The 70,163-nt window shown below is 45.8% G+C and overlaps 4 protein-coding genes across 5 annotated transcripts; all 4 read right to left on the bottom strand.

The window, feature by feature from the left end:
* Positions 1-31,179: 31,179 nt before the first annotated feature.
* Positions 31,180-37,761, bottom strand: LOC132077010 (IgGFc-binding protein-like). Its single transcript, XM_059478452.1, has 7 exons — positions 37,372-37,761; positions 36,103-36,682; positions 35,030-35,628; positions 33,985-34,549; positions 32,949-33,541; positions 31,929-32,421; positions 31,180-31,427 (listed from the first exon to the last, which is right to left on the bottom strand). Exons 1-7 carry the CDS (start codon positions 37,759-37,761, stop codon positions 31,180-31,182), a joined length of 3,468 nt encoding a protein of 1,155 aa, XP_059334435.1.
* A 381-nt stretch (positions 37,762-38,142) lies between these two features.
* LOC132077009 (IgGFc-binding protein-like) lies at positions 38,143-44,203 on the bottom strand. The gene is made up of 9 exons (XM_059478451.1): positions 44,167-44,203; positions 43,898-43,964; positions 43,394-43,803; positions 42,425-43,029; positions 41,566-42,136; positions 40,338-40,918; positions 39,404-39,971; positions 39,066-39,259; positions 38,143-38,352 (listed from the first exon to the last, which is right to left on the bottom strand). Exons 3-9 carry the CDS (start codon positions 43,788-43,790, stop codon positions 38,143-38,145), a joined length of 3,126 nt encoding a protein of 1,041 aa, XP_059334434.1. The 5' UTR covers positions 43,791-43,803; positions 43,898-43,964; positions 44,167-44,203.
* Positions 44,204-44,290: 87 nt separating this feature from the next.
* Positions 44,291-49,683, bottom strand: LOC132076914 (IgGFc-binding protein-like). Of its 2 annotated transcripts, XM_059478332.1 has the most exons (4): positions 49,595-49,683; positions 48,893-48,937; positions 44,588-45,796; positions 44,291-44,501 (listed from the first exon to the last, which is right to left on the bottom strand). In XM_059478332.1, the coding sequence occupies exons 1-4, from the start codon at positions 49,602-49,604 to the stop codon at positions 44,482-44,484; spliced, it is 1,284 nt and encodes a 427-aa protein (XP_059334315.1). In that variant the 5' UTR covers positions 49,605-49,683; the 3' UTR covers positions 44,291-44,481. The 2 variants fall into 2 exon arrangements, with proteins under 2 accessions (XP_059334315.1, XP_059334314.1); XM_059478331.1 differs by lacking the exon at positions 44,291-44,501 and having other exon boundaries at positions 44,503-45,796.
* Positions 49,684-61,287: 11,604 nt separating this feature from the next.
* LOC132077082 (histone H3-like centromeric protein A) lies at positions 61,288-64,415 on the bottom strand. The gene is made up of 4 exons (XM_059478540.1): positions 64,197-64,415; positions 63,620-63,711; positions 62,386-62,463; positions 61,288-61,789 (listed from the first exon to the last, which is right to left on the bottom strand). Exons 1-4 carry the CDS (start codon positions 64,270-64,272, stop codon positions 61,655-61,657), a joined length of 381 nt encoding a protein of 126 aa, XP_059334523.1. The 5' UTR covers positions 64,273-64,415; the 3' UTR covers positions 61,288-61,654.
* Positions 64,416-70,163: the final 5,748 nt, after the last annotated feature.

Raw genomic sequence — 70,163 nt, 5'->3', positions numbered from 1 at the left:
TTGGAGCCAGAGCAGATTGATTTGGTTCCGATGCACCGGAACGGGATCCAGACCTTAGAAAGTGTCTCAGTTTAAGACAAACTGGGAGGAAATGCTTTGAAATGAATGTGTTTCTCCTGTTAAAAAGGCAGGTTTCAGTCCTTTTTTTAATAGACTTTAAAGGAAAAATTTTTAAAGAAAAAGTGAAAAGACTTGTTTATTTAGTAACTAGAGTGTATGTAGGTAAGAGAAAAAAATTTACTTATGTTAGGTAATAAATTTTCTGTTGTGGAGAAAAAAATCAGTAGATGTTGAGGTAGTTCTACAGGTGTGGTTTTGGTTTTTTTGGAGTTGGGGTGTGGCGTGGGTTTTTTGGGTCATGGCATGAGACTTTCTGGTGGTAGCTTGGTTTTTTGGATTGGAGTAAAGTTGAATGGTTTACAAGAATAAGTTACCATTTTGGGAAAATTTTTTTGGTTTAGCTAATAAATGTGAGGTTAGTTTTTTAAAAAAAGTAAAACTTTTTTGGGTTTTTTTTCTTGGTGTTAGACAATATAGCTGAAACATAATTTGGGGGAGGATGTGATTATTGTATATAAATTGGCAAAATTACAAGCACGAAAATTTGAATGATTTTTAGTATCTACTACCACGTTTTCTACTAATACTGTATCACAAGCAATTCTAAAGCATGCACACCCATTGCCTATATATATAAGGACTGTTTCAGAAGTCTTGTTAGGATGAATTTCAAAATGACAGATATTTTGCTCTGTGTCCAAACAAATGTCTTGAGCTATGATTGCATTGCTTTCACAGATGAACCGTTATTGTTCTCAGACAATTCAAGATTCCAAATTAGTATTTTGCTATTTTTCACCAATTTGATGGGCCCATTCTCTATGTTCAGAAAGATAGGGAATAGCTCCACCATGATTTAGCCCTAATGCAATAACAGGAAATCTCAAATGCACTGAGGCATTGCTTATGGTTAACACAAAAGCTGTGGCTGTGTTTGAAATGGGGTCATAAGTAAAATTCACCAAGTTCCACCAGGATTGGAATTCTCTTTCAAAATCAGTGGCACTGTCCCAAATAATTTTCTGAATTTCAGTAGGAAAAGTGCCTTCTTCTCCTTCTCTTGTGATTGAGGCAGCAACCGAGTGCATCCACAGTTGTGCCTGGATACAGCTAAGAGCCAAAGAAGTGTTGTTTTGTGTAGCACCAAATGCATCAATTACCAATTTGTGATAATTTACATTTACCTTTTCCCAATTTGGTAGTATGTTTGATAACAACCACTGATGTGTTCCTAAAGCCAAGAAGGATGACTGCAGTGGTTGTTGTAATTTAGTCAAATGTAGGAAAGGCATTTTGTGCTGTTCTTGTGAACCAGCAAAGGCTTTCTGAAGATAAGGAAAGCCCCGTATCTCTCTTGAGGAAGACACCAATGTCACTATGGTGACATGATGAAGGAGAGAAAGTTCAAAGATACGGACTTTAGTTGGCTCACAGAATGACGTGGCTCCTTGTTCACCTACTGAGAACTTTGTTTCTTTCTTATGACCAATGGGCAGTGAATGTGTCTGTTCAGTAAATGTAAATATCCTGTAAAACCATAAAGGCAACACGTTGCTGTAATAAATCTCTCTTATGCACCCTTCTGATGGAGTCTCGGTGCTTGCGCCGTGTCGCGCTCTATAGCGGCATCTGGTGGCCGCCCGCGTGATTGCAACTGGACTGGAAAAAAGGAGAGAGAAAAAAGAGAGGAAAAAAAAGTTGAAGGGTACCCTAAAAATGAGCGAAGGCAGCAAGGACGCTGCGGAGGTCTGGATCTAATTCAGACAGCTGATTAGAGGTGAGCGATTGGGAAAAATAATGGGAAATGATTTATCAAACGAGGAAAAGACTGTTTTGTCCACATGGAAAACTTTACTGAAAAGAAAAAATGTTCAAGCTTCTGATTATGCTCTTTGTAGATTGCTGATATGGTGTAAATCACAGGACTTTGAAACTGATGCTGACACTGCCTTCAGTGTCCAGGCTTGTAAAAAGGTTGGGAAGTGATATCTAAGGGAGATAAGAGGGTTGTCGATTTGGCTACTACCTGGAGACTGTTTTATGAGGCATTGAAGGAATGGGAAAAGATGGAGGGGAGGAATTGGAGGAGCAGGAATTAGAGCAAGAAACTGAAGTAGAAGAACAGCAGGAAGATGAGGCTGAGCCTGTGGATGAATCTCCCCCTGAGGAGCCTGCTGCAGCTGCTGTGGAGGTTCTCCCAGGGTTTGCCATCATGAGAATCAAGCGGCAGGCTAAGACTGTTCCTCGGTATTTATCTCCAAAAGACTGTGTTAAAGCTGTGTAGACTTCGCCTTCTCAGCAGTTAGTTGAACTGAGTACAAAACCAAAGTATCTTACACCTGCACAGCAATTAGCCAAAATGAAATTACAGAAGAAGTGAAGTGTAAAACAGGCTGGGTCATCGGCCCTTCTGTCTCTCCCGTTTGCTCCCCTCTCCCCCGCCCCCTCCCCTCGGTCGGCTGCTCCTCCCCCACCCTCCCATGGATCGGCTGCTCCCCATCCCCCCCCCCCGCTTTCCCTTGAGCCATCCACCCCTGCTCTGCCCCCTTTCGAGTCATCCACCTCCGCTCACCCCCCTTGAGCCGTCTGCCCCCACCCCCCACCTGAACTGGTTCAACAAATGCAATCTTTAACATTGTGTCCTTCCTTGTCTAGTGATAGTTCTGACGATGAACTGCCGGTTATAAGTACACCTAAAAAGATGCAGCAATCTGTTTCTGATAGACCTCGTAGCAGATCCCCAGGCCTGCTGTGTCTTGGGCTCTGCCTCCCTGCCAGTTGGCTGTGACTCCTTGACACTCTTTACAATTTTGGGAGCATTTGAGAATGAAAGCAGCTGAAGTGGGAGACTGGAATTTGTTAGAGAAAATAGGTCCACCTAAAAGGATGGAGATGGCTGCTGCTGCTGCTGCTTCTGGTGGGCTTGTGGCTTTTCCTGTTTTCAAAGCTGCTCCTAATTCAGGACAACAAGATAGTCATCAGGTTTTTGCATGGAGGGTTGTACAGGACTTCTAGCCAAAAGTAGATTAGTATGGTGCTAACTCTTTGCAGGTGATGCAAGTGTTCTAAATGCTGATGTACTTGCACCTTAGGATATTGTTCACCTTGCTACGATTCTGTTTCAGCCAGTGCAGTATGGTGTGTTTCAAGCTACCTGGAAACAAATGGTTGAAAGAGTAGCATTAGACAATAAGCAGTTACCTGAGCAGGATCCGCATCACACTGTTGACGCCTTGCTGGGCAATGGACCATTTTCTAACCCGGATTTGCAGGCAAGAAGGGACCCCCTGGTTCTTGCACAGGACGAGCAGCTGGGTATGAGTGCCTTACTTGAAACAATGGAGATGGCAGCTCCTAAACCGAGGTATATTACCATCCAGCAAGGGGTAAAGGAACCTTTTCTGCAGTTTGTGGAAAGGGCTGCTGCAGACCTTGAGAAGCAAGTAGAAGATGATGAGTTGAGGCAAATTTTATGCAGATAGCTAGCACGAGAAAATGCAAATTATGATTGTAGGAGAATTATTGATTCTTTACCAGGAGAACCCTCACTGTCTGATCCTGTAGTTCCTTGCTCAAAGGTTGGTTCAGTTGAGCATAAAAGGGCTGCTTTGGCAACAGTCATGAAGTCCTCACCCAGATGTTCTGCCTGTGAAGAATCAGAGCATGTGAAGACCCAATGCCCTCAAACTGCTGGGCGATGTGCACACTCTAGGGTAATTTGGACCAGTAAAGTGCCTTGTTATTGTTGTGGTAACTTTGGCCATATTGCTAAATTTTGGAAGTTGAGATCTTTTTCAGATGGTCGAAAGTGCAGGGAAACTGGAAGAGGAACATGAAGGGGCGCGTGGAGATACAAATACCTCGACGGCAATCACAAGCCCTGCCAGCGCTGCAAAGCTCTCCATTTGTGACCTTTGTGACCGATATGCAGGGGCCACAAGGGGCTCGGCAGGGATTGATATACTGGTAGCTGATACAGTAACTATTTTGACAAGAGGTATATGTAAAGTGCCTCTGGATGCTTATGGTCCTACAGGCCAAGGTTTGAGTGCTTTTCTGATGGGAAGATCTAGTAGCACTATTCAAGGTATTAATGTCCATTTGGGTCTTATTGATTCTGATTATGTGGGACAAATTCAGGCTATGGTGTCTGTTAGTGAGCCTCCTGTTGTTATTCAGAAAGGTACTTGTATTGCTCAACTTGTTCCTTTTATGAGTTGTGTTCCAACTGTAGTGGACTGGAGTTGTGGCACTAGAGGTTTTGAATCTACAGGACCACCTCAGGTTCTCTGGACTCAAAAGGTGTGAAAAGGTGACAGATGAGTGTCCGGTAATACAATGTTTGGTCACTGCTAAGGGATATCACCCAGGAACTACAACAATATCAGGTTTACTTGACACAGGAGCAGATGTAACTACAATTTCACAGCTTGTTTGGCCTCCAACATGGCCCCTCACTCAATCAACCTTTGGAGTTGTTGGGTTAGGTGGGTCAACTGCTGGTGCTTTATCTGCTATTGAGATCACTGTAACACATCCGAAAGGCCAACAAGCTAACATTAGACTGTATGTTACTAATGCTCAGCCTAATTTATGGGGACGTGATTGCTTAACCCAATGGGGTGTTAAAATCACAATGGATTTTTAGTGGGGGCCACTGGGATGCAAGGTTTAAACGTCCAATTATGTCCTTGACATGGCTGACAGATAAGCCTGTCTGGATTGATCAATAGCCTCTGCCTATTGAAGAGCTTCTTGGCCTGCAAGGCTTAATGAAAGAACAGTTATTAGCTGGACACATTGAAAAATCATTTAGCCAATGGAATACACCAGTGTTTGTAATAAAAAAGAAATCTGGTAAATGGAGACTTTTGCACAATAAACGCTGTGATGGCCGCAATGGGTGCTTTACAATCAGGTCTCCCAACACCTCCAATGATTCCACAAGGATGGGAAATAATTGTCATTGATTTGAAAGATTGCTTTTTTACAATTCCATTGGCTGATCAGGATAAGGAAAAATTTGCCTTTACTGTACCTTCTTTAAGTCATGAGGAACCAGCCCAAAGATATCAGTGGACAGTTTTGCCTCAAGGAATGATAAATTCTCTAAGTATTTGTCAATGGTTTGTGGCACAGGCTTTATCTAAGGTCCAAGTGCAATTTAGCAATTGTTATTGCTATTATTATATGGATGATATCTTGTTGGCGTCTGAAAATAAACAACAATTGTCGGCTCTCAAACAATGTGCTCTGAAAAATTTAGAAGCCTTTGGTTTGGTTTTCGCCCTGGAGAAAGTTCAAAGACAGATACCTTGGAGATATTTGGGCTTGATAATCACCAATACACAAATTGTGCCTCAATCTGTGAAATTGGACATTGATATTAAAAGTGCTCTTGACGTATGCAATAGATTGGCCTAGGCCATACTTGGGGATAACCAATTATCAACTGCAACCTTTGTATGACTTACTATCAGGGATAGCTTTCTCTGCCGATGAAAGACATTTGACTGCTGCTCCAGAAAGGCTGTAGAAGAAATTGAATTGGCCTTGACATCTAAATTTGTTGCTAGGATAGATGTTTCTGCTGGTGTGCAATTATTTATTTTGAGAGATGATGAAATACCATGTGTATTGTTCTGTCAGTGGAATGATAAATGTGAAGATAAATGGCATATTTTGGAGTGGATATTTTTGTCTTTCAGGTCCCGAAAAACAGCTCCAGGCCTGTATGAGCTTTTTGCAGACATCATTATCAAAAGTTGTAGATGCTGCCATGAGATCTTGGGCCATGATCCTGTAACTATTGTCATACCAGTACAACAATGGTATTTTGAGTGGTGTTTTCAAAACAATCATGAGTTGCAATCTGCCTTATCTTCTCTTACAGGTCAAATAGCATATCATTTACCTTCTCATCCTATTTTGAATTTCACTAAGAGGATTCCTTTTCAGGGGAAACAACTTTGCTCTTCTGTGCCAATGGAAGGTGTGACAGTTTTTACAGATGGAACAGGAAGAACCTGGAAAAGCTGCTGTAGCCTGGAAGAAAGATGACCGCTGGGAATATGAAGTAATGGTTCAACAAGGGTCTTCTCAGTTAATTGAACTCTGTGCCATACTCTTGGCCTTTATCTTATTTCCTAAGTCCGTAAATATAGTTACTGTGTTTATGTTGCTAATTTAGTGAAGCATTTGGATCAAGCTGTGTTGTATAATGTAAAGGAGAAACCATTATTTGTTATGTTGTTGAAATTGTGGACGGTTATTAGTAATCTAAAACATTCTTATTTTATTATGCATATTCATAGCTATACATCACTAGCTGGGTTCTTGGGTGAAGGTAACCCCTATGTGGATTCCCTTGTGGCTGCCTCAGCAGTAAAAACGGTGCCTAATGTGTTACAACCTGTTCTATCTCACCAATTTTTTCATCAGGGTGCTCAGGCACTATGGCAGCAATTTAAATTATCACATTGTGAAGCAAAGTCAATTATTTCTTCTTGCCCTGATTTTCATATGTCTTATGTTTCACAATATTATGGTACTAATGCTAGAGGATTACTCCCTTTGCAAGAATGGCAAACAGATGTTACAAAAATACCTGAATTTGGCCGTTTAAAGTATGTTCACGTCACAATCGACACCTTTTCTCATGCCATGGTTGCTTCAGCATTGGCAGGTGAAACAGCTTGTGATGTTGTTCATTATTTTTGCCACACCTTTTCCATCTTAGGCGTTCCATCACATTTAAAGACCTGCCATATGTTTCAAAGAAATTGCAAGTGTATTTTTATGCCTGGGGTGTTGGTCATTCTACTGGTATCCCTCATGCTTGGACAGGCCAAGCAATTATTGAACATGCTCATGGTGTGTTGAAGCACCAGGTACAAAAACAAAAAGGGGGAATGCAGAGGGAGTCACCTCAAGTGAGATTAGACAAAGCCATTTATGTCTTAAACTTTTTGTGTCCTTTACCTGACTTACAAGTGTCTCCTATATTCTACCATTTTTCATCTTTGAATACAAAAAAGCCAAACTTTAAGAAAGGTATTAAGGTATGGGTAAAAGATTTAATCACAGCAAAGTGGACTGGCCCAGTGGAATTAGGAACATGGGGAAGAGGATATGCATGTGTTTTAACAGGAAGTGGCCCTCGATGGGTCTCTGCCTGTTGTGTTAAACCTTATTTGGAGCACAAAGGAAAGGACAGGATTGGGGGTTCTACAGTGAGAGCAAAATGAGTAGGTAATAGCATTGGTTATTAGGTGGATGGAAGCATGGACCCTTCAAGGAATGTGTGGTAAAGATGGTAATTCAAGACAGAGTAAAGGTAGTTAAAGGCTTACACTGAAAATCTTAAATTTAAGTTAGTGGATGTTACTTTTGCTTCTTTTCCTTGAATTCTCTTATAGAGAGGTTGGTACTATTGAGAAGTGTGTCTTGTACCATTTCCTTTTGCAGGGCACCGACAGTCCCAATATAGGGGAATTTGATGCACCTAAGGGAGAAGTGTTGCCTTTGCATAGGGGTTGAATTAGTAGCTGAAGTCCACACTTGTAGCAACTACGTTGGTTGCCCATTATGATAGCAGCAACCAGTTGTAAAGTTAAATGGATGTTATTTGGTTCTAAGTGGTGACTAGGTAGATAACTTGGTCTCTGATTCTGAGTGGAAGAAATTTATTTGATTTAGAGGTGAAGGTGCCATTCTGCTACAAATGTGTCATCTGGAAATTGCGAGGTCTGTAACGGTATTTGAAGATCTGTCTTTATGTGCTTTGTTTGTATATGAACCTGAAGACTGTGAGGGTGTGTGTGTTGTGGAGTTGGTGAAAGTTGGTTATCTGTAAGTGAATGAAGAATGGATCCTCCATCTGCTTGGATTTTTGCAAGGATCCTGCAGAAATCCTTAGCAGTTGTATTTGTGGGTCAAATACAAAAAGGGGGAATTGTAGGAAAGACATTCTGTGCTGTTCTTGTTAGCCAGCAAAGGCTTCCTGATGATAAGGAGAGCCCCATAGAGGAAGGTTGTCACCATGGAGACATGATGAAGGAGAGAAAGTTAAGAGATAAGGACTCTAGCTGGCTCACAGAGTGACGTGGCTCCTTGGTCACCCACTGAGAACTTTGTTTCTTTCCTATAACCAATGGGCAGTGAATGTGTCTGTTAAGTGAATGTAAATATCTTGAAAAAGTATAAAAGCAACATGTTGCTGTAATAAATCTCTCTTGCACCCTTCTGATGGAGTCGTGGTACTTTGTACTGTGTCGTGCTCTATAATTTCAATTACAATTTTCTTTCACACACTTTGAAGATTACAAACAACAGTTCGTATGCATGTTTGTTTCTATGTACATGTTATGAAGGAAACTTTAGGCAGCAATCTGTTAGGCAATGCAGAGATTTTTTCATCATCAGTATGGAGAAGACTGCTTTCAGGACTCATGTGAGCAGCAGAGAGAGAGATCCCTGCAGAACAGCTTTGCAGCTCCTTTGCAGCACCAAGCAAGGATTTACTTTTTTGGGTTTCTGCCTTTTGTGAATGTATTTGGAAGTTGTGGACTCTGGTTTAGATCCATCAAATTAAAAGGCTAATATGGTTTACCATCCCATGTATTGTGGATGGAAATTATCTGAATGTGCTGCATTTCCTTGTATTATGTCTGAAGTATTTCACAATGTCTGGAAATGTATGCTGCTGAAATAAACTGTAGAGCTCTGAACAGGTCCGTTTAATTTGTTCAAGAATCTCCCAAATCTTTGAAGCTGAGGTTGTTGAGGGTTAGCTTGTTCAAAATGTTTCTTCCTGATACTGCTTAGGAGTTGTGTTTCACAAAATGTCTTCCAAGCCAAATTGCCGATTTCTGTTGGTTTTTTTTTAAATTTTCCTCTCTATGAATGTTACAAATTCCATTCCAGTGTACTATTACAGCCTCTGAGGGGCTTCTTCATACAAATGTGGGTTCCTGCAAGCAGCAAACTATTCCTGCTTGACTGTAATTTGGACAGACACCTGCTGATATTTGAGCAATTATTCCAGGTAAAGCAGGATAAATAATTTGCATGGCTAGTGGATGCCAGACACTGTAGCATTGTATGTTTTATGTGGGTTTTATTGTAAAGTCGGTCATTTTTTATGAGTTAAGAATTTGGTTTGACCCTCGGTTCCCCCCATGGTCTCCCTCTTAATGGTTTGTTCCTCCAGCCAGTTAACTGTCAATCATTGTAACTGTCCCCCTTTCATTTCGAGAAATTTCTGTGTCAATCTTCCCTTACCTTAACATATGATTTGTCCCCTGAGCCTTTTCCCTCCCCTGAGCCCTTCCTATTGGTTCAGTGTGTCCCTCGCTCCACCCCTGGGTTTTGTTCATTGGTCCCTCATATCCCCGTCTGTTACACCTTTCCCCTTTATCAGTGCTTCCCTAACGGTTTTTACCTGACGCCGTCACTGGCCCCGCCTGGGTCAAATAAAGCACCTTGGCGTCTATAGGCATGTCCACTCCTTCCTTCCTTTGCCTCAGCACTTCGCAGTCCTGCTCTCGCCTGCAGCACCACACAGCAGACGGAGCCACTACTCAGGGGTTCTTGCCGAGAACCTGGGAGTGGCAGAATTTGTAGTCTCCACCGGTCACTCTGGGAGCAGCTAGCCGGACCCGTCAGCTCCAGTGGCTGCGGAAGCGAGACTGCAAGACACAGGCTTAAATGAGCTGTACCAATGCTTCTTCTTGAAAAAGCAGAATTGATCCACGCTGAAATTACAGCGAGTGCTTAGGAGAGTCATTGTTTTCGTTTAGGGCAAATTTGGGAGAAAATTTCCCAAGCGTTTTTTTTTTTTTTTACAAAACAGATTCAAGTGGCTTTTGTTCTAATTGGTTTGGGAAAATATTTTCTTGGAGAAAAGTGGAAAAAATTGTTTATTTAATAGGGAAAGTATTCACTAGTACAAGAAAAATTGAACAATATTAAAGAATAAAGCTTCTTGTTGCCTTGAAGAGATGACAAACTTAGATTTTTGTGGGTTGTACTTTCGCTTACTTAGTTTTTTATTTGTTTTTCTGGCATTGGGAAATGTTGTGGCCTAGGCTAGGCTTGGTAGGCTATAGGTGCAAGTTGTTGGTGCTCTTCTGGTTTTTCAGTTTAGAGTAGGTTCAAATAATTCTAAGGAAAAAGGAAAACTATAGTTGAGGGAACTTCCTGCTTCAGCTAGCTAAAAACAAACTAAAAGCAAAGGGCAGTGCTGTCTTGCTGTCTGTGCTGTAGTCTAGGAGCTGGAATGTGGAGCGAGTTCAGTTTCAGAAACAAACTGCACTTCTTTCCCCTTCTTTTGCTCTCAGAACCAGTCTTAAAGGTGTAAAATTATCTTTGGGCTAAACAGATTAATGGGGATACAATTCAGCATCAAAAAGTCATCTGGGACATTCCACCTCATATCCCTATATCTTCAGCTTACTACTACAATATATATTCTATCTCTACAAACACATATATTATGCATACATGTATATATACAGTATATAGTAATATATAGACAATGGTAGTAATATTTAGCAAAGAGTGATATTTACACATCATTCTTGCTTAACAATCAGATCTTTTCGAGGTATACATTGTGTTGTTTTATTTTTTTGTATTATTTATTATGTGCAATTTGGTTTCTGAGTCAAGACAATCCCACTAATGGGTTTGTGTGTACTTGAGGCAGAATTAATCTAAATAGTTTTTCTTCATAAACTTTTGATATGTATTATTGGGACTTTGTTTTTGTTTAGTGTATGTATGGGTTTAGATTAGGTAGGGCATATTTGCTTGGCGGAACTTTGAGTGTTAACTAACTAGGTGGCTTTTGCTAAATGTTGCTCTTAATTTTTCGTAGATGTCTCATTTTATATTTTTAAGGTGGTTTTTACTAGTTTATTGTACTTGTCTATTTTGCTTGTAGTTGGTGTATGGTAGAGGATATGGTATACTTACTTAATGCTATGTTTTCTAGCATAGGTGTTGATAACATTGTTCTTGAAATGAGTCCTGTAATTTGATTTAATTTTTTAGGGGTACTATGCCTTTAAAGGGTTTGGTTTTTAAGGCTTAGGATGGTGTTACGGGCTGTAGTGTGAGGCACAGGGTAGGTTTCTAGCTATTTTGTGGTGGTTTTTACTATTGTAAGTAATAGTGCTTACTTTGGAGGGTTGGAGGTAGTGTGATGTAGTTAATTTGCTAGACTTCTCTATACTTATATTTGGACTACCGCTTACTATACTATAGGGGTTTCAACTGCTAGGCTTGCTTGATCACAGCACACAACTTATAGTCATGGATCATTTGAGAAATATTGTTTATGGTTAAATCCATTTTTTGGTCTTGTGCTTATTTATAAGTGGCATTTGTATCTTGATGACTTGAGGCATCATGGGCTTATTGAGCTAGGAATAACATTTTTGTGTTCCTAATCTATGTTTATTTTTGACAGTTCTATTTTTGTACTTTGAATTACTTGTTTATTGTTTTGGTGTTTTTTATTAGGTTTTTCTCTGGGCAAATGGATATTTATGTGGCAGATTTTTATAGGCAGCTTTTCTACTCTGGTAATGATGTTTTTTTACTCTTTAGCAGCCTAAACTGAGGTTTTTTGTGCTGTTAATTAGTTTCTAAAAATTTTTTTAGCTATCTCTATAGAGCATTTGTTACTATCTACAAATTAGTGTAGAGGTGGTGTTTTGGCTACTTTTCTTTTTTAGGAGTGTTTAGGGATAATTGAACAGTTTGGAGTTAAGCAAGTTGCCTTGATTTTTTAAGTAGCTTTTGCAGCTTATTGTGTTGGGTTTTATACGGCTGTTTTCTACTTTTGTTTTATTTCTACAATGCAACAAGAACTGTCCGTGAAAAGAGTGAAATGTGTTTCTTTTGCTGACAGTTGTATGGTGGAGCTTCTTTAGTTACTTCTCTGTATTTTTTGGCAATGAGACTAAAGTTTTCACTTTCAGGCTAATTTGTAATTGTTTCTAAAATCTTAGGGTGATTTATTTTTTTAATATGGATTTGTTGTGTGATGACTGCAATCTACTTGCTCTATGTGGTATGGGTGGTATGGTGGGTAGAGGGAATATTTGTTTTGAATATGTACTTTAGTATTGGTAGTTGGGCTATTAGGAGTTGTGTTTTAGTGCTTATTATTTTTGAGGTGGTTTGAATTTTTTATAAGCTGCTAAAATTTTTCTTTTGTTGGAGTGTAGTTGACTTCTGATTTTTTTTGTAGTTTTGATTCTAAAATCTTGATGGTTGGTTTTGAATTTTATTAGGTATTTTTTGTTAAAGGCTTTAAGACAGATTATGGTTTTTGGTTGTAGAGTATGTTTTTTTATATTTGGTCTTGTCTTGATTGGGTTAAGGGCTATGGTATGAGTGATTTCTTGCTTAATTTGGGCAAAGGTTTAGTTGTTTAAGGCTCTCTTGGAAAGTGTTATCTTGTGGGTAACTAGGTAGAGAGGGCTTATGATTTGGTTGTACTTAGGAATACGTGTTCTCTAAAATCTTATGGCACTTAAGAAAACTTGCAGGTTTTTTTGTTGGTGGTGGTGGAGATGGGATTTTGTTGATGACATTGGTGGGAATTTGATGTTGTTTATTTTGTTATTTTATTCTTAGGAATTGGATTTTTTTCAGTAGGTTTTTTGACCTTTGTTTTGATGGCAAAATGGTCTTTTAGGAGAATTCAGATTATTTTTTTAAATTCTTTTGGTTTTTTTTAATGCAATTATATTATTGATGCACTGCAGATGTTTTGGAGCTTTACTTTTTTAGTATAGTTTGGATTAGTTTATGGTACATGGTGGGCTTGTGTTGCTATTTTTGGGGTAGTTGGTTTTAGGTGTATTGTATGTTTTTTATGGGAAGGCAAATTGAGTCTTGTATTTTGTTGTTAAAGAAATGGAGAAAAATGTATTTCTAATTCTAATAGTGTTGTATGACTTTGTCTTGGATTTTAGTTTGTATTGGAGTTTTAATATGTTTGGTACAGTAGTGCTTGATGGTGGAGTTACTTCATTTAAGGTATGGTAGTCTACAGTTAATTTTTTTTTAATATTTGTGTGTAGGCTAAATGGGATTGTTTAAAGGTGAGTGGTTTTTGTTTATTACTTTTTGGTTTTTTAGTTGATGGATTATTTTATGAATGGGAATTATATTATTCTGAGTTGTTCTGTATTGTTGGTGGTGTATTGTTGAAGTGATAATCGCTATTTGTTGTGTTTTTAATTTAAATTTATTGTAGATAGGTTTTTTTGATAGTTTAGGTAAGGTGTTAAATTGTTTAATGTTTTCTGGTTTTATAGCTGCTATTTGAAATGCTTCCTTGAGGGTTTTTTGGGTTTTTGAAATATTTCTTTTGGAGGAAGTTTATGCTTAAAATGTATCGGGCTTCTGGGCTACAGTTACAATAGGGTGTTTCTTCTACTTATTTTTAGTCAGGTTTACATTAGCTTTTACTAAAGTAAAGTCTTGTGATCTTCTTGTCATGTTAGCAATAGAAAGAGATTTTGTCTTTACATGTCTTGATGGGATTAATGCGCACTGCGCATCAGTGTTGACTAAGGCTTCATATTTTTGTGGTTCTGATGTGCTACTCTAATGAATTCACACAGTCTAAAAACCACAGTTTTCTCCAGCCTCTACTTGCCTAGAGGCAGAGCCCCTCTAAGCTTGGTTTTGGGTGTTTTTGGGCATATGTTTTGGAGGTTTTCTTAAGGGGATTGGACATGTCACCATCATTACATTTGGCATTTCAGCTATGGACTATTGAAGTGACTTTTTTTTTGGTGGCACTTTTTTTCTGAGTCTTGCTGTTTTTCAGTTCAAGCACTTGTTGTGCTAGAGCAGTAGTAGATTTTCTGTCTCATGTCTTCATGTTTTCTGTACAATCATGCAGGAAGAACTAAAGCTCAGCTTGTGGGGTATACTTTTTATTTGGGGGGACGTTTGCGTTTGGTACTAGAACTTTTGATCTGTACTGCTGAGATTTGGAGAAGGTCTTTTTTAATCTCTATAATGAGGTTCTATATGTTTAATAAACAACAAAATTGAATTTAGCAGCAATTTCAATTGAACAGTAATTGTATATAAATGAATACAATCAAGTATATTAAATATAATCGAGCATATACAAAAATATTGGCAGTGATTAATTAAGTATCATTAAGGTTGGTATAAAGCATAAGCAAAACCCACCAGGATGCAGGGAGGGCTTCTCAGTCTGCCTCACGTACAAAACAAAGTAATCCAAACTAAACTTATATACTGTATGCCAATACATATTCATCAATTTTTTTGTAAATCTCCACCTATTTTCAATTCTTGAAATCTGTGTCACTATGTGCTATACTGCATAGCACATACTCCACTTGTTGTTAGGGGGTCTCCTGGCTTTTTGGTGGTCTTTTCAGAAGAAGGCTTGCAGTCTTCCTTGCTGTCCTCTGAATAACCCTGCAGGTTGTGCGTGTGCATTAAGGTTTGTGTTAGGTAAGTAAGCATTATGTTCCAAAAATAAGCCTTATTGTTTCATAGATAAAACCTCAACTTAGATTCCATGCCTGGAATCGTCCCAGCTTTGTTCATGCCAAGGCCGATTCTGTTTTGGCATTTAGCTTATCTCAATACTACATAATGTATCCTATTTTTCACGTGTAACATCTACAAAGGGGCCCATCTGCTTTGTTACTCTAATCACATATATTTTTCTGTTATTACTTTATAACAATTATTTTCTAAAATATTGATATAGTTACAATTTAGTTAGCATGAATGATATCTATCACCATTTCCCCCATTTCCCCTTTTGATCATATTGATTAGTGATTTTTATTAAAAAACTGAATCTTGGTATCTTCTAAATTCCCAATAATGCAGGTTCTCATGTTCTCTCATTTCTGCTTCTAATTTTTCTGACATCTCCCATGATGCGTCAAGCTATTTGCACTCTTTCTCAGATTTGGTTAGCATTTCTTGTGCTAGTGTATTCTCTTTACATTTGGTCAACCTCTTTTCAGTTTCTTTCCCTTGAGTGTGAGTAGATCTTGCTTTTAATATCATCAAAGAATTTGGTTTCTTTTTTGCTGCCAATTCTGGATCAATGGGCATTGCTGTAGTTTGCAGTCCTTGAATTACTGAGTGGATTCGTCTAATAAGGCATGGAATCATACAAGGGAAAAACTACAATCCTAAAACAGAACATAATAGTATAAATCCCAGCTTCTTCCACCAAGCACCTCTAAAGAGGTTATCCCACCAATCAGCTTTCAGAATAGAATTCCACTTTTGAACTCGTACATGTGCCACTCTTTTAATTTCTTCAGCAAGTTTTGTGATGGCTTCCCCATGATCATCTATCTCCACACAGCACTCAGATTCATTTTATCTTCCAAACTCCCTCTTCTTCTGCTAACAGATAGTCTAGGGCAATTCTGTTTTGATATACAAATGCTTGCGTTTATGAATGCTGCTTGGCCAGCAATTTTAGGGCATCAGAAGTATGGTTTGAAACAACCTCAACTACTGCCTAAAGCCTTATCAACCGATTCAATATATAAATTGGGTTTCTATATCCCCAAGATCCATCCTCAGACCAAGTAGCTATGTCATAATAGGCTATAATTCTTTCTGCAGGCCCTTCATCTTCCCCGAGTTCTGGTTTCTTCCTGCTTTTGGAAAGTTGAGGTTTAAGTCTCTTTTATTCCTTTCTAGGGTTTCATAAAATGGTGTTCCTAGTATATTGCTCCTGGACCTTGGTATGATGAAGAAGGAGGGTTGTATAACTCCTAAGGTACAGGTTCCTTCCCACTTTTGAGGTAATTCACTGTACGCTCATTGTCCACAAATCCAATATATTTCATTAGGGGCTTTCCATTTGTTATCTGTTTTATCTGGTTGTCCCCAATAGGATTTTAGGTCGTGTATGGATTGGTAGGGGTTAGCTCCAGGACTTCTATGCCAGCACAAATCAGTTTGATTATCCCACTCGCAATCCATTTTTGTTATTCCCCAATATCCAGTAGGAATTCTGGGTTACCAGGTCTTAGTATTATTATCTGAATTTACTACTAAAGTAGATATACAAGGAGTATATCCTAGCACTTCATTGCATTTCCTTCCTTCTCGAGTTATACCAACTGTTCCAATTACTTGATTACTCCATCAAGGCATCAAGTCCAACCCCCAGGGTCATTTTAATGTCTTGGGAATTTGAGTATGATTCCATTTTAAAAATTGTTCTGGAGCTAGACTGTCACCTCTCCCTGGCCATCTTTCAGCCATTCTAAGTCCCCCACAAATCCAGCATTTGGATAATTCCGTGGCAATTTTTTGCATCAAATCTAGAAAAAGGTTCTTAGTTGAGGTTGGCAAATCGCACTCACTATACTGTTGTTTTAACTGTTTTACAACTCATTCAGTTCCTCTAATTCTTTTCCTTTTCATATTCCTTTTTGTTTCATTTTGTTTTTCTTCTATTTTCTCCTTTAATGCTCTGCCTCTTACTTGAGTAATTTCTATTCTCATCTTTCTCAAAGCAAAAAAATGTTTAATATCAAGGACAAATTTGATCACTGCAAGGATAAGGAACTTGTCCATTGAACCCTAAGTTTTTCCCTACCCAATGCATTTTTCTGTTTTTAACACAAACATCTATAAAACTGCTGCAATCATAACAGGCAGCGCTAACATATGGATGTACCATGAACACAGGTTCCATCTTGTCCCTGACTCACATAGAGTGATTGCATTTGTCACAGGGGTGAGAATTATTGGGACTTTGTGTTGGGGAAGATGAAACAGGAAAGCCTTATAAATATGATTGCCTGGCAAAAGATTTTAAGAATATAGAAACTGTAAGTGAGATTGAAATGAAAGCAAGCTTTGAGACACCTCAATTACTGAACGACTGGAAAACAATGGTGTGGCCAGCTGAAGGTAATCCCCTTGTGATGAAGCAACACCCTCTGCTTGCAGGCAGGTCCAAGGGTCAGAGCAGACCCTACAGCTTGGCAGAAGGGGTCCAAAGAGGAGTTTTTAGGGTTTAAAATGTAACACAGTATGGTAATGTAGTGATTCTTTTAGGCTGTATGTAAATGCTATAGGACTTGTATATTGTACTAGATTGGTTAGTGAGAATAAGAATATTCAACCCAGAAGAAGATTCACTCTCTTACCCCCTTTTACTCTCTTATGCTTTTGCCTTCTTACCTTTTTTATGCTCTTACCCTCTCATGCTCTCTCCCCCTCTCTTCTCTCAGGCCTGCTCTGAGCTGTGGCTGGCAGCTCCCAGCAGGGCCCTGCACCCAGGCCCTTTGCAATAAACTGCAAATTACACGATCTGGCTTCAGAGATCTCTCATCTCCATCCACCCCTACCGTCCTACAACTTTGTTTTTGCATAGTTTGTTTTCTCATTGCTTGCTCTTGCGCTGCTTGTTTTATCATCGCTTGTTCCTGCATTGCTTGTTCCCTTCTTATTTCTTGGACTCTGTCCCAGGCAGCTTTATGGTTTGGGGCAGTTGCCAAGGGTATCATAATAAGCACAGTGAAAATTACTCTCAATAGTTCTGACTTTCTACCTTCCTCAGGGCCCTTTGTGTTGCAGCCAAGGGCCAAGATGTCATTGTTCTTGGTAGCAAAGTTTCTCTCCTGGGATCTACTCACTGGTACATTTGGTCCCCCTGGTACCCTTAGCCTCATAAAGTTTGTAGGAGCCATTTTAACTATTTTTGTTTTCAGAATGGCACAAATTACTTACAGTTTTGCAGCACTGCCCTATCTCTCTTCCTTGGTTAGTCAGCTCTTCCTTTTTTTCTTTTTTTTTTTTTTTTTTTAAATCTGAATCACCAAAGCTCCAGAGATGTGCCAGCCACAATAAAATCTGCCTTCACCCTACTTCAGCTAACTATCCACTTTTTTGGTTGCTTTTTGCTCTGAAGTCAGGGTTGGTTGTTAAGTCTTCATTGACACACTCAGAATGCCAATCTGTGTCAGGAATGTGTCTATGGCATGGTACAGAAGATTCCTTCTCCACAGCAACTGTTAATTATGATACACTGGTCTATAATATTATGGATCATTTGCTCTCATACCCACTCAAAACCTAATACAGCAAGGACTCATTTAAATTCTGAATTCTCTATTAGTTGAACCACTGCATAAAAGGTTTCATCTTCCTGTCTCAAAGGTGTTCCAAAACATTGCTAAAAAGGTTTTCTAATGTTAGCTGTTCACACATGCGATCCAAGCAAGCTAAACAAATCAATTGCCTCTCTTTTTCTTCTGCTCTGGTTACTCTCCTCCACAAATTAAAAGCAAAACGTACAAATAACACAAATCCATGGGTGACACTCTAAGCCATGCTTAATACACTTCCAGTGTGTTAATTGTTTTTTGATTCTCTTAATAACAGTCTCTTTTTCTGGAATTGCAGCTCCTCAATAAAATCTGTTAGTGTTTATTGCTGGAGGCCTCTGTGAAAATTTTCAATCCGTCCGGGCTGTTCCCACTGATCAAGGAAGCGTTGAATTCTTTCCCGTTGGCTTTGTTCTGCCTCCAGACTCAACAGAGTTGTGGTCAGCAGCCAATCCAGAATGCCTAATTTTTCTAATAGATTAAAGATATTTGTGATTACAAAACACAAACCTTTAATGGTTAATTATCAAAGGAGTTCTATGGTCTGCAATTGAAACAGATTAAGCAAGACAATTAATTATCTTTTTCTGTTGTTTCTGGGTATCCTACTATGTCCGCATCTCACTTTTATTACTTTTTGTTGTTCTTCCAGTGTTCTCCAAGCCACTAATCTTTCTGCGTGATAATGCTAAGTAAATAAATGCTCTTTGTGCTTGATCTTCTGTTATAAATTGTTGCAAGTAAGTATCAATGCTGGTCTGTACTAAAACCCAATTGTGCATTCTAAAGTCTTGCTCTATTACACTAAAACATCATATACAATCCATCATGAAAACTACATCTCTTTGGTCCCAAGGTGTCATGATCTGCTCATACAAGTGGGGCTTGTGATGGTTCATTTTACTGATCTCAGGGTGCAAAACACAACACAGTGGGGATTTCAGTATTAATCAAAACAAATGCACCTTTTATTGAACAACCACAGCAAATGTGATAGATTAAGGGAGAGAAAAAACATAGAGAAAGGAGGAGAAAGAGGCGGGGTTGAAGATACCAAAGTAGAGATGAAGTCCTTTGCAGTCTGGCTGAGATCCACCTGTTACATTGGGGAAACCTTGAAATCTCTGGTTACCTCAGGGGGTTTTATCATGATAAACCGTTGCAGGGGGGAAGAGAGAAGTATATTGAAAACTGCCGAGGGGGGAAACAGAAACAATAAGGAATAGAAGTAACAGGTAGTCCATGGGAAACAGAAACAATAAGGAATAGATGTAACAGGTAGTCCATGTTCTCAGCAGTAGGTGAGAACTGTTGTCTTCGTGGTCCAATGGCCACACCTGCAGGCAAATACCTCGCTTTGGTCAAATCAGCTCCCTCACACACTTCCCTCATGTTAGGGGTTTCAGGCTCAGTCCTTGGGAGGGGGGAGCTTCTCCGTACAGAGGTCTCATGTCTCAATCCTTGAGAGAGAGGCTTCTTCCATCTTAGTCTGTCTGTCACGGTGGTTGAAAAGCAGATGGGGGGTCTTCTGTGGGGGGACCACCAAAGCTTACCCCAGAAAAGTCCAACCAGGTCAAGAGGTGGGGAAATCCACATGCTATTGGAGCAGGAACCGTGAAGCAGGTGCAAGCATTCAGAGCAAGTTGCCCCCCTTTACCAGGCTCAGTGTGCCATGGCAGCAAACACACCTGCAAACAACATCTTGGTAAACCAACAGGGTTCTCAGGATCTTGGTGAGCAATCATTTCAAGCAAGGCCAGAATTTTGACCAGGGTCTTTTCAGTGGCCCAAGTTTCTCTCCTTTCACGTTGATTGTGAGGCAGATGAGAGAAACTTCTGACAGAGACTTACACAAGGTACAGCTATTCTATGCCAATATAATTATCTTAACCACTTCATTTTCACCACTTTACACTGCTCACATTTTACTATGCAATAAGGGGCACACCGATGACCATGTTTGGGTATCCTGGGGTTGTGTTATTCCTTTGACATGTGGGTAGCACACCAAATGTATTGGCAGGATTACATGAAATCCACAGCCGAAAAGGATTTTCCATACGAGCTCTAGCCTCTGGGCACCAAGTACTCTCGTCAGCCATGTCATGGATTAATTACAATTTTACTTTTTGCTGTAGTTTTGGACCTTAGTAAAAAAGGTTTAATCAATTTTAAGTCCTTTTTAATTTTACTTTCAGGTCTCCTGGTGTCAAAATAATTTTCCAATCTTTATTAGGTATAGGTCCTTTTACCTGTGAACCACAAGTCCAGCCTCTTTCTGCCATTTGAACTGTGGTTTCTGTGGTTAAAAGAACAACAAACAGTCCTTCCCACTGAGGTTCTAAACTTTCTCCTCTCCAGCATTTTATCAACACGTACTGTCATGGTCAAACAGAATGTATTGGAAAATTAAAGGGAGTTGTCTGAGTTAAAATGCCTTTCTCTCTTAGCTCCCTCAAATTGTTTGTGATAGTTGTAATACACCCCTGAATAGTTTTGTCCCCGGTTACTGAGGGATCCATTGTCATCCCTTGAGGGTAAGGCAATCCATATAACAACTCATATGGTGAGATGCCAGTTTCAGAGTGGGACTTAGTTCTAATATTTAACAGGGCCAAGGGAAGGCACTGGTCCAAAGCAGTTTGGTTTCTATCATTAACTTAGTTGCCATTTAATAGTTTGATTCATCCTTTCAATTCATCCTGAGCTTTCAGGATGCCATGGAGTATGATATTCCCAAGTAATTCCTAATGTTTGACTCAAGTTTTTAATTATTCCTGATCTAAATCAATAGCCTGCGCTAATCCAAATCTTGGAATAATATGCTCCAACAAAATCTTGGCTACTGTTTGAACTGTAGCTCGAGCCTCAGGGAATGCTTCTGCCCACTGGGCCAATTGATCTACTATAACTAATAGATATTTCCACCAGCCCACTCTGTAATTTGGTAAAATCAACTTGGATCTTTTCAAACGGCCTGTAGGCTGTCCAGCAGTCTCCAGAGGGAGGACTACTCAACACTTTTTTGTTCACTTTTTGACAGGTGAGACATCCCTGAGTAATTTGTTTCTCAATTTCAAATATTCCTATACACCCATAAAGTTTCACAAAGTGATCACAAAGTGCCTTTGTTCCCCACTGAGTCTGTCAGTGTAAGTTGTCTAAGATCTGTTGGGCTAAAGGTTGTACTATATTCCTACCTTCAGGGAGAATCCATTGTCCCACTTTCAGAGTTGCCCCTAGCTTCTTTATGGCTTCTGCCTCTGCTAAGGAAAAGTATAGTGTTTCGTTCTGTGTTTCTGCTTCATGAAAAGTCATAATTACACTGCTGTTTGCCCTCAAAAGGACAGCTTTTTTAGCTTCATCATCAGCCAAATTGTTTCCTCTCGTTTTAATATGTCTTCTTCTCTGGTGTCCTTTCACATGAGCTGCTGCTATCTTTTTTGGACCCTTCAAAGCTTTGAGTATTTGAATTACCAATTCCTGGTGTATTAATCCTTTTCCTTGAGTGTTTATAAGTCCCCTTTCTTTCCAAATTTTTCCAAAAGTGTGCACTACTCCAAAAGCATATTTTGAGTCTGTGTAAATGGCCCCTTCCTGATCCTTTAATAACAACAATGCATGAAATAATGCATAAAGTTCACAGGCTTGTGCTGACTGGAAGGAGCTAAGGGGACGAGGTTCCTTTACTTCTAGTTTTTCTCCACTAATTACGGCATACCCAAATTTTCTTTTCCCATCTATCACTTGAGATGATCCGTCTATAAATAATTTTTCTCCTGTTTGTAGTTCTTGTTCTCTTAGATCTGGATGTATTTTTGTTTGAAGCTCTATGACCTCTGTGCAGTCATGTATTAGTTCTTCCTCTAGGACTCCCTAGAGAAACTGGGCAGGGCTCTGTACATTTGTCACTCTCAGCTCTAATTCAGGGGATGTTATCAAGATAGACTCATATTTTAATATTCAGCTATCAGTTAACCATTTTTCAGCCTTTTGAGTGAGAATTCCTCTAATATTGTGGGGAGTGTATACTTCCAATGGTTCCCCAAAGGTTACTTTTCAAGCCTCTTCTCCTAACAAAGCAGTTGCTACTAGAGCTTGTAAACATGTTGGCCATGTTACTAACTGGATCTAGTAATTTGGAATAATAACCTACTGGCTTTTGCCTTCCCACCCAGTCCGGAGTCAATACTCCATAAGCTGTTGGATCAGTTGTATTAACAAATAATTGAAAAGGCTTGTCTAAAAAGGGAAGACAGGACAGGAGCTTGCAGTAGGGCTTCTTTAACTTGCTCAAAAATTTCCTGATCCTTTTTGATCCATTTAAGTGATTTGTTGTTAATTTCTCATATAAGAATTTTACTTTTCCACTGAATCCTTCTATCCACTGCCTGCAATATCCCAGAAGACCCAAAAACTGCCTTATTTCTCTTTTTGACTTCAGGGGTCCCATGTTTAATATTCCTGAGACCCAGCCAGGGTTTAGTTTTTTCTTTCCCTTACTGATCAAATGACCTAAATAATGCACTTCTGACTCCACAAATTGATAATTTTGGCCTGAATGTCTTCAGCCTGTTTTCTCCCAAAAAATTTAAAAGCTTAATAGTACCCTTTCTACTTTCCTCTTCGGTTTCTCCTGCTACTAACAAAACATCTACATACTGTAGCAATTTCATTCCTTTGGGGAACTCACAGAACTTCAAAAGATTTTCTAATGCCCTCCTAAAAAGATTCAGTGAATCAGTGAAACCTTGGGGTAGTACTGTCCACCTAAGCTATTCTTTTCTGCCTGTGTCTGAATCTTCCCACTCAAAACTGAAATAATCCCTGCTGCCTTCATCCGGAGGGCAAGTCCAAAAAGCATCCTTTAAATTCACTACATTGTACCAAGTGTAATTAGGGGGTAATTGGTTTAGTAATGTGTATGGATTAGCTACTACTGGAGAGCAGGTAATGGTTCTTTGATTCACCACTCTGAGATCCTGAACTAGTCAGTAACTACCATTGAGCTTTTTTACCAGCAGAATGGGGGTGTTATGTGAAGACATACAGGGTTCTAATACTCCCTGATGTATTAAATTCTCAATAGCCATTTTCAATCCCTTCCAACTCTCTAATGATATTGGATATTGTTTTACTCTAATTGGGATTTCTGGGTTCTGTATTTCAACACTAATAGAGTTTTCCTACTTCATCAGAATTCCATACGGTGTCACTAATCTCCAGATAATCATCTGCAGGTAAAGAATAGATTTTACGTTTTCCTTCACAAGGTGTTATTTTAATCCTCAAGGTTATTATTAAATCCCTTCCTAGTAAATTATTATCAGCCTCAAGTATTAGTAACAAATCATTCAATCCAAATTTTTTGCACATTTCAATTTGCACATTTTTAATCACAGTGACCTGAAAAGCTTCTCTCTTAACCCAAATTACTGGGACACATTCACAGCTTATTTCACATCCTGTGATAATTTCCTAACTGTGGAGCTAGAGGCCCCCATGTCCACTAAAAATGTGATTTCTTCATTGTGAGGATCTATCTTCAGTTTTATCAAGTGCTCTTCTGGTGTTTTGGTCCTCATTAAATAGAGCCACTGATCTCCCTAATCTTCTTGAGACGTTTTTTCATCCTGTTGCCTTTTTCTACAGACTTTTTGCAGATGTCCTTTTTTTGCGTCAATAAAAACAGGTGGGTCCTGTACCCCCAGAGGTAGGACAAGAATTTTGTAAGTGTCCCTTCTTGTGGCAGGAAAAACATGTGGGTCTCGTCCCTAGAGGTGGGGCCTGATTTTTTCTGCTGTTTATACTTTCCTGAGGACTTCCCTGTGTTCATGGCTGCCTGTGTTTCCCTGACTGCTGTTATCAAAATCTTTGTTTTCATCTTTTGCTTTTGCTCATCCCTTCTTACATGCACTTTCTGTGCTCCCCTCAACAATTCCTGAAGATCCCTATCCCCTATCCTGCCAATCTTCTAATTTTTCCGGTTTCTTCCTGATGTCTCCCCAGGACTTAGCTACAAATTGTGTTTTCAAAAGAACCTACCCTGCTGCAGTATCGGGGTCTATGCCTGAGTATAACTGCAAATCTTTTCTTAGTCTCTCTTACCATTCTGCCAGGGATTCATCCTTCCCTTGATGCTCACTTAGAGTTTTTCCTATATTTTGCCCCCTGGGCACTGCTTCCCGAAATCCTCTGATAATCATTCACTGGAGATCACTCATATTCTGCCTATGTCCCACCTCCTGATTATTCCAATTTGGATCTTGCATAGGCCATTTCTGATCCTCCCTGTCCTGCCCTGATGTTCTCTATCCCAAACTCGCATTTCTGAATGTCTAATCATTTCTCTCTTCCATTGTAAACAAGATTCTTAGCATAGACTGCAGGTTCACTTAGGTGTATATATTTGACTCCAAGAACTGATCTAATGTCTCTGCCACTCCAATAGTGTGGCGGTACCAGTTATCGGTTTCTTTGGGTCTGGATTGAAGGCACTTGAGATGGTAGTTCATGTTCAGACTCAAGTGTTTATTATTTCTTACCAGTAAAACAGTCTCACTACTGTGAGTTCAGTAGCTTTTCATTAGAAGGCACAAAATGGCCAACAATCTCTTGTTACAAGGTCTCCTAAGACTAAACTATCCAATTATGAACTGACATCTAGATTATTTTCCCTTTTAACCCAGTAACTGATCCCAAAGAGCCCTCAATGCAGACTTTTCTGCCCAATTACAAAATGCCACCCAAACCCATGAAGAAGAAGAAGAAGCATGAAGAAGAAACCCAGGACGACACCCTGTCCCCTCCATCTGCTTCCATCCACAACACACTGAAAATCCCAAACCCTAAATTTCTCACCAAGTGATACACCTACACTATTCTCTATAATCTATTTCACACTTTTGTGGATTCCAGTCTACCTTGAAATCTAGGAAACTTTCTCCATGGATGAGGGTCAGAGTCAGAGCTTCCCTGGGGGTCAGGGCACCCCAGAGCAGACAGAGAATTATTCCCGGTGCCCTGGGTTTCCACACAATAGGATCCTCTAACAGCTTGCCCATCTCTTTCTTAAATTCTCTAACGTCCCCTGTGTTCAGGGGAGCATTCACATACCAACAGGTCCCTGTCCTGCCTCTGGATTTGCCATTGGAACCTCTCTGAGAGGGTATAATCGATCATCCTTGTCTGCTTCCCCATCTCCCTCATCACTTTCTTCTCCCCATCCCCTCCCACCTCTAGTTCTCTGTGCTTCTGGCTCCTCCTGAATAGGGGGTGCATTTGCCTGTACAGGAGGACCTTCAGGGTCTTGGGGCTGAATGGGCTGATTACGTTGTCTGTAAGGGGGTGGGAGGTGATTTAATGGATCCCATGGCTGTTGTCTGTCCTTTTTGTCTGCTTGCCCTCTAGTTTGTAAAGGGTACAATGGATAATACTCACTTTCCTGCCTTCAGGCAATAAATTCACCCCTCCCCTGGGGAAGCCACAGGGCAGCATAGTTGCTCTCTTCCTGATCAAAAGGGTCCTTTGAATTTACATTCAGATTTAAATCCTGACAAATCCAATCTTCAGATGATCCGAACTTTGGCCAGTATAAGTTATCATTCCAGATAATTTCCTTAGTCCAGTCAAACATACAATAATTGATCATTTTCTGCTTCCTTTTTCCTCTTTGAAATTTCCATGCATCCCAAAATCATAACATCATCCCCAGTGGAGTGTCCTGAGGAATGCTCTCTTCCTGAAAACCCTCCTCTTGGTTGCCAGGTATCCCAGGTTCTTGCAAATTACCCTCATAATTCACAAGCCCTGGGTCTAAGGACTTACTCTTCCTCTGACCCATTTTTGGCAGCAACAAACGAAGTCCCCAGTCTTTACCTCACTTGCTTTGTGGTTCCACTCCTGCACTTAATGTTATTCTGTTACACTATCTCATTTCTCACCAACTACTTGCCTTACACCTAATCTAATCTGCCTCTCCCTCTCAATCTGTCTTCCCTGATTAAGTTCTTCTGGCCACTTCCCCTCACAGTCCCTCTTAGTCTCATATTAAAGTAGCCAACTATTTTCATTTCATGGAAAGTTGAACCTGACTCAATCACTCCCCTCCTTAGTCACCCCACTGAGCCCGTGGGTTCTCAGACTGGAACCCTCCCTGCCAGTCCCTCCCAGGGATCCTCACTCATTCTCCTCTTTTGCTTCCCTCCTTTCCTGGCCAGTCTCCTCGCAGAGAGCCAAAAACGCGGAGGTCCACACTCATTTCAAGGCTCCAGGCTACTCAGCCCTCGTCTCAAATACTCCGCACACACACACACACACACACACACACACACACACACACACAAAAGCACACAGCCGCCCCCCTGCCCAACCCATAGTACTCACACAGTCTGCTTTTCCTCACTGTTCTTGGTCACAAGGCATTTTACAGGCACCTTAGGCACCTTTACCTTTAGCTGGCACTCCTAAAGGGAGCCCTTTTGTGTGCTTCCTATTGCTAGCTTCTTTTGTTTATGCTTTATCATAATTTGAACTCCTTCTCCAAGGGAACCGAGTCTAACCTTGGGATCACCGTAAAGACTGGTGGGGAGCTCCTTCCCAAGACTAGCCTCCCTTCCACCAGGCTGGAGTTCCCAGGTTTCATCACCAAATGGTTATGAATGAAGTTCGATATGTCTGATTTAATAAACAACAAAATTGAATTTAGCAGCAATTTTAATCGAACAGCAATTTTACATAAAATGAATACAATCAAGTATATAAAATATTGTCAAGCATATACAAACATTTGGCAGTGATTAATTAAGTATGATTAAGGTTCATACAAAGCATAAGTAAAACCGACCGGGGTACGGGGGGCGTTTCTTACCCTGCCTCCCTTAAAAGGAACAATGGAATGCAAACACAGCTTATATACTGTATGCACATACATATTCATCAGTATTTTCCCGCAAATCTCCTATTTGGGATTCTTAAAATCTACGTCACTATACTGCATAGCACATGTTCCGCTAGGGGTCTTCTGGTTTTTTTTTGGTGGTCTTTTCAGAGGAAGGCTCATCTTCCTCGCTGCTTCCTGAATAACCTTGCAGGTTGTGCATGTGCATTAAGCTTTGTGTTATGTAAAGTAAGCATTATGTTCTAAATAAGCCTTATTATTTCATAGATAAGACCACTACTCTACCACTACATATCTGGAATTGTCCCAACTTTGCTCATCCCAAGGCTGATTCTGTTTTAGGATCTAGCTTATCTCAATACTACATCCTGTATCCTATTTTTCACATGTAACAACTGTAAAGGGCCCATCTGCTTTCCCATTATTAGCAAATGTTTTCTAAAATATTGCTATAGTTACAATGCAGTTAGCACAAATCATATCCATTTATCACGGAGGTATACTGGGGGCAGCTGAGGGAAGCTGGAAGAGACGAGGGGGTAGGGGTTTGTTGTACTGGGAGAGACTGGGGATACCAGAAAGCGCACTGGGACGACTGGGGGGGGGGGATGGGTACTGGCATATACTGGGAGGAACTGGGGGTAGTGGTGAGGCGTCCCCTCCATGTATGCTGTAGCACACACCTCCCCTGGTGGACTCGGTCTGGGAACCCCCTCCCCTCCCTGGCACCAAACATCCAGGTGCCAACCCACCCTTCTCCCCCACCTCCCGCCGTGGGACTCAGGCTCTGGGAAATATTGACCGACTGGAGGCTGGGGGAAGGGGGGACACGGGACACAGAACCACCCACGGCAGAACAGGGTGGGAACAGCCCTCCCCACTCCCCCACTGCCTCCCCAGCATTTTCCCAGAATTCTCAGGATTTTATCCCAGGTCACCCGCAAATGTAATTTTCTCCCAGGTTTCATTTTGGGGGTGAAAGCGCAGTTTTGGCACTTAAAAAATCCAGGTTTTCTGCATCTGAGGCTGTTTGAGGATGATGCCAGTGATAGGGCCTGGCCACCCAGGTGAAATGTCATATTTTCACATCCCTGGGTGGGAAGAAAGGCAAAATCAAGGGGGACTTTGTGGCAGTTTCCCCCAATTTAGGGTCTTTTCCACCTTTTCTGGACTTGTTATGCCCATTTTTTAACTCTCTTCCCTCTGTTGTTCGTCTCTTTCCCCAGTTTGAAAGTTTATTTCCCCCTTTTTTATTTGCTTTTCCCTTATTTTGGAATCTTTTTTTCCCCCTTTTCTTATGCTTCTCTCCCACTACTTTGTGGGGGGCTCTTTCCGCCATTTCTGGTGTCACTCTTTTTTGTCTCTCTTTCTCCCTAATTTTTTGCACTCTTGCTCCCTTTTTAATATTCCTTTCCCCCATTCTTGGGTCCTTCACTCATTTTTGGTGTCTTTCCCATCCCTTTGAGTTTCTGTTCTCATTTGGGGGATCCTTTACACCTTCTTTTCTCTTTTTTTGACCTCTTTCCACTTGTTTCAGTACTTTTCCTCTGTTGGCTCCTTTCCCCATGTACGGTCTCTTTTCCCATCTTTTGGGGTTATTCCCCCCCCCCCCCCCATGCTCTTGCTCCTTTTTTTGGTCTCTTATCCTGAATTTTGGGGTCCTTTCCCCAGTTTTGGCTCTTCCCCCTCTTTTTGGTCTCCTTTCCCATCTTTTCAGGGCTCTTTTCTCCCTTTTGGGGATCTCTTTTTCCTCTTTTCAGTCTCTTTTCCATCTTTTGGGCCTTCTTTCCCTTCTTTGGGGGTTTCTTCCCCTCTTTTTTAGGCTAATTTTCTCCCTTTTTTTGGCACTGTTCCCCCCAGTGCCACCCCCAAGACACCCCAATATCCCCTCTACAAGTGTCCCCCTGGTGTCACCCACCTGGGTGATTGTGGATGTGACAGCCTGATCAAAGCGAGAGAAAGCTAGATAAGTTTTCCCAGAATCGGCCTGGGAAGGTTTAGGGAGCTGGAGATAAACAATGACAGCCAAATATTAAAAAAGCCTGCAGGTGGTGTTTTTCTAATAATCTGTTTTTCTCATAAGATTGGTTACAAATGGGTGTCTTGCTAATTAGTCAATCAGGTGAAATGTATTGATTAAATGACCCATCAGGTCTACCTGTCACAAACTAAGCTATAAAAGAAGTGAGGATGAAATAAACGAGAGTTTTTGCCACTTTGCTTTCTAATCCGACTACGTGCCATCTCTGACTCAATGGTGACAGGTGAAGTCCGGTGCCCGCCAGGCCTCAGCCAGTGCCTGTGCGTCACTCGTCACCGTCCCGTTGGGCCCTCGCAGGTCATTGCCAACAGCACCGTCGTAGTTGCCGCAGAGGCCACAGAGCCTCGCCCGTGCCTCCCTGGGCACCTCCACTGTCACCCCCAGGGCGCCCAGTTCCACCAGAAATCCCGGGGTTCGGCTGATCTGGAGGGTCGTGCGTGTCTCTGTGATGGTCAATGGTCCCAGGAACTCCGCAGGCAGGGGAGTGGGGATCCCGTTGAGCTGGAAAACACCGAATTAATGGAAAAAAGGGGATTTGGGGCGATGCAGGGGTGAAGTGTAGTTGGAAGAATCTGGATGGAAAAGAGGGAGTTTGTGGAAAAATGATGGGATGAATCAAGGCATGGTGGGGATAGGATGAGGGACAACCCATGTACGTGATTCTCTGACATGAAATTGGGAGAATAATGAGGAATTTTCGTCAAAATTATGGGGTGTGTCAGTTTATGGATGTCTCTTAGTGACCATAACCCACACAGGTGCTTCACTGGCAGGAAACTGGGAGCATAATAGAGCAATTTGGGAAAAATCAAGGTAAGGACATCCTGTGGTGCTGGCAGAATGGGACAACCCATGTAAGAGTCTACATGGTCAGAAATTAGGGAAAAAAAATCAATTTTTAAAATTAAAATGAAGGTTAGAAGGATGTTTAGGGTGACAACACGCAGTGGTGACGGCATTTTTGGGTACCAGCCAGGGTGGTGAAAACTTACCCAGACCTTCCTGTTCCTCTGCACGGTGATGAGGCCATGGTGGGTGAAGAGGTGAAGTGCCACCACTGCTGGCTGGTCCCCAACATCCCTGATGTCCCCCAGCAGCCGGAACCACACGGGGTCCCGGAGGTCACACACGCTGGCCACCACATAGATGCCAGTGACCAGGGTGGGTCCAGTGACACCATCAAAGGTGATGAAGCGAGTGGCAGGGGACAGAGCACAGCGCCCTGGGTGTGCGATGCAGGTGTGGGTGCCATCATGGAGGCCGCAGGTGTGGCCAAAGGGGCAAGTGAAGGGACGGCACTGGAGGCCCCCGGGCCCTCGACAGGTGCAAGATTGGGAGCAGTCAGAGGTCAGGATGGTCTCAGCGATCTATTTTCCATGGATAAAATGCGAAAAGTGGGGAAAAGTGGCCTAAAATGGCCAAAACATGGGGATGATGATGCTGTGAGGTCTCATGGGAGGAAGGAAAGGGGCCCATGGCTTCCAAATCCCCTGTGTGTCTCCATATTCCCCGTGGGTGCCCATGTCCCCAGCATGTGGCCATGTCCCCACACATCCCCATGTCCCCCATGGGGGGCACAGTGGGGGAACTGGGACCTGCTTGGGAACACTGGTGAAGATACAGGGAGACACTGGGACATGCTGGGAGACACTGGGAAGGACACTAAGTTACCCCACTAAGAAACTGGGATGCATTGGAGGAACTGTGGAGGCAACAGAGACAAATTGGGAGGGATTGGGAACACTGAGGAGGAAACTGGGGGAGGACTCGATTGCCCTGGGAGGGACTGTGGACAATAGAGTGAATACCAGGGGAGACTGGAAGGGAGGGGAGACCCTGAGCTCTCACTGTGAGGACAGACCCTGGGCTAAAGGGTCCACTGGAGCATGTGTTTAGGGAAAGTGGAACACACAAGGAGAAATAATGACATAGGGGATGCTGGGGTACTGGGAGGGACTGGGGACACTGTGGGGGCACACTGAAGGGACCCAGGATCATCATGGGGAGCTTGGAAGGAGCTAGGGCTGGAACTGGGCTGTACTGGGAGGCACTGGGGCCACACTCACCTGGAAGTAGCGCCCCTGGTGGAGGCAGCCGCAGGTGCCCGGTAGGACGCAGCGGGCCCCGTCGAACAGCAGCCCCTCGGCGCACTGACACCCCTCGAAGCATCGCTCACTGCAGGGGGACGGGGCTGACACACCTGCACAGGTGTGCTCACAGGTGCGGGCACACAACTGGTAGTGGGTCTTGGGTGGGCAGGTGAGGGCTGGGAAAAAGAGGGAAGAAACAAAGGGAGTCAATGGGGGGCAGTGGAGCTACTGGGGGGTCATCTGGGGTCAATAGGTGTCTTCTGAGATCAATGCCATCCTATCTTTGGGGTGGGTGCTCCCATGGGGCTCCCATTTGGAGACGAGGGGGGCTCCAGTGGTTGTACAGGGTTCCCCCGGAGGACACAGGCTTCCTGTTTTGGGGGGGAGGTCCTCTTTGCGGGTGTGATTTGGGCATTCCCCAGAATGGGGGCTTAGCATTACAGACATGTGTCCCTTTTTCCATGCAGGAATGAGACCCTGCTCCACTCCCCCAGACCTCCAAATTCCCACCCCCACCAAAATTTCCGCTCCCTGCAGAATTCCTGTCCCCACAAAAATCCTGACCCGTGAATTCCCACCCTCCCAAAACGTCACCACCCCAAACTCCCAACTCCAATCTTCCTGTCACCTCAAATTCCCGACCCCCTCCAAAATTCCCAAGCCCTCCATGTACTCACAGCAACCCGTGGCCTCCCGCCACTCCCGGAGTGCACCTCCAGCTGCCTGGCACGCTGCTGCATAGCCCTGAAAACCGGGGCACGGGTCTCCATCCCCCCCGCACACCTGGCGCTCACAGGTTAGCAGGTATGTGCGGGGCAGCACCACCCCATGACACCCCGCAAAGGGTCCCTCCGGGTCCGCGAGCACCGCGCAGCGCCTCGCCTGGGCCGGGGAGCAGCTGGGGGAGGGCACCAGGCGGGTGCAGTTTGTGGGGGCGCTGCCCAGAGCCTCCTCGTCAGGGTCGTCGTCGTGTGGGTCCCCGTTGAAGTTGCCGCAGAGGCCCCGGGGGCGGTGGGATGCCGGGGGCAGCGTCAGCACCATATACGCGTTGCCATCGTAGAGAATTTTGGGACCCCCCTGGACCTGGAGCAGCCTGTGGGACCCCACCTGCGCCACCCCCACCGCGCCCTCACGCAGCCACAGCGGCAGCAAGTGGCGCTCGCCATCCACCTGGGGGAGACAGGGGTGAGGATCTCGAAAGGGAAGTCGGACGACCAAGGGTGGGGTTAATCCCCCAAATTAGGTTTTGTAACCCCAAAAACAGGGTTTGCACCCTCAAAACTAGGGTCTGGACTTCCTTCTGTGCACCTCAAACCCATGGTTTACATCCTAAAAAGGGATGGTGATTTACACTCCAAAAAGAGAGTTTTCAACCCCAAAATCATGGTTTCTGCCTCAATCACACGGTTAGCACACCAGAAAGGATCTGTACAGCCCAAAAGTGGTGTGTGTACCCCAAACAGGGTTTGTACCTGTGAAACTAGGCTTTCCTCCCCAAAAGCATTGCCCTCAAAACATTGCTTGCTCCTGAAAAACAGGGTGTGCACCCCAAAATCAGAGCTTTCACCTTAAACAAGGCCTTTCCTCACTGCTGCATCTCCCAAAACCCAATTTCCATCCCCTTTTTTGCCCCTCAAGGATCTTTTTGCCCCCAAAACCAGGGCTTGCAACCCCAAGCCCCCAGGGCCTCCACTCACCATCACCTCCCACTGCTGTCCCCTGTCCATCACCACAGTCACCCCATGTGCCGTCACCGTCACCCGCTGCACCTCTGTGTCCTCCTGCTCCAAGGCCACCGTGATAGGCTCCAGCTCTTCTTCAGGCTCACCCCTCTCCAACTCCAGCAGTAGGAGGGTGCAGGACCCCCCAAAATTCCCCAGGTGCCCATCGAAGGTGCTGTAAACCCCTGCCCCCAAAACCTGGCACTGTTTGCAGGTGCGGGGGTGGCACCCCAGTACCCCATCCTGTACTGTGCATTCCTCGTTACTGGAGCAGCCTGGAGTGGGGTGACACTCCAGCCTCCCATTTTCGGAGCAGATGCAGCGCTCAGTGCAGGGAGGAGCAGGGTAAAACTGCTCTCCACGGGGGTAGTAGCGGCCCTCCAAAACACAGCCACACTGGGGGAGGGGCACACAGTTATCCCCACTCCTGAAAAATCCGGGATCACAGAAACAACCTTCAAAGCATGTGGAGGCATCAGAGCAGTCCTGAGGTCCAACTTCGCCTTGGCAGGTGGGAGGGCACGGGGGGCCGCAGAGCTCATAGTGCTGGTTCAGGGGGCACACAGGGCCTGTCAGGAAGGGAGAAGGGTTGGGAACACCAAAACCCCTGCAAAAACTCCCTGCAAAGCCTCAAAACCCTAACGGACACCCCAAATTCCCATGGATTTCCCAAAACTTCCTTGTCTGAACCCTAGAATCCCTCATCCACGTCTCCCCTTGTGAGACCTCAAATCCCCATGTCCCCCATGGACACCCCAAAACTCCCTGTGTAGACCCCAAAACCCCCACTAACACCCTAAAGCCCCACATAGAGACCCCAAAACCCCTGGGAACACTTCAAACCTGCCATGGAAACCCCAAAGCCCCCACAGACAGCCCCCACTCCCCTTCCCCCTGCCAGACACCCCAAATACCTCCACGGACAGCCCAAAACTCCTTCCCAAACCCTGTGTCCCTCTCTGCCCTCCAAAACCCCCCTGCACTCTCCCAAGTCCCCCAGGTCCCCCCATACTGCAGAAGGCAGCTGTTCTCCATGGCCGCACGGCAACGCCCTGGCTCTGGCACGCAGCAACATAGGTGGCAATGGCTGGGCACACGGTGTCCTGGTGTCCCTCATACAGGCAGGCGTCAAAGAGACAGTCATCCAAGTAAGGGCCGGGCTCGATGATGTCGTGGCAGGCAGCAAAGGGCCCCCGTTTCTTCCCCAGCAGCCCACAGTGCTTATCTCCATGGTAGGCACGTTTCTGGGCATCACTGCACACCTGGCAGCCCTCGCTGCACCCAGCTGAGCATCCAGGGACATCGCTGACCTTCCAGCTGTCCCCTAAGTGGGTCTCATTGTCAGCATGGTGGCCATCACAGGTGACAAAGTCATCATGGGGGTCGCCATTGGCGTTGCCGCAGAGGCCACAGACGGCTCCAGCGTAGGTGTTGGGGATGATGACACGGGCATAGCTGTACCAGTCAAAGGTGACAGTGACACCCATCTCAGTGGTGATGAAGCCATGGACACCACGGAGAGACACCTGGAGCTGATGGTTGTGGGTGAAGGGAAGGTCCAACAGGACACCATTAACCTGGCAAGAGAGTTGCAGGTGGCATGAGGTCACGCAATGAAGTTGAAACCCACCCAGGTGTCATAGAATGACCTTGAAGACCACCTAGATACCACATGAAACCCTCCTGAAGACCATACAATAACCTTGAAACCTAACCCAATGCCATGGAATGGCCCTGAAACCCACAGATGCCACACAATGGCTTTGTAGCCCACCAAGACACCATGCAATGACTTTGAAACCCATCAAGGTGATTTTGTAGCCACCCAGACACCACCCCAATGACTTTGAAACCCATCTAAACACCATACAAGAATCCTGAAACCCAACCAAATGCCTTGAAATGACTTTTAAACCCACCTAAACACCTTACAAGAACCTTGAAACTCCACCCAAATGTCATGTGATGACCTTGAAGCACACTTGAGGACCATACCATGACCTTGAGCCCTCACCAGATGCCATGCAATGACTCTGAACCACCCTCATCATCCCTACCTTGACCTTCTGGGGATGTTCCTGGCTGAGGCTGAGGGTCATGTTGTACACCTCCATGGTGACCACCTTGGTGAAGGAGACCAGGTGGCTGCCACGGTGATTGTTCTCCACAGTGACAGCAAAGGGGATGAGGGTGGGGTCAGTGGAGCAGAGCCCAGCTAACAGGTAGACACAGGTACCCATGAAGTCGTAGCGGCGCCCATCGAAGGTGGTATAGTGGGGGTCACCAGTGGCCACACAGATGGAGTGTCTGTTGGCCACACACCGCCGCACGCCCTTCACCACTGCACACACCTCACCCGGCTCACACCCGGAGTCCTCGCACACCACCATTCCCAGCTCCATGTCACACCTGCACCTGGAGTGACAGGTGTCATCGCCCCAAAACTCCTCACCAGGGTGGTAGTAACGGCCATCACGGGTGCAGCCACAGCGGGACACCGGCACACACTGTCCACCACTGAGCACGTGGCCAGTGTTACAGGCACAGGTCTCCACACAGGGCTGGTCACAGGTGGCTGTACTGTCCCAGTTGGAGCAGGTGGCTGGACAGGCATTGCCACAGGACTCATAGTGGCTGTTTTCAGGGCAAGATAAGGCTGCAGAGGGAGGAAACGGGGATGAGGGAGGGATTAGGGGAGTGGACAGCATTCAACAGAGTAGGTGGGGATTGGGAAAGTGTCTTGAATATGGGGAAGGGTCTGGAAAACAAGAAGGGCCTGGATTGCAAGGAGGAAGGTTTGGGAAATGTGGGAAGACTGGGACAAGAGGGATGAAGTCTGAGCCACGTGGCAAGGGTCTGGGCCTTGGGGGATGGGGTCTGGAATGCACAAGATGAGGTCTGGAACACAATGATAAAGGCCTGGAACATGTGGGAAAGATCTTGGAAATGTGGGATGGATTCTTGGAAAGATGGGGTGGGTTCTGGGACACAAGAAGCAGCTGGAGCACCAGGAGAACTTCCAAGGATCACCTGAGAGATTTGAGGGTTTCAGCCTAGGATGCATCCCACTCCATTCCCCTCCTCCCCCACTCTGGCTCCTTCCCTTCTCAAAGAAAACCCCAGCCCTTACGGCATCCTGATGGCGTCCTCCAGTCATGGACCATGGCCCCATGCTTCTGACACGTCACTGCGTAGGTCTCCAGCACCTGGCAGAGGATTGACCTTGCCCCATTGCTCAGACACAGGTCAGACAGGCAGTTGCGATAGAAGTCATGAGGCTTCATTACGTTGTGACATGCTCTGAAGGGTCCCTGGAAGGATTTTTTGATGATCCCACAATAGTGGTACCCGCCATAAAGCTCCTTCTTTTTCTCATCACACACTGGGCATACTCCGTCACAATAATCCCAACAAATTGGGTCATCAACCTCAAAGTCAGCACTTTTCCAGTTTTTGGCCCATGTGACAATTGCAGTGATGTTGTCACCAGCCTCGGGGATGTCATCAAGGGGCTTGAGGTTGAAATTCCCGCAGAGACTACGGACGTGGCGGTAGTAGCTGCTGGAGAGGTTGATCTGGAGGTGCCAGTTCCAGTCATAGGAGACCTGGAGACCAAAATCTGTCTCCAGAGCAACACGGAGCCCACTGGGATGGACCCGCACCTTCCCGTCTGCCAGGAGCACAGGGAGCAGCGTCACCTCCCCGTTCACCTGCCAATGGCCCAACATTCCCAGTTATCTCAATATTTTATTCTCAACATACACCAATATTTTATTCCAAATGTATCCTAATATTTTATTCCTCACATATCTCAATTCTTTATTCCCAGCATATTCCAACACTAAATCTCATCATGTCCCCACATTTTACATATCCCAACATTTTATTCCAGGGATATTTTATTACTGATAGGTTCCAATATTCTATTCCCACTATGACCCAATATTTTATTCCCAGAATATCCAAACATTCCACAGTATTTTATTTCTGTTGCATCCCAACATTTTATTCCTGAAATATCCTAATATTTTATTCCCTAGACACAGCAACATTTTATCCCAGTTTACCCCAACATATTATTCCTGGTTTTGTTGCTGACATACCCCAGTATTTTATTCCCAACATCTTATTCCAATCTTATCACAACATTCTGTTCCTGACATATCCAAATATTCTATTCCCCATATTTTGTTCCCATAATTTCTCAACTTTTTATTCCTGACATATCCCAACATTTTATTCCCAAAATATGTCAATATTTCAACAATCAGCCTCCTGGTCTGACTGATTTATCCCAAAATAACATTGGCACTGCTGGATGAAGAAGGATGTAGGGAAGAGCTGGATGAAGCAAAAAGTTGGGAAAAAGCCCAAATTCTCACATTTCCACCCAACTCACCCGGACTCTTCCATTTTCATTCCGGTGGAAGGAGATGCGTTGTCCATAGACATCAACTTTGACCAGGGAGACATAGGACACAGATTGGATCCCACCACGGATGTCATTCTTGGCCTGGACCCTGAAGGGCACCAGCCCAGGATCATTCCCATGGGATTCAGCCATGGTGTAGGTGCAGGTTCCTTGGAAGTCAAAATCAAGGCCGTCGAAGGTTTGGAAGTGTGGGTCACCCCATGCCCAGCATGTGGCGACCAGGGCTGGGACACAGCGGGATTGGGCACCGCGGGGCCGGCAGCGCTCCTTGGGGCGGCAGTGCAGGGACTTGCAGGGGTCTGGGAGGGGAGGGAGAGCAGGATCAGCCATGGGCTGGGTGAAATAGGAGATAAACATTGGGGGAAGCCATGGGTTGGGCAAAAGGATGGAGAAGAAAGTGAGGGGAAGTCATATAAGAAAGAAAATTGCAAGATGGGAAAGACCATGGAATAGGAAAAATCACGGGATGGAAGAAACTATGGGAACAAACATGGAATGAACCATGGGAGAAATCATAGCATGGAAAACCATGGGAAAAACAATGAGAAAAAGCATGGGAAAGATCATGGAAGAAACCATGGGATGGGAGAAAACATGGGAGGAACCATGGGAAACATCATGGGATGGGGAACAAAATGAAGCAAGAAACCTTGGGAGAAACCATGGGAAGAATTGTCCCATTCCTCACCCTTAGAGGCAGAATTCTGTTCCCTCCACATCCCCTTCCTTTTCCCCATTCTACCCCTCAATCTCTCCCAGATCCACTTTGCATCTAAAACTCCCCTCTTCCCTCAACTTTTCCTCACTTTTTTTGATGCATCCCAAGACCCCTTCCTGGATTTCACAGAATTCGTCCTCAGTGCAAGTGTGGTCGTGGCAGGTAAGGCCCTGGCCAGGGACACAGGTGCAACGGTGCTGGCAGTGATCCTGGAAAAGCATCTCATGGGGCTGTGGGGGGGGAGAAGGGAGAAAGGGAAATCCATGAAAATAGGAGATAAAAAGGAAAAATGCAGAAAAAAGGATGTAAGTGCAGAAGAATAGGGAAAATAGTGAACAAATTGCTAGGCAAAGGGATGTACATGCATACCTTCTCTATAAAAAGTGGGAAAAAAGGGTAAATGCAGGAAAAAAAGACATAAATGTATAAAAATAGGGGGGAAATGCTGGGGAAAAGCATAAATAAAGGAAAAATGGGGAAAATGCAGAAAAATAAATGCAAACACAGAACACAGAGGAAAATACAGGCAAGAAAAACAATGTAACTGCCTAGAAATAGGGGAAAAGAAAGGGAACGCAGGGGAAATATGGCATAAAAATAGGAGGATGGAAAGGGGAAAATGTTGGGAAAATGAGAAAGAAAAGTAGGGAAAAATGCAAGAAAGAAAGGTGTAAATGCATAAGAAATAGAGAAAATGTGGGGAAATTATTTTTAAAAATATAAATACATCAAGCTAGGAAAAAAAAGAAAACACCATGATAACAGAGGTAAATGCAGAGAAATATGAGAAAAATAAACGCACGAAAAATATAGGTAAGGACATAAAAACAAAAAGAAAGAAGGAATATATGGAAAAAGGAAGCAAAGGTATAAAAATAGGGAGAAAATGAAGGGAAAAAAGACACAAATGCCTAAAAACAGGAAAAAAGGACAGAAAAACTACCTTATAGTATTCCCCATCCCTGAAGCATTCACAGTAATCCTTGGGAACGCATCTGTGTCCATCAAAGACAGAACCCTGGTGGCACTGGCAGCCCTCAGTGCAGGTCTGGGGACAGGTGGTGGTATTTCCGGTGCAGATGTTGGCACAGGTGTTGGTGCAAAGCGAGTAGGTGCTGTTGGCTGGGCAGGTGGGGGCTGGAATTTTCATGGAATCATGTATTGAGTTGGGTTGGAAGGGACTTTAAAGCTCACCCCATCACCATCATCCCATGTCCCGTGTGTCACCACTGTCACCCAGACCCAAACAGGAACATTCACCCCTTGCCCTCCCAAACTCACAGCAGAAGGATGACATCCTCCAAGTCCCCACAGCGACACTGGTGCCTTGGCATGCAGTGACATAGCTCTGGATACTCTGGCACAGGACATGTGTGTCCCCTCCCGTCATGCAGAGGTCATGGATGCAGGATTGGGAATACGGGACGGGGTCAATGATGCGATGGCAGGAACCAAAGGGACCTTCAGGGGCCGTGAGTAGGCCACAATAGTTGGGTTTTTGGAGGACTGCCACTTTCTCCTCTGTGCAGGTGGGACACTCATCCTTGGGACAGGTGTCATTGCAAGGTGTATCTGTTGTTTTCCATGCAGATCCAAAGGCTGTTGCATCTGGAGCCAGCTGGCCACTGGAAAGCTGGAACTCATCATTGCCTTGGCCATTGTAGTTGCCGCAGAGGCCACACAAGCGCCCCATGTAGGTCTGGGGGACTGTGACCATCACGTGCTGGACGAGGTCATAGTGGACAATGAGGCCGAAGTCAGTGCGGAGCAGGACACCTGTCCCATGTGGGTAGACCTGGACCTGTCCCTCACTCAGGATGGTGGGGAGGTGGTGGGAAATGGAATCCACCTGGGATAGAGAAGGAAGAGTCCTCCAGTGAGGAGGTGGGACCAAACATTTGGGGGAAACAACTTCCAAACATTATTCTGACAGATTTGTGGATCCCACTTGGAAGAAAAAGTTTGAATGAGAATGGATTAGTCTTGGAGATGGGATGAGGGCTCCCCTCACCAAGGAAACAGAGTTTCGGGGTTGATTGAGGTAGAACGAAAAATTTAGGGAAAACAACTTCCAACCAAGGTTTTAATGCATTTACAGATCTTGCTTAGAAAGAAAAGTTGGACTGGGATGGGAGATGGGCTGAGGTGTCCTTTCTATAAAGAAACCCAGTTTGGGGGGATCCCATGAGATTTGAAACATAAAGTGCCATGTTACCATGACATCTGCCCTTTTTCCTTGTTTCAAGGTCAAGGTGACCCCATAGACTTCCACAGACAACACTTGGATCCCGGAGACCTTCCCCTTCTGCCACGCCTCCTTCTGGATTGTGACCATAAATGATCTCACGTTGTCACTTGTGCAGGTCTGGGTGAGGATGTAGGAGCAAGTACCAGTGATGTTGAAGGCCATCCCATCAAAGGTAACATAGGTGTGGTCACCTGTGGCTACACAGGTGCTGGACAGCTGCAAGGGAGACTGGATGACATCACTGATGACCTTCCCATGGCCACCATCAGGACGGGAAGTATTTTGGCACTCCACAGTGCCACCAAAGAGGCACTGGCACATCTCCTGCTTTGTGGGGTAGAATGTCTCCCCCTCTTTGTAGTAGACTCCATGGTAGCTGCAGCCACAGTGGGACATGGGGACACACTCGTCACCGCTGAGCATGAAGCCATCCTGACATGTGCAGCCCTCGCGGCACCACCCTTGGCATGTGGCAGAGTCAATACCGCAGGTGTGCTGGCAGGTGTGGGAGCAGAGCTCATAGGAGCTGTTGGAAGGACAGGGAATATCTGCCGGGAAACAATGGGATTCATAAGGAATCAGGAAATTCCAAGCCAAATCCTGGAACATTCCTGGAATTCAGGTACAAACTTCACCAAATACAGGGTTTTTTAGCCCATGGCAAACTCTCAATTTTCATCCCTGTGCACATGACAAGGGACATCATCAAATGACGATCCAATGATTATATGATGATGATCCAATGATCATCCATAAGGAACATCCCAGCCCATTTCAATAGGAATTTTTCCACTAAACTACCCAATTTCTCACATTTCTGTGGAGAAAAATGTAACATTCACTCAAAGAATGGGATCGCTCCACATTGGGTCCTCAACTGATCTCCAGGCTGAATCCCTTTAACCCAATTCCACTATTTTTTGGTACATTTTTTGATGGTTCTCCCTCTAAATTATCCACCTTTTAGCCAACACCAGGAAATTGGAGATTTTGAGGGGGTAAATTATTCCAGATGAGACAACTTCTTCCTTAGGAAAGGTTTAATTTGGGTGGATTATGGGATCAACCAAAACTTTGGGTGGAATTTCCACTGGATTCCCATGCACCTCTGGATTGTTCATACATGGATTTGGAGCAGATTTGAGGATCCTTTGGATACTGCTGAAGGAAAAACCCTCCCATTGTCCCAACTTACAGCAGAAATTATCTGTCCTCCACCTCCCGATGGACACACCAGCAGCCTGGCATGCGGTGGCGTAGAGGGCAATGACTGGACAGATCCCTTCTTCCTGATCAGGGAACAGGCAGGAGTCATGGATGCAGCTCTGGAAGTACTGGTGGCCATTAACATGACTATGACATGCTCTAAAAGGTCCATCCACTTCCAAAATAATTTCACACCCCATCCCAGAGACTTCCTGCTGCAGCCAGGAAGGTGCAAGTGTGCTGGAACATTCCACTGTTGACCTCTCACCACATCCTGGGACATCTGTGACCTTCCAGCTGCTCCCAAAGGCATCTGGGTCTGACGTCACATGGTTGTTCCTCATCATCATGTCGTCACTTGCAGCACCATTGTAGTTCCCACAGAGCCCACATAGGGCATTAGTGAAGCCACTGGGCACCATGGTGGTGACGTGGCTGTACCAGTCATAGGTGACAACGAGGCCAAAGTCGGTCACTACCACCGCATCCTGCCCATGACGATAGACAACAATCTTTCTTTCACTGTAGTGATATGGGAGATTGATCAACTGCTCATCAATCTGGGGAGAAAACCATAACAATTGATCAACTTTGCAAACTGATAGTAAACTACTTTCAACAGCCAGAGCAATCAAAAAGCATTCATTTAATTAAATTTTGAATTGAATTAAATTTTGGATTTAAGAGAATGAGAAGGACCAAGTCCCAAGAGGAGGTTGATCAACCACTCCTTGATCTGGAACAGGCAAATTATGTTGATTTAATTACATTTCAAATGTTAATAGGATGAGGTTTGGGACAAGGTGGAGAATGTGGTGAAAAAAGAAGGGATCATTTCCTAAACTCACCATGATTTTTCCAGGATGTTCCCTGCTAATGCTGATGGTTTTGTTGTAGACTTTGACTGTCACCATGGCAATGGACAACATGAGGTTGTCACTTCGGTGGCCATTCTGCACCAACACCTGGAATCCCACCAAATTTTGGGTGTCCTCACACAACCCTACCAACAGGTAGACACATGTCCCCTGGAAGATGAACCTCTTGCCATCAAAGGTCTCATAGTGGGTGGCTCCAACAGCAGTGCAAACCACAAAACTTCTGGGATAACAATCCTGGATCCCCTCCTCCACCCGGCATTCCTCCTCAGTGCCACAACCAGAATCCCGGCACACTGCCTGCCGCTGCTCCGCATCACACACACAGCGTTGAGTGCAAGTGAGGTCACCCCAAAATTCCTCTCCAAGGCCATAGAAGAGACCCCGAAAGACACAGCCACATTCAGAGGGGGGGATGCAGGTGTTGGCATCAAGGACAAGGCCCTCGTGGCACACGCAAGTGTCTACGCAGGTGGTGACAGCGGCACAGCTGGATGACACAGCGGGGATGTTGCAGGAAGGGAGGAAGGCGAGGCCACAGGTGCTGTAGGTGCTGTTGGGCGGGCAAGTGAGAGCTGGACAGGGAGGGAGACAGCAGTCAGGGTGGGGCGGCACATGGTGGAACAGACTTCTTTGACTATCTACGCAGATATCCTGGAGTCTCCATGGATTTTATGGAGTCTCCATGGACTTCCTAGGCCTTCTGCCTGGACATTCTGGAGTGTCTGAGGACTTCTTGCTCAGACTTTCTAGAGACTCCACACACTTTGTGGACTTTCTACATGGACTTTCTGGAATCTACCTGGACTTCCATGGATTTCCTGCTTGGATCTGCTGCCATAACCTTTCCCAGCCCATGATCCTATGGATCGTTAGTCCCACAATAATTAGGCTCTGCCCATCCCAAGGAGCATTTTCACCCAACCATCCTCTACTCACGACATCCCACTGTTGTCCTCCAATCAGAAACATTGATCCCCTCCTCCTGGCAGTCATCAGCATAGGTCTCGAAGGCGTGGCACAGCACATCACGGTGCCCCTCATTGGCACACAGGTCATAGATACAGTTCTTCACGTAGATATTAGGACTAATAGTGTCATGACATGACCGGAATGGCCCAGAATGTTGGGACAACTTCCCACACCAGGTCTCTGCCTTGTATGTCACCGCCTGGTCCCATCTGCACCGCCCACAGTCACCGTCGCAAGTGTCCTGGCAGCGGCTACTCTCACTGGTCACCTTCCAGCTCTGCCCAAATTCCACAATATCCCACACTTGTTTTCCATCAGGAGAGAGAGTGTCATCCTGGGGATTCCCATTGTTGTTCCCACACATTCCGCACACTTTTCTAGAAAGAGCAGCCGGAAGTTTGATCACTATATGATCATCCCAGTTGTAGAGAACTTTCAGCTTGAAATTTGATTGGATCAACATGGATTTACCCTTCTGGTGGATGCGGAGCTTCCCATGGGAGAGGGAGATGGGAAGGTGCGAGCGGTGGTTGTTCACCTGGAGGACAACAAAAACCATCAAAACAACCAAAATCCTTCAAAATTTGGCATAGAGTTTAAGAAGACTAGAAGTGTTTTCATGCAAGGGTTACCTGCACACCAGCAAACCCAGGAATTATTTAGGATAAGACCCTCAAGATCATTGATAAATATGCAATTTCAGCAAAATTTTTAAAAATTGGGAAATTATGATGGCTTACCCTCACCATCCCATTCTCTGACTGGACAGCAGTGATGGTGACGTTGTCGACATGGATGGTGATGGAGCTGATGGAGGAAACTTTGGAGTTCTCCTTTTCCTTCTTTGTGACCTCAACAGAGAAGGCAGGAAGGGTGGGATCGGGATTGCAGATGGTGGTCAAGGTGTAGGCACATGTTCCCATGAAATCAAAGGTTTTTCCATCAAAACTGCGGTAGTGTGACCCGCCAGCAAGCCAACAGGTGGAGAAAGTCTCCTGGATGCACTCTGGTTGTCCATCCACCAGCTCACACCTCTCCTCACATACCAAATCCTCTTAGGAGAGTGATGTGGGGACTGAAAAAAAGGGGAAAACCCATGAATGGTCAACTGCACAAGGCCCAATCATTGGGGTGACACAACAGTGGACTGACTGTACTCACTGGTGGCACAGAGCCCCGGGAAGCCATATCCAGTGTGACTCTGGAACCCAAATACCAGGAGCCCAATGGGCACCTGTGAGTTCTCAGCGCTCTGCATTTTTGCTCCCACAGTGATGCTGGCCCAGGAGAAATCTGTGCCAGGAATGGCCTGCCATGCCATGGTGTTGTCTGGCCGATGGTTGAGGGTGGTGGTGGCAGTGGCAGTGGTGGGTGCAATGAGGATGGCATGATTATACTGGCTGGGCACACTGCTAAAGCGGAATGCAGTGCAATGGGCGGTGACAGGTGGGACAACAAGGAGGAAAGGATCTTGCCAAGACGAGCCGCTGAAGAAAAACACCACCTGCACAGCCACCACCGCACTGATGTACAGATGGGAGTTATGGTTCAGCATAAATCTCTGCACCTCCCCTGCCGCCATGGCCACAGTCGCATTCCCACTCCCAGTGTTGTAGGTGATGGTGTTGTCTTCATCTGTCACCACGTAAACGAAGTCAACGTCTGTCTGCAGTGGATTGGGTGGCACCACATAGCTCTTCCCCCATGCTGTCATTGGGAGGAGCTGCTCCACCACAAAGTCAAAGCCAGCAGACACCTTGACACAGGTGTGGCCACTGAGGACAGCCACAGGGGTGTCGGCCACCACAACTGTGCCAGTGAAGTCCTGGCTGCTCTGGAGCTGCAGGCTGTGGTAGGGTTGCAGGAACAGGCGGAGCACGGCACCAGGGACGTAAGTGGCCCCAGCATAGTGGAAAGTGGCAGTGGTGGTGATGCTGATAGCGGCGGTGGTGGCGCCGGTGGCCACCACGAACTCAGTCAGGCCATAAGTGTAGTTCCCAACCGGTGTCACCACATAGTACCTGGTGCCCAGGCTCTCCATAGGTAGGAGGGCAGTGGCACCCACAGTGTAGCCCTTGGTGCTGACAGACACCACAGAGATGTCACTGCTGGCCTGGACCACCAAGGTTTTACCGAAAGTGTGGCTTCCAGTGAGTTCCAGGTTAGCAGGGAGAGGCAAGGGCACAGTGACATCTGGCCTCAGGGTGATGTTCTTGGTGACAGAGCTGCCACGGAGCGTCACTGACACCTGGGTGTCAGCAGGGCCATAGGAGGTGAGCAGCAGCTGCAGGTGCGCACTGGGGGACTCGTCATCATTCTGTGGGAACACGGCCAGGAACTCCTGGCCCCGGTAGCTGGCACTGGAGAGTGCTGGGAAAAGAGGGGGAAAAGGAGGCCTTGGTTAATTTTTATGTTAACCAAGGGGTTAAATAAAAGGGGCTTTTATATTTTTATATCAATTCTGTACGTGTTTATATATCAATTTTCCTATTTTGCAGGAGGAATTGTACTGAAATTACATTAAAGATACGACTGCGGTATCCAATTTATAGAGTTCATTTTTATATATAATCATAATATAAATTCTATTTACAGCTTGTTATGTTAATAAACAACATTTGTATTCTATTAGCAAATTATTAAAATACATCAATGTGTTAAAAATATGAAATAATGTTGTATTAATAACTAATATTAATTACACAAAATACTATTCCTTAATAAAACAATATTACTAGATATTTATATTATTACACCTTGTGTTCATGATATATTACTAGTATTATGTAATATACTTTAGTATATTACTACTGATTAGTACGCTGATAAAATATTAATAATATAGGACTCATATATCAGTGAAAATATGTCAATTACATTTCAGCCTGTTACAGTATTATTATACTTGTTATCCATTATATAACTTTGTTATATAATTTTCTATGTTATTATTATACAGATCTATTAATTATAAAATTGTGATATACAATACTTATATTTAAATATATAGTAGTATTTTTTCTATTACTTTGTACTTAATTTTGATAGAAATATCAGCAAATATTTAATCCAACTCCATAAACATTAAAAATAATTAAAGTAATACAATAATAAACACTGTGGCTATTTAATTTATTTCAGTATTAATAATAATAGAAAATACATTTACATGTTATTTTTATAATTATATAAAACAGTAGATGATTTATATTTTCTCTATAAAATTATACAGATAATGATTTTAAATAATTTTTTTCTTGTTTTCATAGAAATGGTTTGGGAAAAAATTGTAAAAATCAAGCAAAAATAAGCAGTAAGGTGCAAAATTACAAAGGTAGAGAATATATTAGAGAAAAGAATAGAAATAATATACCATTGTATCACACTCTATTGCAATATAATCTATGATTATATGTATCATTAATATAACAATTATAAAAGTAGATATTACATTGTAATGCAGAATATAATAATATATAATTATGTAAATAAATATTATATGCATAAATTACATACTGTTATAATACAATAACAATAACAATATAATACAATAACAATGGCATTCATATAATATGCAACTCTACATAATATTATATTGTAAAGTAAGAATTGTATTATATAATTATATTTGTAGTAATTTATATCTATTCTATAGTTAATAATTATATCTTAATAACTAGATAGTTATATATAATAGAAATATATAGTCTGCTATATTAATAAATGCAGTAATATATTATATGAATAGAAAATATATTACATTCTCCTAGTTCACATCTTTTGTACATCCATATAAACTTTTAAATAAGTTTATACTGAATTTTTAGAGAAATTTTTACTAAAAAATGCAAATCAAGAATAATTATAATAACAACATAATTACAGCATTATAGATCATACGTTGTATTTTTTATAATTACAGTAGAGATTATATTATATATTCAGATAGAACTGTTGTACTGTATGTATATTAGTAATATATCCTCAACACATAAAAATATAGATAAGTACTAATAAGCAATTACTGTCCTATTGATCAATATGATGCTATTCAATTACACTATTTAATATTATTATCAGCCAAATAAAATTTTATGTATTTTGTATAAGATGAAATGCATATATAAAAATATACATTATATATATAAAGATATATAAAGGAAGACTAAACAAAAGATACTTTAAAAGAATCAAAAATATTTTTTCATTTTTTTTAATGCTACAAACCAACAAAATAGCCATTTTTTGCCCCAAAACAGGCTTAAAAGAGTGAGTATCTTCTCCTAATTAAAAGGGAGAAAAAAAAAACCATCTTGAAATTGGCAGGGAAAAAAAAAGGAAAATGAGATGAAAATTGAATAAAACTCAGCATATACATAAAAGCCCATCATAAGGATTTTTTTTTAATTTAAAAAATAGGTAATTGGGGATGTTAGATTAAAAAAATAATTCTGGTGATTTTTTTGGAAAAAAATGGAATTTGAGTGTTTTGGCGGAAAAACAGGGAATAATGAGGTTTAACTTTGAATAAAAAAAGAGGATTAAAAGGGGCTTTCTGAAATAATACATGAATAAGAGTTGTGTTTTTAAAAAAGGGGGATTATGAAGAAACATTAAGACGGAAATGAGCAATTGGAATTTTAATAATTATAACAGAGTAAAAGAGGTTTTTTTCTTTAAATGACTTGAAACCTAAAAAAGAGTTCAAGAGGGCTTTTTTTCCTCATTAAATAAATTTTTAAAATAAAATTAAACAAAAAACCCACAAGAAAATATTAAGAGAATAAAAAGTATTTTTTTCTTTAGAACATTACCTAAAAATTGGGTTGATAAAAGGTTTTAATGACAATGAGAAAAAAGCTAGGAAAATAAGGAATAAAAGGGTTTTTTTTCCTTAAGAACTAACTTCTTTTATTTAAAAAGAGCAAATAAAAGGACTTTTGTTTCATCTAAAAACATCTTTTAAAAGTAGATATTTTTTCCCTGGAAGAAAATACAGTTCCAGCATATAAATCTTGGGGTTTTGTCCTGGAAAAACACTAAAACTAATCATTAGAATTTTAGCTAAAAAAAAACCAACGAAAAACCAAAAAAACACACACACACAAAAAACAAAACAAAACAAAAAAACCCAAAACCAAAAAACTAAACCAAAATAACCAGGACAAAGTGCATTTTTTTTTTTCCCATAGAAACTGAGAAAAAAGGGGATTTTTCCCCATGAAATTATAGAGGCATTCATGAAAAAAAGAAGATTCTAAAGGTTTTTGGATTAAAAAAATATTTCAAAATGGGGGCTTTTGGTTAAAAATAATAAATCTGCAGCTGAGAGGTTGTTGGAGGAATTTTCAGGCAAAAACAAGCCCAGGGACTCAGGATTTCATTTTCTGTGCTAAAAAGCCTGGAAATATGTACAAAATCCATGAAATTTGGAGATTTTGTGTGGAAAACAGCAGTTTTACTTACCACAGAATGGAAGGAAGAGCCACCATATCCCATCTTGTGCCATCCCTAAGAAAAACACCGAAAATCACTAAAAACTGTTATTTTATGGGAAAAATCCATGTGAGTCCTGGGATGTCTCCAGAAGCCTCAAATAACCTCCAAATTACCCAAAAATGTCTTTTTTCAGCACATGGAAACCTCTTGGGGCTTATTTTGGTCCCCACTCCCTCAAAATCTACTCCAAACATTTGAAACTATAAAATTTTTGTCCAAAATTCTCCACATTTGGATCAAAATGGATTTCCTTCCGAAATTATCCCATTTTGGGTTAAAATATATTTTCCCCCCAATCTCCACCCCCCCACTTTCCCCCCCACCTCTATTGGTCAAAATAGCATTAAACAGGATTAAACATTCCCTTGAGGCCACATCGGAGTCTACATCTATATCACGTTCCCTCTAAAAACAAAGGAATTTTAACTAAAATCACCTAGATTCACGTCAAAATGGAGTTAAAAATGCTGATACAGCATTCCCACCAACCCCTGCCCTTGATGTCACCTCAATACCCCATTTCTACCAAATCCACAATAAAACTTCGTGGAAAGGATGAATTTTCCCCCAAATCCCCTCAGTTTCAGTCAAAATGGGTAGTTTTGTGCCCAACATCCCCCAAATTCAGATCAAAATGGGGCTCAACATCCAGGAAAACCCTTCACTCACCTTGTCCCATACAAAGCCTCCCAAATGCTGAATTTGGCCTCAAAAAGGTGAAGAAAAAACCCACGAATTTTTGGGCATGACGAGGAAAAAAAAACTGAAATCTGGGAGAAAGATGCACAAAAAGAGCAAACCCGTGAGACTTGGGAAAAGAAGTGTTTTAAACCCAACATTTTGAAAGAAAAAGGGCTAAAATTACGAAACTTGTGGGGGAAAGGGGGCCAAAGTCATATAATTCGAGAAGGGAAAGGGTAAAAAAAATCTGAAATTTGGGCAGAAAAAATCCTCAATTTCTGCCCATCACCAAACAACAAGGAAAACCAGGAATAAACAGGGAATTAAGCCTCCCCACTTTTCCCCACTCACCAGCCCCTTGGCAGTTCAATTCCCGGGCCCCTTCAGACACAGAATGTTTGTCCCAAAGTCACTCTTTTTATACCCAAATAAAAAATACCCAAGACACAGCCAAACCATACAGATTTGGGCGGATTCAGCACAATTTCAGGATGGGAGCCGGGGGAGGAAAGCAAGGGGGCATGACTCAAAGTTCCAGAGAATTTGGGACCTGGCAGCTGGATCTTGTCAGGGATAGGAAATGCTGGGAGTGGAACTCACAGGACATCTTGATGGATGTGACTCACAGGGATGTTGTGACAGGTGTGGAACCACAGGAATGTCATAACAGGTGTGGCACCTACAGCAATCATACCAAATTCCCTGAACTCCCCGAATTGCTGTCCCCATGGTACCTTCTGGCCCCATGACATTGGGGAAAGGACAAGCCAAGTCCAGATTTTTTTTATCAAAAATTAATGATCCAAGTCCCAGCGGGGAATTCCAGGGAATGGGAAATTCTGGCCCAAATGACTGAAAAAGCTGAAGAAAACCAGCTGGAGCCAGGAGAGACAATGGTAAACAGGGAATTAAAGGGCCTTTGCCTTAAAATGAAGACATAAAAATGGGGAAACCCTGAACACCACAGAGATCCTCAAAACTGTCCAGAGACAGAGACCCCCCCCAAAGCCATCCAGGGACCTCCAAAACTACATGGCGATCCCCCCAAACTACCCAGGTATCCCCTCAGCCCTCTGAACCTCCCAAACCACAAGGTCCCTCTGGGGAGATGGGGGTCCCTGGAAGGGTTTTGGGACTCCTGATAAATGACACGAAAAAGAGAAATTTTCAGTTGCCCTGAAGATGCTGGATGGAGCTTAAAGACAACTGGCAGAAAAGCTGAAAGGATTTAAAGGCATGGACAGAGCATCGCAAGCACAGCTGGAGCCAGTGGACAAATAGGTAATGAGGAATATAGTGGGGTTTTTGTCAAGTTATGTAACAAGAAGTAACAGTGCATGCTCAAGGGAAACGTTCAAGCAAAGGTCACATGTAATATGGAAGCATTCCATGAATATGACCACTAGAGACCTGTTCATGGCCCATACAGGACCATACCCTGTGGCAGTTTCACCGCACACATCAGATTAAAGTAGAAGTCCTTCAGTGTGTCCTGCACAGATAAAGAATGCCTGCTTTCTAATGCTTCAAACTGTGTTAGAAAGTTTATTTGCCAGCCAATTTTTCTATCATTCCCTTGGACGGGCTCACTGATCTAAGGGGAGCTGAGAGAGTCCTGTCAGGATCTGGGAGTCCCTGGGAAGGTTTGGAGTTTCTAGGCAAGATTTGGCAGGGTCCATGGGGGATATGGAGGGTCTCTGTCAGTGGGATCCCAGCTCTCTGCCACTTCAACCAACCCGAGGGCCTCCCAAACCACATGGGGATCCCCTTGACGCTCCTGCACCAGTCCCTTCCAGGACGTCCAGAACCACACCAACCTCCCTCCACCCCAAGCTTTTCCCTGGGGATCCCAAACAATCTCTCTGAGATCCTCAAAACCACCCCAGTGAACCCCCAGAACTCCCTGGGCATCCCTCAGTGTCCCCAGACCCCCAAACCCCTCCAGGAATCCCCAAAGCCCTCCCAAGGACCCCTCCCTTGCCCCGCCTTCCCCCTCCCCAGCTTCCCATTGGCTGCAGCGCCCGCCCGTCTCCGCCCTGAACCAATCATCGCCCAAGCTCGGAGCGCTGGGGCGAAAGCAAACGGGAGCGCTGGGGTGAAACGAAACGAGAGCACGGGCGATGGAGCGGGTCAGGCCTGAGGGCTCCAGAGGCGACCGAGGGGGAAATTTGCGGGGCTCGGGACGGTCCCGCGTCACTTCTCGCATACCTCCCGCAGAGGCTCAGCAACGAACGGAGCGTCCGGTGCAAAGGAGGTGGGAGAGCAGCCCAGCCCCAGTGCCCTTCGGGATCCCCAAGTGCCCACTGAAGACTCCAGTCTGCTCCCCCGTTCCCTCAAGTGTTCCTTTAAGGACTCCAAGTGCTCCCCAGACCCCTGAGTGCCTGCCAATTCCCTCCCTTGTGCCCGTGTTCCCCAAGAGCACCTTGAGGACCCCCAACAACCCCACCTGATCGCAGGTGATGCCCCGGACCCGCCATTCTGCCCATAAGTGCATCCTGCAGTCCCTCAAACTCCTCCCGAGACCACCAGCCCTGGGGGGTCACTGCAGGGTCAGCATTTCGGGGGTCCTCGCCCCTCCCCAACACCCTCCTCCTGCCCCGCCAGGCCATGCTCAGGCCCCGCCGCTGCAGGCTGTAAGGGGCAGAGCCAAACAGAGGCTTCACCCCCCTGAAGCTCCACCCTCGATGATCCCCTTGTCCAATGGTGCTTGAGGTGATGCCAAGGGGCGGAGCCAGCACTGGACACGCCCCTGGTGGGCAGGGCCCTGCTGAGCTCTGCTGCTTCCCGGGGTTCCCTGCAGGGAGTGTCACACGGGAGGTCACCTGATACCCCCAGGACCCTGCAGGCGGCAGTGCCCAGGCAGTCACGTGGCCCACCTGAGGCACTTCTGCAAGCACTAGCGGGCGTCTTCCCCCCAGGCTGTCTCCCAGGAACCCTTGTGGCAGGATCCATGGTGGAGGCCACACGACTCCCACAAGACCCTCTGGCCAATGGGAAGCAGCTCTCTGGATACCCTGCAGGGGGCACTATGCTCACAGTCTCGCGACTCCCACCATGCCCCGCGGCAAATCAGCAGCAGCCGCTATGCCCCTCTGCACCAGGGGCTGCCACCCAATGGGAAGCAAGACTCCCATGAGCCTTTGCTGCAGGAATCATTTTGATGGTCACATGACGGCCTCAGGGCTCGGTGGTGTGCACCATGTTGGAAGCCACGCGGCTCCCAGGATGCCCTGCGGCCTGCAAGGGAGGCGCTTCCTGAGCCCCCGCACCAGGGAGGGCCCAGCTTCAGGTCATGTTACCCCCGTGAGCCCCCCCCCCCCCCCCATCCCCCACAGCTAATCAGGAGCTGTGCACATGATGCCCTACAGGGGGCGCCATGGCAGCAGCCACTGGGTGAGGAACCAGAGGAGCCCTTGAGGGTCATGGGGGTCGCTTGAGGGCCATGGGGTCACTTGTGGGCAAGGAGCCCGGTTGAGGGCCATGGGGTCACTTGTGGGTCATTGGGTCATTTGAGGGTCATGGGGGGTGCTTGTCAGCCAGGGAGTCAATCAAAGGCTGGGGGCTGCTGAGGATCATGAGGCACCTTTGTGGGGCTGGGGGGCCCTTTTGTGGGTCAGAGGGGTCACTGATGGGCCTGGATGTGCCCTTCTGGGCTCACGTGGTAATTTGTGGGCCGGGGCGGTCACTTGTGGGGTGGGGGGGAAGTTGTGGGTCAGCAGTCACTCGAGGGGCTGAGGGGGCACTTGTGGGCTAGGGAAACACTTCTGGCAAAGGAAATCTCTTGTGGGGATGGGAGAACACTTGTGGGACTGCCACCCCCCGTGACATGCAGCCCCCCCAGGCCCTCTTGGGGACCTCCTCCTCCTCTGGATGCTGTGATGCCACTGCCAGGCCGTAAGGGGACGCCTTTGGTAAGAGAACCCCACCCCCAAATTTCAGGCCGCTGCTACTGCGCCTCCCCCAGGTCCCTCTAACTCTCCCCATTTGCTCTCTCTTCCCTCTCCCAGGGCCATTGAGACACTCCTGGAATGCCCACCTGGGCATCCCCAGCCCATGGTGGGGCCAATAAAGCAATGACACCCCAAAACTGTACCTGGGAGGTGGGGAGACCCCCAAAACTCCCTCCCTTATCTCCCCCACCTTTGGGATTGCCCCCAATGCCCTCTCTCTCCAAATGTCCCCAGGAGCATTTGGGGGCTTCTGGGGGCTCAAAAGCACCTGTTGGTGGGGCGCTGGGTGTCTCTAGGGGGTCTCTGAGGGTCTTTGGCGTGTTTGGAGGGGCTCTGAGGCTGAGGAAGGGATTTGGGGGGTTTATCGGGAGAGGCTGCAAGTGCACTGGGTGTCTCTCGGGCACCTAGAAGAGGTCTGTGGGATTTTTGGGGGAGACTCTAGGAGTGTTGAGGAAAATCTGTGAAAGGTATTTAGCGTCCAGGTAGGGCTTTTGGGAGTCTTTAGCGGTCCGGGGTTGTGGGGGATATTTTGGGGGGCCAAGGACAGTATTGGGAGGTCTATGGGGACTAGGAAGTCTATAGGGGTGCCTCGGGATATATTGGGAGCATCAGGGCCGACATGGCGGCAGGGGGTTCTGGTATCCCTATGCCCCTGAGGGTGCTGGGGGGGGTTATGGGGGCGTCAGAAGCTCCCCCTAAGCCCCCAAAAACCCTCGTGCTTCCCCTCCTCGTCTCTCACTGGCCGCTGGTTCCGCGCCAGTTTACTCACTTCCTGGACTACAACTCCCGAAAGACCGCGGGGCCCCGTAGGCCGCCGATAGAGCCGGGACTGCGGTTCCCGTCATGTCCCGCGGCCCGCGAGAGGCCCGTCAGGGCCGGGACTGTCCCCTAAGCACCGTCCCAGCTGCTCCCCAAGTGCTCCCCTGAACCGTGAGTGCGCTCGGGGGCCCCGTAAGTACCCCCATTTTCCCTCTTCTGACCCCCAAATGCCCCTCAGAGTCCCGAAGTCCTCCCGCCCCCTACTTGCCCCCAAAATGCCCCCTGTGTGTCCCCTCGGACTTCCAAATGCTCTCCAACTGCCTCCCCGCCCCCTAAGCGCCCCTACAGATCCATTAATGATCCCACAAGCACCCCCAGCTGGCCTCCAAGCGCCCCTCGAGTGTCTCCTGGGAATTGGCGTGATGACAACAATGTAGAGAAAGACTCCGACTCTGTCGCATTATCAGCAACACTTCAGCCTTTAATTAAAATTTGAATCAAAACTGCAATTGCCTCTAATATTTTGTGGGTACAGCTGGAATTAGGTGGCCTGCACCTAAACCACTCTGGCTCACAAGTTCTAAGAGTGGCAGATCAGGTCTATTATGAAATTAGTTATTTATTGAATAGACAGGAGATAACAGACAAAAGGTCTTGAACAGAGTTACTTACTACACAGTATAAAACAGAAGAACTACTAGTAGATTACATGAAACAGCTCACAACATTAAGGTACCTATATCAAAGCTAGGAAAGAAATAGTACAGATTAGGAGTCAATGTAACTTACCACCAAACTGGCAAGAGTGTGCATAGAGTCCTTTCACTCAACCCTCAAGAAAGGAACCACAAAACCAGCATCCCAACTTTGCGGGGAAAGCCCCACACATTTCCAGGGAATGTGCAGAAACTTCTACTTTGTGAAAGTTTGGTGTAGCTTTAATAGATTGTGAAGCAAAGTGTCTGTCAGAAATTCCAGCTTATCTTTCCATAATCTTGCTTCCACAGCAAGATGTTTATTGTCAGCTACAAGTGCTGCTTCCATGGCACCCAAATAACCATGACACAAGTGGCCGTTAGTGATTTACTTCACCAATTAGCAAGCTCTTGAGGCAGGGAACACGTCCTGCTACACTGGCCCCAGCTGGATTTAGTTCCATTCCCCACCACACTCTGGGCTTGGGCATCAGCCAGTTTTTCATCCAGCAAACAGTTGCCCTGTCCAATCCATGAGCAGCCAGGTTCTCCAGTGTCAAAGGCTTTACTGCTGTCTATAAATATCCATCCACGGCCCTTCCCTTTTCTGCTGAGTGGGTCATTCTGCCACCGCCTGCAGACCCTTGGCCTGGGCGGGAACAACCTGCGGCACTGGGCAGCCGTGGCATTCCAGGGCCTCCCGCGGTTTTGCCGGCTTTCCCTGGCCCGCAGCCGCTGCTGGAGGTGAGCGTGGCCACACTGCAGCCGGTGCAGGTGACCCTGGGCATGCTGGAGCTGCTGCCAATGTGCTGCGCTGCCTGAGCCCACACCCGCGTCAGCTGCCGCCTTTCCGCTTCCTGCACGGCCTCTGGGAGCTGAAGCTGCAGGCGCAGCAGCCACAGGGGATGCGTGTGGTCCCACAACGCTTCTTCCAGGGCCTCAGTGCCTTGCGCTCGCTCTGCCTGTCACAGAACTCGCTCTCGGCCATCCCTGCCGATGTCTTCGGTGACCTGGCATAGCTGGAGTGTTGCAGCCTGAATAGCTGCTAGGAAAGCCCAGGGTAAAGAAGCAAAAATGGGCTGTGCATGGTATCCACAGATGTTTAATTCAGCCACGCAGTAACATGTTCAGGTCCCAGGCACACACACATGGAGGGTCCAGGTTTCTTTCTCCCCAGGGGCCCGGGGTCACTCTGGTCTCGAGGCAGTACAAAGAGAAGGGCCAATCAGGGAATAGGGAGGGAGTGCCTCAGGGGCACGGGGGAAGGAAGGAGCCAATGGGGTCTTATCGGCTTTTTGAGGGAAGCTTCTTGTGTTTCCCCAACCATCGGAATGCCTCTCAGGGTCTCCACAACTCCCTGTTTTGATTTTGTTCTGAAAGCTTCTCTGAAGGATCAACTGGATCAACAGAAAATGACAAAAACAATCAAAGCATCCATAAGACAATTTTCAAAATGCAACCAATTTTGAGTCACCAGTGTCCAAATATATTTTCTTACAGATGGCAGGACAGCTGCTGGGTTTTCTTAGTATGGTTTATCTGGAAACTATGTCATGAGAAGATTCTTTCAGCAGGGACTTGTTCTCTGCCACCTGTGGCAGTGTTGTTGGCTGTGACTGGCTCTGTACGAGGTAGTGTGCGTGGTGGTGTGCCTGTTGGAAATTCCAAAATAGAAATTATTAACTTTTAAGAAAAAGATGGTTACTTTAGGGAAACATTATTTTCTTTCCCTCCCAGTCTCGCTCCCTCTGGTATTATGAAGGAACTCTGGGGAAAAAGATTAGTGGAATTAGTGGAGGGAGGCCATGGAAGGGGGGAAAAGGAGGTAGGAATTTGTGGGAACATAAAAAAGGGGTAGTAGGACAATGGAAAGGAAAAGGGGAAAGTGAGAGAGGGGCAGGGAGGCCACAGGAGTTGGGGAAGGGTATTAGAAGAAGTGCGACTTATATGATTGGAAGGTTCAGTCATTATGCTTTACCATGGGAAGGAAAGCACATAGCCCCAGTGGTTTAGGTGCAAGTTACAGGCTGCCCTAGCAGGGTAATGATCAGCAAAAGCTTTCTGATCTGGCAGCTTTTGTATGAGAGTCATCTTTGGGCATATATAATATCAGAGGTGGTATCCACATTTTAATGATGGGCTTCTGGATGAGAATCAGAGTTCTCTTCTGTAGGAAGGAAAGCATATAGCCCCAGTGTTTGCGGTGCTGATGAGAGGCTGCACAGGGGAAGTAAAGGCCAGCCAAGACCTCTCTATCATGGCACCTTTTTGGTGGGAGAAATCCTTGGACATTGGAAGTATTATCTAACTTGGGTAATGGGTAAAATCCCTGGTCATATTCAATTAATTGCACTTACAACTGAAAAGCATGTGTGAAGTATAATGCATGTCCTAAGTTACCATACTTATTATCTTAAATAAAAGAAGTGACTCTACCCTGTGGGTTGAACTTGTTAATATGTGAACCAAATTTGCTTCTTGCTGGCAGTGATTACTCCTGCAATAAGGATAAGCTGTCCTCCGATGGTTAACTTGATCCTCAGTGGGGATGTGCTGGAATCATTACTGATATCATTCCTGGATAGAAAAAACAGTATGGGTCTCAGCAGCATTAGCCTGAACAGGTTACCCCTTAGTGGCTCAAGTTGTTAATGACAAAATTCCTTTTTCCCACTCAGAATCTCTCTGTTCCATCTCTTTAAATGTGGTTGAGTTGAATAGTGAATATTTCTTTGGTCTTTCATGGTGTTAGGCCTTGACATTCTTCAGGAGGAATCTCAACTTCAACTTTATGAAGTGCTTGTCCACTGCTGTTGCTGCTTCCTGTGTTTTCAGGGGGGTCTCCTGCAATTTGAGTTGTCCTTCCTGGGTAGCATGCTCTCCTAATTTGAGCTATCAGTTCCGCAAAGTTTAGTACAGCAGTGATTGTAGATGTGGTACTGGTGTTCAACTGCCTGTTATAAATCATAAGCCACAACTGTATGTTCAGCTCTTTCATGAGCCAGACCCTAAGAGCGGCTCAGTTGGTCTGAGCATGGTGCTGAACCACAGTTGTTGGTTCAATCTGTGTATGGCCCATTCACTTAACAGCTGGACTTGATGATCTTTGTGGGTCCCTTTCAACTCAGAATATTCTGTGATCTGTGACATAATGGCAATGCCAACAGCGAACATTGGCTAAACACTGGCATGTTCTATGTGGCTGGAGTGTTAAAACGATCACTGGCCACTGTCTGACAGGAGAGATAGGAGTGTGATTGAGTGATAGTACCTTTTTCCTTTTAATCTGTCACCACCTCATCAATGCCCAAGCACACGGGTGCTTGTATTGTGGCTGTTAGGTTTGCAGTAATTGGGTATTCAACTCTTAGTGGGGTCACATTGGCCAGAACTTCAGAAATTCCACTTCTCACTGCTGCAAAAATCCAGCACGGGGACACACTAGCAGTCTTTGGATCAGGGAGTGCAGGTGCCATGTGGAGTCAGCACAGTCTCTGGATTCCTTTTAGGGTTTGGGCTAATGTGCAGACATTAACATTGACTCACTGACATCAGGCAGACAACAGACTTAAACGTTCAGAATATCAAAACCCTAAATATTGTCATTGTGATCTTTGATTGCAAAGCAAGTAGCCAATATCCACTTCTCATCCAGGACCCATAAATTAACTGTAGCAGCTTGACAGATAACATGTGCTCCATTTACTAAAGTGATGTTAACTCTTAGCGTCTGGGTCATACACCCAACTTCTTGGCGTCCTGCTTCATTATTACTGAATGCTGTGTTCCTATATCTATTAGAAATGTAATTAATCATTGACAAGAACCAACTGGAATCTGGATGTGTGGGTCATTAGTATGTATTGATAGGGTTCCACTTGTTGCATTTCAGTTTCACTTGGCTTGTGCGTGGAATGCTTCTGTAAATCAGCCACCTGAATGGACTCTGCACAATACAGGGTAAATTTGTAGCTTGTTTAAGCATCACCTTTGCTGTTTCTTTTGGTTTTCATCTCTTCTCCTTTTCTTCCTGGAACTGTTTCTGCAATTGTTCATTTCTTAGTAACGGGGATAAATAAGGTTTCCTCTCTCAGGTCTTGTTTCTTTCTTCTATAATTTCCCTATTCAAATTCTAAAATAATTGTCTTTCCTTACACTCTGCTGAAGCAAGTAGAGTCTTAAGATGGTCTTTCTCAGTCATAAGTTTATCCACTTGGATTCTCAGCTTTTCTCCTGTCTCCATCTCAGAAGCCAGTGGTAACTTTGATACCTCATTTTCTGTGTAACTCTTACTTTTGGTGAGCTTCCTTAAATGTTTGCAGCTGCCAGCCCCCAGCTCACTGAGGATGCCAAAAGTTGTTTCTAAGACTCCAATTAACAACATTAGCCTGTGAGGCCATAGTAATGATAGGTCTCTCAGGAGTTCCAACACCTACATCAACATCTTTATCCTGCTTGTGGCAAAAGAGTGCAACTTTCCTTTTCCCCAAGTACTACATTCTCCAGAACAGCAGTGGATAATTTATCATTTCCTGAGAAATTCCTTTCTGCAAGCCTTTCACTCAAACTGCATTCATCATGCACTGGGACCCTGCTGCTCCCTTTTGGGCAGTCTGCTTCCTTGGTGCAATTCCAATCTCCTGATTGTTTACTAATTGTTCTACTCCTGTTCTGTTTACTAATTGTTAAGTGAAACTAATCCTTCTGCCATAGCTAATTAGCCCTGAAGATCTCTTTCCCCATGACAAGGGTCTTTTCCCTTGTCTTTCTCTCTGTGGGGTTAACACTTGCTTCAAGTGATCCTGAAATTCTGCCACAGTGTTTTATCACGTTCAGCAAAACTCTAACCATGGCAGCCACATACTTGGTTAACCAGTGATGTGGGTGAGGGCTGTCCTGGAACATCTGTCATTCATCAGTTGCAAAAACACTGCCTTCTGTACACTCTCTGTCCCATGATCTGTGGTTGGGGTCTCAATCCTAAGCAAATCACTCCTCTCTAATGGATGCAACCTCCTGCTCAATAGGCGGCATTCCAAATTAAAAAACACAGTTTTCTCTAGTCACTCACCATTAAAAACACTTCTGGCCTCCAGAAGCCTTGGGCCTCCACCTCAGACAAATTATTTAATTACCCTTTTCCAGAGGCACTCTCCAAACATATCCAGTTTCCGATTACTATGTAAGTGTGCTATACTTTTCCTGGAACTTTGCTTGGCTGCTGCGTACCACACTGTTTTAGTAACAGTGTGCAGACCCTGACTATCATAGAAGGTTTCATCATTAATTTGGGGTTGTAATGTGATTTCTTCATTATCAGATGTACTGCTGCTTATAGGGTCCTTAGAGATGTCAAAGCAATTTTCTGTCCTGTCCACAATTTGCATTGTTAACTTTCTTTGAAAGTTCAGTAACAAAAATATTCCCCACCAAACTGTCTAGGGAAAAAAAGCACCAGACTGTCTAGGGAAAAAAAGAGGGTCGAGGAGACCCCAAAACTGGAGGTATCCCAAACCAGGTGGGTGGGGGCTAGGCTGGGATTTTAGGAGGGGATATTTGGGGTCCCTGAGGTTTGGGGGGCTCAAAGGGTACCCCAAGGATGGCAGCGATGGGCGGTTTTAAGGGGACTTGGGGTCCCAGGGTAGGTTTTGGGTTCTGAGGCTCGGGAGGGGTCTCCAAGGCATGAGGAAGGGGGGGTTGGAGTCCCAGGGCAGGGTTGGGCGGGTCCGTTCTGAGGTCCCTCTCGTTCCCTCAGGCGCGGGCACAGGCGCTGCCAGTGCAGCGCCCTTGCAGGTCCCGCCCCTCCCCGCTCAGCAGCGCCCCGAGCGGCAGCAGCGGGAAAAGCAGCCGGGGACCGTCCAGAACCCTCGTGGCCCCGCCTCCCAAGTGTGGCCCTCCCCAAGCCCCGCCCCATAGCGGGGATGCCGTTGAAGCTCCGCCCATGAACGGGAGACCTCCAGAGCCCCACCCCCGCGGGGTACTAAGCCCGGCCCCCCACAGGAAACCCTACCCACGTTCAAGCCACCTCTAAGCACCGCCCCTAAAGCCTTGACCTCCGCTCAAAAAGCGAATCCCTTAAGCACCAACCCCTTAGACGACCCCCCACCACCACTACACGTGGAACCCCTTGGGCCCCAAGACCTTCCTGGCCCCCATTCCAGGTGCCCTCAACTAAAATGCTCAGAGGACCTCTCCCTGTGGGTTCTCCTGCCCTCCAGAGTTACTCCCTGTAGTGCCTTACCTCTAAATCCCTTCCAAACTCCCCAGCATCAGCACCTAGGGGTCACAAACATTTATTGGGGTACAGCAAAACTGGGAGGGTCTCCAGCAGGGTGGAGGTCCTGAGTAGGCTTCCCTGGGACTGGCATGCTGGTGATGGGGGTTCCAGGGGGATCATGGGTAGCAGTCCTCAATAATCTGAGAGGTGCTGGACTAAGGAAGGGGACCTCCACCCGGAGATGGGTCCCTGAAGGGGTTGTTGGGGATCCTGAGGTGGGGAAGTCTATGGGGTGGGTCCACGAGGGGGGGCTTGGGGGACCTATGGGTGGGGGGGGGTGGGGGTCTCAGCATGATGGTCCCATAGGAGGTCCCAGTAAGATTATGGGTGTGAAATTATCAGGAGAGACTCCCCAGGGGGTCCTCATTCAGATGCCCCCCGCTTCGGGCCCTCGCAGGCGCCGGGCCAGCTGCAGATCCTTGGGGAACAGGGTGACTCGGCGGGCGTGCAGTGAGCACAGGTATGCGTCTTCCAACAGCCTCACCATGAAGGCCTCTGCTGCCTGTGAACCAAAACCTGAGGGAGGGTCCCCAAAGCTCCCCAGCCTGCCCCAACCCCCACACCTTCCCCCCGGGTCAGAGACTCCCCTCAAACACACACCCAGGGGGCAGGGTCCCTCCAAACCCACCCATGGTTGACTGAAGCACCTTGTGCTTGCAAATGTGTTAGGGAGGGATCAAGACCCAATGACCCATCCTCAATCCCTGACAGACCCTGGGAATAAGGGACCCCGCCCCACCCAGCACCCAGAGACCCTCTCAACATTCATAGAACCCTGTCCCAGAACCCATAGACCCTACCCCCAGCCAATGGAGACCCTCCTAGACTCCCCCTCAGCTCCCATCACATACACCCAACAAACCTCTCAGCCTCATCCAAGCATCCAAAGAGACCTTCTTGGACCTCCCCAGCCCCCAGAGATTCCCCCTGCAGCACTCACAGCCCCCCAGCCCCCATGGAAACTTTCTCAGTACCCATGAGATCCCCCTCAGCCCCTTCCCCACACCCCTAAGTCCCTGGATACCCCTGCAGGACCCATAGGGCCCCTCCAGCCCTCTGTGACCTCCCTCCATCATGCCTGGGCCCCCCGAGCCGCACCTCCTGCAGCGCCAGCAGGGCCATGCTCTGCCAGCGGTAATCGACCCCGCGGGTGAAGAGCAGGCAGAGCTCCCGCACCTGTGGCAGAGAGGGCACAGCGAGGGGGGCACATGGGGGCAGCAGGGTCACAGGGAGTGCAGGGACATCGGGACAACATGGAGGGGATATGGGGGCATTGGGGACATCCCGGGCTGGGGCCACCACCATGGTGACACCCTGGAGATGTGGAGACACTGCCCTGGGGACACCCTTGTTATCACCCTGGAGACACTTTGGGGACACCCCAGGGAGAGGAACACTGGGGACAGGAGCACCTGGGAATACACTGGGAAGTGGGGACATGGGAACATCACCATGGGGACACCCTGGGATCTGCCAGGTGGGAGGCAGGGGGGAAGCACCACTCTGGGAACATCTTGGGAACATGCTCGGCCATGGGAACATGGGGACACCCCGATGGGATGGGGGGACAGTGCCAGCACAGCAGGAGGGGCACAGGGAACTCTCAATCCATGCAGCCTCTGAAGGTGGCAGGACACAAGGATGTCTGGAACCACAGAATGACATTGGAGGATATGCAAGGATGTTGGGGGAGGACAGGCTCACCATGTCACAAGGATGGGGAGGACAAGGACATGGGGAGGGATGGAACAGGGTTGAGGGGGGGGCCTGGGGGAAAGGGATGGTCATGAAGAGTCCCAGGGGGTGATTTGGGGTTCTGTGGGGTAACTTGGTGGGTCTGTAGGGGGTTGGAAAATCGCAGTGGGTTTTTGGGATGGGGTCCAGGGGGAGGTTGGAGGGTTCCAGGTTGGATTTCAGGGGCCCCAGGGTGGATTTGGGGTGGGATTTGAAGGGGTCCTCGGGATTGTTTGAAGGGTTTCAGTGGGTATTTGGGAGAGTCCAATGGGGAGCTGAAGGGTCCCAGGGTGGATTTGAAGGCTCTGGGGGAAGTTGCAGGGTCGAGAGGGTTGATCTAGGGTGTCCTGAGACGGATTTGGAGATCCCAAGAGAGGGGATCCAGAGTAGTTTGGAAGATCCCAGACAATGCTGGAGGTTCTGGGGTGAAATTGGGGGGGTCCTGGAGGGGTTTGGGGGTCCCACAGTAGATTTTGTGGGTATCTGAGATGATCTGTGTGGTCCCAGAGGAGTTTGGGAGTCCATGGGGGGGTGCTGGGGAGGTTCTGGGGGGGAAATCGGGGTGTCTGGGGATTTTAGCGATGTGGGGGGTTCTCACCAGGCGGGCAAAGGGGCCGGGGCGCAGCAGCAGGCGGGTGCTTCTCTGGTACGTGCGGATCTCCTGCAATGCCCGCTGCCCTGGGCGGCGCCCTGTGGGGGCATCGGATAGGGGTCTGTGGGGGCTTTAGGGGATGTATTTAGCCTGGAGGGCAGAGATGGGGGGATCTGAAGGAACATGGGGGGTATAGATCTATAGGGCCTGTCAGAACACAGAGGGCTATAGGGGATCAATAGGGGCCAGGGAGACAGGGGAAGGCTGTGGGGGTTATAAGTGATCTGTAAGGTCTGGGGAGACATTGTGGGTATAAAGGATCTATAGGGAGCTATAGTTATGGCCGACATAGAGGAGTTATAGGGGACAGGGAGTATGGGGGTAGAGGGGCTATAGGGGAGAGGGAATGTGAGGTGACTCTAGGAGGTGGAAGCATATAGGGGTATATAGGGCACAGGCTAGGGGCGGAGGAAAACAATAGAGGGAGTCCATAGGAGTGCTCTAGAGGGGGGCCTGAAAGGGGGCTCGATGTAGGAGGTCCATAAGGGGTGTCTATAAGGGAAGTCCCCCGCCCCTCACTCACTGCGTGCCCGCCGCGGGGGCGATGGGGGGACTGGGGAACGCCCGCGCCGTCGGGGGGTGGGTTTGGGACGGGGCATGGTGTTGCCGAGTCCACCGCAGGGTCAGGGCGAGTTCAGAAGGGGACCCAGCGGCTGGGGAAGGGAGAGTCAGGGTGAGCTCAGGTGTGCGGGACCCCCACGCCGCTGCCGGGATCCGCCGCGCCGCGCCGTTCAAATCTCCCGCCGCGCCGCTCGTGACGTCACTTCCCTCCGCGCGCCAATCGGGGCGCGCGACCGCCCGGTGCCGCGCCGGACTCCGCCCGCCGAGGGCTCATTAGCATAACTCTGCATGGCCCCACCCCCAGGTACCCCGCGCCTCGGTGCTGCCGGGTAGTCTCAGTGCCGTCCCCGTGCGGTGCCAGTACGGGCTCTGTAATCGTCGTGTAATCGTCCTCTGTGATCCCAGTCACTCTCATGTGGTTCCCGTTGCTCTCGGTCATCTGCATGGTTCCATTTACTCCCAGAATTATCCCAGTATGATTCCAGTCCCCTGCAGTATGATTTTAGTGCTTTCCAGTCACTCCCAGTGTGAGTCCAATATGATCACAACGACTCAGTATGATCCCTGTCACACCCCCAACAGTCCCAATCAATTCCTGTCACTACTAGAATGATCCCACTATGATCCCAGTCACTCCCAGTATGATACCAGTTGCCCCCAGTCAGTGTGGTTCCAGACACTCCCAGTATGAACCCAGCGTGGTTCCAGTTGTCCCCTCCTGTATGATCCTAGTTGCCCCAGTTATGGTCCCAGTACCCCCAACATGGTTCCAGCATCTCCCCTTTGCTCCCAGTGTGTCTTCAGTTGTCTCCCAACATGGTCCGAGTAGCTCCCTGTGCCTCCCAGTACCAAGTGGAGGTCAGTCAAGGATTACAACTGTCCATGAAATCTATTGGGAAAAGGCTATTGGGGCATTCGTTAGTGAACCCATGGTGGCCCAGGTGGGCTTTGGGGTCTCTTGAGGGCATTGCCTTCCAGACCTCCAGCTAACTTCCAGTCTTCCCAGTGGGCCACCACACTCCTTATTTGACCCCATCAAGCCTCCCAGTTGCCCCTAGTTGTCCACCCAGGCCAGATGTTGAATAGGACTGGCCCCAACACTGAGCCCTGGAAACCCAGCAGTGCCCAGCCCCAGCTGGCTGTGGCCCCATTCCCACTCCTCCTTGGCCTGGCCATCAGTCAGGTGTTCCCAGAGAGAGACACCTGTCCCAGCTGTGAGCTGCAGGTGCTCCAGGAGAGGCAGGGAGATGGAGGCAGTGCCAAAGGTTTTGCTGAGCTGCAGGCAGACACATCCACACATGTCCAACACCCACCGGGGTCACCTGGGGCACAGCAGGAGATCAGGTGAGTCAGGCAGTACCTGCTTTTCCTGGTTTTCCTGTCCGTGCCATGGGTGCTGAAGTCCAGTTGGTGCCATGTTGCCAATGGGACACTGTTGTGCTGGACACCAGTACCTGCTGTTCTTCAGCTACCTCAGCAGTCCCACAGCAGAAGGGTCCCCTGAAAGACCAGCAAGGGATTCAGCTGTCTTAATTTCTTCTGTTTCCACAGCAGCTCTCCCAAAGCCCAATGGTGTCCTTTTGGGTCCTTGAAATACCTCTTCTGAGGTGATCTGTGCCAAGGATACATGAAGCCTCTAGGCCAGCGACAATGGCATTTTTCTGCCACTAGTGCCCAGTCAGGACCACTTCAGCTTCCAGTATAGTCCCTGTTGGGATCCCCCTGTCATCCCAGAAACAGAGATGGATTCTCCCCCTGAATGATGGCATCAGGGTGCATTGTGCACCTGTGTCAACTAAAGCCTTGTGCTCCTGTGGCTCTGCTGTGCCAGGCTATGGATCCACACAATCCAACTGACTCCACTGTCCTTTTTCCACACCTGGCTGAAGCTAGGGCCCCTCTAGCTCTGATTATGGTACTTATTGCTTGCTTCTTGTAAATATGATCTGGAGGTCCCTTCCAGAGGGTCAGAAGTCACATCAGCCCTTCAATTCCACCTGAAGACTTGCCCAGTGGAAACTGAGTGGCATTCTTCCTTGAAGAGTTTTCTGTGGTGGTTAATTTTTCCTCTCAACTCACATACCTGTGCTGCCAAGGCAGAGGTGGGTTTTACATCCCACTTCCATATGTCTTCACCATGGTCAGGCAAGTAAAACCACAGGTTACCTTGTGGTGTGCCCCTCTCTCTTGAGCAGGGGGCACTTGCCCCCTATAGAGTCCAGTCTATGCTAGTGGAGCATAGGGCACTTCTTTCAGTTGCTGGAGGTCTTTTCCACAGACAAGATGCAAGCCCATAGGGGGAAAAAGATACTTTCTTCATATTGTGAGAATTTGGTAACCAAATTATCGACTCTGTGTTCTCCTTTCCATGACATCACTGCCAATGAGTTGGTATATGGTGATGGCACCTCAGTAGGAACTTGCATCACATGGTTTGTGTACACTGAACCTCATCTGGATCTACAGGGCACTGTAGGTCTGGACACAATCCTGTGCCATGTGCCCCGGATGATCCTGCCTGAGCAGGAAGGTTGAACCAGATGATCCGCTGGCCCCTTCCAACCAAACTGATTTTCTGATTCTGTGAAAGCAGGAGCAACTCGCAAGTGATTATGGCATACAGACAATTGGGGAAAAGAAAGTTCTGCTAGTTACAGGGAGGAATGATAGCACAGGGAGCAGGACAGAGGGATACGGAGAGGAGATATGGCACAGGGATGAATGATAGCACAGTGTCACCATATTTTAGTTGGTTTGTGATAGACAAACCAACCAGCCCCTGGTTTGACTGATGGGGGCCTCGCCCAGTCACATCTCTCCCAAGGCGGCAGGCATTTCCTTGGCCAGGACCTGAAGGGGAGTAGAGTTCGGACCTATGAAAGTATCCAAATGGGATTTTTCAATTGCCCTATATAAGCAAGGGCTTGGGAAATAAAAGCTCTCTGTTGCCACAAGAACATTGGGGTTGTTGCAGTTTGAATTTATTTTATTGATTCCTTGTTAAGTGGTTTGTTCTGTTTTACCCCCATGTTCTCCCCAAGTTGGTTTACCCCTGGATTTTATCCTCTCTCAAAGCTGTCCTTCATGCCATTCCCCACCCTTTGTTCCAGCTCTTTCCCTGCCTGTCAAGGCAACCCAGCACTTAATTCCTGAACCTCCCTTGCCACTTAAACCTCAGGCCAATCCCTGTCCTGCAACACCCCTTTGGAATTCCCCTACTCCTCCAAGCCCCATTGGCTCATGTGACCCATGCTCCCCATGCTCTCCACCCTTGTACCCCAGTTGGCCCAGGACACTCCACATAATCCCCTCACTCATCCCATGGGGATTCCCTGTTGGTTAGCTGTTTGTATCCTCCCCCTGACTTGTATTTGTACAAAACCCCTGGCACAATGGAGCTAGGGGCTCTTTGTCCCACTCCTTTCATCAGGAATAAACTGTTCCTTGTGGAACCTCAATATGGAGAGCCTCCTCCTTTCTCTTCTGCCTGCTCCCTGTCATGGTTTGTGTCTGCCACTTTAGAGCAAGTGGCTATAAAGGTTCTGCTTCTGCTAAATCCCCATACCAAGGCAGTTCCCCACTCCTGGCGTGGCACTGGAATTCTAAGAGCTAGCCTGAGTTCTGGCAGCCACTTCTGGGGTGAGTGGTCTTTGTCTCCTGCCAACTTCCCCAGCCCCCACCTGACACTCACAGCACGGGGAGCAGGACAGAGCAATAGAGAATAAAGCAGGAAGAGGCACATGAGATAAACCAGGAGGATGGCAGGGAGAAGGTTCCCCACTGGACTCCATAAAATTACATCACAGAACCAATCTAATTGCCTTCCATGATGGAAGAGTTCTTGGATGGATGAGGAGAGCGAAGTAGGTTGCTCCCTTGGCAGCCTTTCAGAAGGACTCAGCAGGTGGGCTGAGGGAGAGGTGGGCAGGGAAGAACCTCACCTGTTCTGCCACATCCCACAGGGCTGAGAGAACAAAAACCAGCTGAGAGCAGTGCAACACTGTTATAGATACATATTATAATATTAGCTTTTTGCAAATATTAAAATGGATTTTATATGTGTGATATATTGTTATAAAGATATTGTTTGTATTTCTACTATCAATTAAGCTTAGAAACAGTAGTGAAATAGCTATGCTTGTGTTAAAATGCCTGCTTGGATGGAATAACATCCAATAAACACAGGATGAGGACACCTGCTACAGATATGCCAAATATCAGCACTCACCACCTGAAGAAAGCATGGACCAAGGCCCAAACAAATAGGAGAAGGAGTCAAAACCACAGCCAGGAAACATGCATGCTTGAAAAAGGTGGACCAAAGGAGAGGTCATGTAAAATAGTTCCTGGAAAATGTAAACTAATTTATGGATATATGTAAGAGTCTATGAACATGCAATGGGCTGATGTAAAGGAAAAGGTACTTAGGGGTTTCCCTGAAGGTGACACTGTGGTCTTGGCTGAGTGCCAAGATGCACCCGGCCGTAATAACCTTTGCTTTATGGTCCTTGTCTCCTATTGTCCTTTATTAAACTTTTAAAATTTTCACAAGAGAGTGAACATGTTTTTCACAAACACTCATAGTTCTGTTTCCTTTAAACTCAAACCTGGAGAAAACTCCATCCATCCCTTCAGGGACACAAATTAGGTTTCACCTCCCAAACCCCAAATATTCTGAGGTGAGGTGACTGTGCCAGACCAGGATAATTTTTTGGTTGATCTCCAGAGGCCCTTCCAACCCCAGCTCTTCTTTCACTACCCAAAATACAGGCAAGAGCCTCAGCAACCAGTATTTGGGTAGTTTTTCTCAGCTTCTAAAGTTTCCGGATACTTTTCCTTTGCCATTTCAGAATCTTCACTTAAGGAAAAATGAGGTGTCAGGACCTGCTGGACGTTCCCACATTCCCTCCCCAAACCCTGCAGCAGCAGGGAGAGCCTGTCATGTCTGAGTGAAAATATTTTATTTTTCATTTTAAAAAAATGAAAAATGCTGCCTTTATCTCTAAATCCTTTAGGTCTTGCTTGCCATACCCCATATCACTTCAGAACAGGGGATTTATAAACCTTAAAATCCTTGAGGAAAATAACATTCACAGTTTAATTTTAATTTGGGGAGTCAGGACTGGTCTTATGGTATTTGGTGATGTTCACTGGGAGTAGCCCAGCAAAGGAAAATTATGAGCAAGTAAGGGGTAAATTATGCACAAGTCAAAGTCTGGAGAGCGAAGTATCTGCCTTGCACATGTGCTGCAAGGGAGATTAATAAGTAGCATCATCATAATCTCTGAATTATAAAAGGTGAAACAATGACCTCTTGTGTAACACAGCCCAGACAACCTGTGGAAAGTAAAACATTTTAAAGGAGCAAATCCATGGCCAGAGTAACATCCAATGCAGGCAGCTCATTCTTGGCCAGGTGCAGCTCCTTCAGTTGTGTCAGGTTGCCGAACACCTCAGGGCCAAGACTGCGCAATCCTGCACTCAACAGGTTCAAGTTGTGCAGTTGGCTCAGGTTCTTGAAGATGCCAGCAGGCAGGCGGCCCATCCTGCCGCTGCTGCCAGCCAGTGTCAGGTACTGCACTGTGGAGGATTTGGGGGGCATCCCGATGGTTGGGGAAACACAAGAAGCTTCCCTCAAAAAGCCGATAAGACCCCATTGGCTCCTTCCTTCCCCCGTGCCCCTGAGGCACTCCCTCCCTATTCCCTGATTGGCCCTTCTCTTTGTACTGCCTCGAGACCAGAGTGACCCCGGGCCCCTGGGGAGAAAGAAACCTGGACCCTCCATGTGTGTGTGCCTGGGACCTGAACATGTTACTGCGTGGCTGAATTAAACATCTGTGGATACCATGCACAGCCCATTTTTGCTTCTTTACCCTGGGCTTTCCTAGCAGCTATTCAGGCTGCAACACTCCAGCTATGCCAGGTCACC

The sequence above is a fragment of the Ammospiza nelsoni genome, chromosome 9 (assembly GCF_027579445.1).
Source record: "Ammospiza nelsoni isolate bAmmNel1 chromosome 9, bAmmNel1.pri, whole genome shotgun sequence".
Classification (NCBI taxonomy): domain Eukaryota; kingdom Metazoa; phylum Chordata; class Aves; order Passeriformes; family Passerellidae; genus Ammospiza; species Ammospiza nelsoni.
This window is presented reverse-complemented; position numbering and strand designations above follow the sequence as displayed.

What these genes read in the sequence shown, in the direction of transcription:
- LOC132077010 (XM_059478452.1), bottom strand. Translation starts at nt 37,761, where the DNA reads ATGTTTATCTCCTATTTCACCCAGCCCATGGCTGATCCTGCTCTCCCT. An exon ending in GAGGACGCCATCAGGATGCC is followed by an intron (nt 35,629 to 36,102) that starts GTAAGGGCTGGG and finishes CTCCCTCTGCAG; the next exon opens with CCTTATCTTGCCCTGAAAAC. An exon ending in AACATCCCCAGAAGGTCAAG is followed by an intron (nt 34,550 to 35,029) that starts GTAGGGATGATG and finishes CTCTCTTGCCAG; the next exon opens with GTTAATGGTGTCCTGTTGGA.
- LOC132077009 (XM_059478451.1), bottom strand. Translation starts at nt 43,790, where the DNA reads ATGTGTGGGAACAACAATGGGAATCCCCAGGATGACACTCTCTCTCCT. An exon ending in GAGGACAACAGTGGGATGTC is followed by an intron (nt 43,030 to 43,393) that starts GTGAGTAGAGGA and finishes CTCCCTGTCCAG; the next exon opens with CTCTCACTTGCCCGCCCAAC. An exon ending in AACATCCTGGAAAAATCATG is followed by an intron (nt 42,137 to 42,424) that starts GTGAGTTTAGGA and finishes TTTTCTCCCCAG; the next exon opens with ATTGATGAGCAGTTGATCAA.
- LOC132076914 (XM_059478331.1), bottom strand. An exon ending in GCTCTTCCTTCCATTCTGTG is followed by an intron (nt 45,797 to 48,892) that starts GTAAGTAAAACT and finishes CTCTTTTCCCAG; the next exon opens with CACTCTCCAGTGCCAGCTAC.
- LOC132077082 (XM_059478540.1), bottom strand. Translation starts at nt 64,272, where the DNA reads ATGCCCCGTCCCAAACCCACCCCCCGACGGCGCGGGCGTTCCCCAGTC. An exon ending in GCCCCCGCGGCGGGCACGCA is followed by an intron (nt 63,712 to 64,196) that starts GTGAGTGAGGGG and finishes ATGCCCCCACAG; the next exon opens with GGCGCCGCCCAGGGCAGCGG. An exon ending in CCGGCCCCTTTGCCCGCCTG is followed by an intron (nt 62,464 to 63,619) that starts GTGAGAACCCCC and finishes TCTCTGCCACAG; the next exon opens with GTGCGGGAGCTCTGCCTGCT.